Source organism: Macaca nemestrina, chromosome 12 (genome assembly GCF_043159975.1).
Source record: "Macaca nemestrina isolate mMacNem1 chromosome 12, mMacNem.hap1, whole genome shotgun sequence".
Taxonomy (NCBI): Eukaryota; Metazoa; Chordata; class Mammalia; order Primates; family Cercopithecidae; genus Macaca; species Macaca nemestrina.
Genome location: NC_092136.1, coordinates 106137610 through 106209698, shown reverse-complemented (window position 1 = coordinate 106209698; position 72089 = coordinate 106137610).

The following is a 72089-nucleotide window of genomic DNA, read 5'->3' as shown; positions in this document are numbered from 1 at the left end:
TGGATATCCTTGTTAACTTTCTGTCTCGTTGATCTGTCTAATGTTGACAGTGGAGTGTTGAAGTCTCCCATTATTATTGTATGGGAGTCTAAGTCTCTTTGTAAGTCTCTAAGGACTTGCTTTATGAATCTGGGTGCTCCTGTATTGGGTGCATATATATTTAGGATAGTTAGCTCTTCCTGTTGAATTGATCCCTTTACCATTATGTAATGGCCTTCTTTGTCTCTTTTGATCTTTGATGGTTTAAAGTCTGTTTTATCAGAGACTAGTATTGCAACCCCTGCTTTTTTTTGTTCTCCATTTGCTTGGTAAATCTTCCTCCATCCCTTTATTTTGAGCCTATGTATGTCTCTGCGTGTGAGATGGGTCTCCTGAATACAGCAGACTGATGGGTCTTGACTCTTTATCCAGTTTGCCAGTCTGTGTCTTTTAATTGGAGCATTTAGTCCATTTACATTTAAGGTTAAAATTGTTATGTGTGAACTTGATCCTGCCATTATGATATTAACTGGTTATTTTGCTCGTTGATGCAGTTTCTTCCTGGCCTCGATGGTCTTTACATTTTGGCATGTTTTGGCAATGGCTGGTACCAGTTGTTCCTTTCCATGTTTAGTGCTTCCTTCAGGGTCTCTTGTAAGGCAGGCCTAGTGGTGACAAAATCTCTGAGCATTTCCTTATCTGTAAAGGATTTTATTTCTCCTTCACTTATGAAACTTAGTTTGGCTGGATATGAAATTCTGGGTTTAAAATTCTTTTCTTTAAGAATGTTGAATATTGGCCCCCACTGTCTTTTGGCTTGGAGAGTTTCTGCCGAGAGATCTGCTGTTAGTCTGATGGGCTTCCCTTTGTGGGTAACCCGACCTTTCTCTCTGGCTGCCCTTAAGATTTTTTCCTTCATTTCAACTTTGGTGAATCTGGCAATTATGTGTCTTGGAGTTGCTCTTCTCGAGGAGTATCTTTGTGGCGTTCTCTGTATTTCCTGGATTTGAATGTTGGCCTGCCCTACTAGGTTGGGGAAGTTCTCCTGGATGATATCCTGAAGAGTGTTTTCCAACTTGGTTCCATTTTCCCCCTCACTTTCAGGCACCCCAATCAGACGTAGATTCGGTCTTTTTACATAATCCCATTCTTCTTGCAGGCTTTGTTCATTTCTTTTTCTTCTTTTTTCTTTTGGTTTCTCTTCTCGCTTCATTTCATTCATTTGATCCTCAATCGCAGATACTCTTTCTTCCAGTTGATCGAGTCGGTTACTGAAGCTTGTGCATTTGTCACGTATTTCTCGTGTCATGGCTTTCATCTCTTTCATTTCGTTTATGACCTTCTATGCATTAATTACTCTAGCCATCAATTCTTCCACTTTTTTTTCAAGATTTTTAGTTTCTTTGCACTGGGTACGTAATTCCTCCTTTACCTCTGAGAAGTTTGATGGACTAAAGCCTTCTTCTCTCATCTCGTCAAAGTCATTCTCCATCCAGCTTTGATCCGTTGCTGGCGATGAGCTGCGCTCCTTTGCCGGGGGAGATGCGCTCTTATTTTTGGAATTTCCAGCTTTTCTGCCCTGCTTTTTCCCCATCTTTGTGGTTTTATCTGCCTCTGGTCTTTGATGATGGTGATGTACTGATGGGGTTTTGGTGTAGGTGTCCTTCCTGTTTGATAGTTTTCCTTCTAACAGTCAGGACCCTCAGCTGTAGGTCTGTTGGAGATTGCTTGAGGTCCACTCCAGACCCTGTTTGCCTGGGTATCAGCAGCAGAGGCTGCAGAAGATAGAATATTTCTGAACAGCGAGTGTACCTGTCTGATTCTTGCTTTGGAAGCTTCCTCTCAGGGGTGTACTCCACCCTGTGAGGTGTGGGGTGTCAGACTGCCCCTAGTGGGGGATGTCTCCCAGTTAGGCTACTCAGGGGTCAGGGACCCACTTGAGCAGGGAGTCTGTCCCTTCTCAGATCTCAACCTCCCTGTTGGGAGATCCACTGCTCTCTTCAAAGCTGTCAGACAGAGTCGTTTGCGTCTGCAGAGGTTTCGGCTGCGTTTGTTATTGCCCTGTCCCCAGAGGTGGAGTCTACAGAGACAGGCAGGTTTCCTTGAGCTGCTGTGAGCTCCACCCAGTTCGGGCTTCCCAGCAGCTTTGTTTACCTACTGAAGCCTCAGCAATGGCGGGCGCCCCTCCCCCAGCCTCGCTGCTGCCTTGCTGGTAGATCACAGACTGCTGTGCTAGCAATGAGGGAGGCTCCGTGGGTGTGGGACCCTCCCGGCCAGGTGTGGGATATGATCTCCTGGTGTGCCTGTTTGCTTAAAGCGCAGTATTGGGGTGGGAGTTACCCGATTTTCCAGGTGTTGTGTGTCTCAGTTCCCCTGGCTAGGAAAAGGGATTCCCTTCCCCCTTACGCTTCCCAGGTGAGGCAATGCCTCGCCCTGCTTCAGCTCTCACTGGTTAGGCTGCAGCAGCTGACCAGCACTGATCGTCCGGCACTCCCCAGTGAGATGAACCCAGTACCTCAGTTGAAAATGCAGAAATCACCGGTCTTCTGTGTCGCTCGCGCTGGGAGTTGGAGACTGGAGCTGTTCCTATTCGGCCATCTTGCTCCGCCTCATGACTCTTTAAAAGTAAAAAACTATGGCAAGAGGTGGTCCCTAAGGTTATTATAAACGGACAAGGAAGGCAGGACAGTCAGTGTCAGAGTTTCTCATGATACAGAATGAGAGAGACTGTCATTTCTGGCTTTGAAGAGAATCAGGGGGCAAGAGCCAAAAACTGCTGGCTGCCTCTAGAAGTTAGAGAGGAAAGGGGATGAATTCTCCCCTAAAGGCCCCAGATGACAAATCCTGGAGCCCTGCCAGCACCTGGATTTTAGCCCAGTGAGACACACTTCAGACTTCTGAACTTTAAGAAAACAAACCTGTAGAGTTCTAAGCAACTATCTTTGCAGTCATTTGTTACAGCCGCAATTGAAAACTAATACACCTCACTGAAAAGTATGAGATATTTTATCTTCCTGAAGTGTTTATGTATCTGACTTCCATCTTATACAGTAAGGCGGTCATGTTTATTGGTGCAGACCCAAGACTGAGTCAGGTGTATCTAATAGATCCTTAATGAATGTTTGTGGAATCAATTAATTTATTAGTTTCATCTAACATTTCTAGAATTTCTTAAAGATTTGATATCAACTAAATTTCTACAAATACTGAACATTGATTTCTTATAAACACTTAAATTGTCATTGTTCTCACTTCACTCAGTTTACCGTATTTTCTATGTATTTTATCTTTTTGAGCTCGTACAATTGTCTCTTGGTAGCTGTGGGAGATTAAATTCAGGACCTCCTGCCTCTACCAAAACCAAGGATGCTTAAGTCTCTGACATAAAATACTCAGTATTTCTTCCATACTATTTTTATATAATCTACACCCATCTTCCTGTTTTCTTTAAATCATCTCTAGATTACTTACAATATCTCATACAATGTGAATGCTACGTAAATAGCTATACACTATTGTTTAGGACATAAAGATGAGAAAAAAATCTATGCATGGTCAATTCAGATGCAATTTTAAAAAAATATTTTCAATCATCATTTGGTTGAATCCACAAATGTAGAATCAATGGATATGAAGGGTCAACTGTATTTTATTTTTAAATATACATTTGTATATTTAAAAAATACAAATGAAATACCTTTGTATTTTCCTTCTTCCAGAAAGTCTTAATACCTGAGATGGAATTTTTCCCAATGTCATTCTCTCTTTATTCTAAGGCTCATAAGCCTCTTCACTTAATTCTACCTGTTCCATCATTGTCCTATATAGGCTTAGTCGATTAATTCTAACTCATTTTGTTTTATTTTGGATCATTTGGAGAATATGCATTGCTGAGTTTCCCCCTGCCTCTGACATTCTCTTTGGAAAGACTATCTCCTGCCCTGCATTTTGATCTTGGCTTTTATTAAGATAATTTAGCTAAGACATTAGGCATGACACACTCATTTTATCCCAGATCAATTCCCAGTAGTCCTTAGAGGTCTTTTGCTTGTCGGCATACTAAAATTTCCCTTCTTTTAAGTATGGATTTCCCTTGATGACACCCATTTATTGTTCCTATTATTGTCCCTTGGCCCCACTCCTGTACTCTCCCAGCCTCTTCATATTCTTTTATGTGTTTTCCTTTTTGGCTTTTAAAACCCGTCTCTTTTTTAGGAGTATTTTTTTCCCATTATATTTCAAAAGGAGTAGTCAGACTTTGAAAGGTTTCTGTTTATAATCTACTGATTATATTACAGATGAAAGACACAAATGAAAACTAAACAGAGGATAACATCCAGCTCCCTCCTTGGATACTGAAAAGTAATCTCCTTTCAAGTTTTCACTTTTTACTAGAGTGCCATGAAAAATGCTGCTATTGCTGAAATGATGTGTCTATTGGTGGGAGTCATGCATCACTTTTATGTAAGTAAATTGAAAAAAGAATCTGATTGATAATCCTTATCTATTTTCCTGTGATGAATATATTCCCGCATATACCCATTTAAGTTTTTTTCTGATTGTTTGGTGCCTTTTGAAGTAAGAACCAACACTCTCACTAGCTCATTCTCCACTTTTACGTTCAATTTTTTCCCATTTTTCTCTATTTTACATCACTTTGTACTTCGTTTCCTGTTCCAAGGATAATCTTTATATTTCCAATGTTAGCACTTCTTTTGTTATCACCAGAATGAAATCATCTAGAAGTTACAAGATTCAGATTAACTATTAACATCCATTTTGATCTTTATTCTTTGTATACTTTGATTTTTTGTTATAGAGTCTGCAAAGCCATATAGTCACTGACTGGCTGTGAGCAACACTTTCTTACTTCCTTTGTCTCTTTTCTTTCTCCTATTTTCTTGTGAAGATGTAATTACCTTGGTTTATATATCTTTAACATATGTTGGCAGTTTTTCTAGTACATACCATATTTGCCTTTTTGGCAGTACAATTGAATGAGATATCAATTTGGCTTCTGTTTTTACTGTTGAGTATAATTTCTTCCCCCAATAAAAGACAGTAGCCAAGCTTTGTGATGTGGAGTCTGAACTCCTCGCATCTTTGAAGAATGGATTCAGGGAGCGGTGAGGTGAGAGGATTGGAGACGACCATTTCTAACAAATTTTTTATTGCAGAATATGTCAGTTTGGATCCTCCATGAAGGAGACACCAATATAAATTGTAAAGTGTAAGTTTAAGCTGGGTATGGTAGTTCATGCTTATAGTACCAGCTACGTGGGAAGCTGATGCAGGAAGATCCCTTGAGCCTAGGAGTTGGAGGCTGCAGTGAGCAATGATTGTGCCACTGCCCTCTACCCTGGGTGATAGGGTGAGACCCTGTCTCTAAAAATAAAATGCAAAAAAAGGTACAAGTTTACCTTGTTAATCATAAGTGGGGAGAGCCTCAGTGGTGGTGTCTGACTTATGTGAGGGGGAAAATGAAATAAAGAAGAATTGGAAAAGAAGAGCCTCAAAATACAGTGCAGCTCGAAGAAAGTCCTTTCTATGCCACTAGTGAACCCAAGAATAGATATTATACTTTAGAAAAGTCCAGCATTGAGCAGGAATGACCAGCTCGAGGACCTCTGCCATGCTCAGTCATTGGCCAAGAGCAGACTGAAGACAGTGAGACATTGATGGACATGGGACTGGATTCTGATGGTGCAGCAGCTGGAGGCTGTCACTATCCAGTCCTTGCAGCATATTCTGTGTTGAAGTCTGAGTAGTGCACTTCCATGGCTACCATATGGAGCCCAAAGCAGAAGCTATTGGTCATGCAGTTGACAGTCACCAGCTAATGTTTTGATGTTGGAGAAAAGCCTAAGCTGAAAGTTGAACTAACATGACCTGAAGTTCAAAATTTCCTGAAGTCTATACTCTCACTACCAGATTCTAGGAAATGGTGGAGACACAGAACCCATGCTGGGTGAAGGAAGAATGTAAGATTCTACAGAGGTCAGACTCTTTGCCTGGAGATTTGCAGCAAGGGAATCTGGAGGTGAGTCAGCAGTCAATGGAGTATTCTTATGACAATATATCTGTGAGGATTCCCAGAGTAGGATGCTTCACTGGAACACAAGAACCAGAGATTGAGAGCAGCATCCAATGGCAAAAGGAGAAACAGAACGATGGGCAACTTCTACAGACACAAGCCTGGGTCTCTGTTAAGCCCCTACGAAAAGGAAAACTTAAAAAGCAACTGGAATTGAATTTACTACAGCCCAGTGCAGAAGGGGTCTCAGAGCAAGTTAGGCCGCATGTAGCGAAAAAAAAATCAGTATGACCTTTATTGCGTCATCTTAATGTTGTGGAGTGAAATCAGTTCTTTTGGTGTGTGAGTGATGAGGGTGATGTGTGCCATGGGGTGTGATCTCATGCCGACCACAACTGCCACCTGCTTCCCTGTAGCCTCTCTGCTCCTCATGCCATCCTTCTGCCCTATTGACTATATTGCTGTGCTGTCCACAGGTATCTTCTCAAACCACTGACAACCTCTTCTAGATGACTCATTTTCCATACGACTCTGCCATTGATATTGCTGCTCATCTCATACAAATCCCGAATGTCCAATAGTCTTCTTTTCTGGAAGAAGGGTCATTGCCACTTCATGTGAGCACCTTTTCCAAAACTGTGTCCTTCTGGAGAGCTTTCAGATATTTTGTGACACCATTTGTTGTTGTTGTCTTGTTATTGTTGCTGTTGTTTCCGTATGTGACAGTCCTCTCATTCTCAGATTGCACAAACAGTCCAGGATTGAGGATTTGCAGAAATAAGTAGATGGCTAAGCAGGCACAGCTTCAAACTAGACATGAACAGCTCCAGTCATTAAGTTATTCCCCCTCAGCTCAAAACCCCACCTTTCTTTGTTCTATTTTGTGACACTGGAGCTCAGACTGTGCAAATCATTTCCCCTTTGCCAGTTAGCTCAATGTTAGACTTTGCCAATAGGTTGCCGGAGGCAGAGTGCCTGCCTCCACAAGAAAGAAAGGTCTTTCCTTCTTCCTCATTTTATTTTCCCTGTGGCAGGGAGTGGATCGTCAGCAGTTTGTCCCAGCAGAATTCAAGAAAGCAGTACCAGCTCTCACAGTTCTGCACTGCGGGACTTCCAACAAGTTTCTTCCCTAGAGTGGCAGGCAGTGTACTTCTGCAACAGACATAACCCCTACTCATAGGACTTTTAAGTTTCTTCTTTATTCCCATTTGATTCAATCTTATTAGTGGTAACTGCTTTATGCAGTTGCTACCTTTATTATACCCTACAAACCTCTTCTTTTTTTAAGTTTACCATATTTTACCTAGTTAATAATTCTTCATAGTAAACTTCCTGTGTTTAAGTTACTGATATAGTTTCAGTGTCTTTTCTAGAGCCTGATTCATGGACTCACTAGTTTCATGAACATTCTGAACTCAGTAGGCCTACTCTTAACCTCAGACATATTTCTCCCATACTGTATGTTCTCGTGTCTCGCCCTTCAATCCAACTTGTTTACGAGACCCACAGGGAACAAAACCTGTCAGTATATCTCTGAATTCCAACTGTGGAAGAGTTCAATTACACTCCACCAAGACATTAAATATCATGAAAGTTAGTATAGCTGTGCAACATCTTAAGTGTCATTAAACATTTTTTATAGGTAAAGAGCTTCCTAAAAGTAAATAAGATACAAATAATCAGGGCTGGGCATGGTGGGTCATGTCTGTAATCTCACCACTTTGGCAGGCCAAGGCAGGTGGATCACCTGAGGCTGGGAATTCGAGACCAGCCTGACCAACATGGAGAAACACCATCTCTACTAAAAGTACAAAATTAGCCAGGCATGATGGCAAATGCCTGTAATCCCAGCTACTTGGGAGGCTGAGGCAGGAGAATCGCTTGAACCCGGGAGGCGGAGGTTGTGGTGAGCCAAGATCGTGCCTCTGTACTCCAACCTGGGCAACAAGAGTGAAACTCCATCTCAAAAAAAAAAAAAAAAAAAAAAAAAAAAAAAAAGATACAAATAATCAGTGTGGATAATGGAAAAGATAACTTTAACCCTCCAAAAACATCAAAAACATAAAAGGATATTAACTTTCTGCCAATAACTGTGAAAAGTTAGAAAAATTTCCAGAAAAAAAATATATACCTCATGAATATCAACTCAAGACCAAAAACTTGGATTATAACTGTTAAAGAAATTGAATCAATAATTCAACATCCAGCCAGGTGTGGTGGCTCCTGCCTATAATCCTAGCACTTTGGGAAGCCAAGGTAGACAGACCCCTTGAGCCCAGGAGTTCAAGACCAACCTGGGCAGTGTGGCAAAACCCCATCTCTACAAAGAATACAAAAACTAGCCGGGCGTGATGGCATGCACCTGTAGTCCCAGCTACTCAGGAGGTTGAGGTGAACAGAGGGTGGTCGAGGCTGCAGTGAGCCAAAATCATGCCAACATGGTGAAACCCTGTCTATACTAAAAATACAAAAATTAGCTGGGTGTGGCAGCATGCACCTGTAGTCCCAGCTACTCGGAAGGTTGAGGCAGGAGAATTGCTTGAACCCAGGAGGCGGAGGCTGCAGTGGGCTGAGGTCACACCACTGGACTCCAAAATGGGCAACAGAGTGAGACTCTGTCTCAAAAAAGAAAAAAAAAAAGGTATATAATTCTTCACAGCAAGTGGCATGGCTTTGCTTCAGAGCCCCAGAGGTTTGCTCTGTGATTATCCAATGGAAGCTTTCTACAACCAATACCCTGAATACCATGCTGTCTCTAGAATCCCAAAACATCCACCAGGTATTATACTTTCTGTGGCCTGATAGAGGTGGAGCAGGTGACTATGGGAGAGCAAGTGATCATGTGTCCGGAATTGACTATCATGAACTGGATCCTGCCAGAACAACAAAAGTCAAAATTTGAGCAAACCATCCACCTTAACATGAAAGATGTAAATCCCAAATCAAGCATGAGCAGAACTAGTATCCACCACTGTTTCTCCAGCTCATGGTTATGAATATATGGTGCATCCCATCTATCCATAAGCTGAAGAAGGAGTAAAACGTCTGAGATTGGTTTAGACTTATAGACTAGTGTGTAGGCTTGATACACACTAGTACATGCAAGACTAGAACTTCACTCAGGAGCGAGTACAAATGACAGTGGTGAGCCAGCAAACTTATGTCTTTAAAAATCACTAGCAATTTTCTTTAGGAGATCCGTCAGGACAGTGGGAGAAATTGTAGGAAAAGATACAAACCTTCCTGGAAGGCTGGGAGGTTTTGCAAAGCTTCGAAAGAGGGTTTGGTTGAAGGTAGCCAAACTCTATTATCCAGAGCCTGAGAGCAAACGTTAAATAACAAGGTGGGATGTAAAGGAATTGATCTAGAATAAGTTAGTTTACATTGGCCTCTGAACCTGGCCTTTAATAATCAGCATGCAGGGCTGCTCTCTCAGGGCCAAGGGGCGACCATGTTAATTATCCATAAGTTGTGTTGACTCAAAGCCTTTGTCATTAAATCTGTACTAAATAAATGCCTGCAGTGCTGGCTTCTCAGGTCAAGGCTGCTACAACTCTTTACATGAGCAGCCCGGTCCCCTAGCCAGTTCTTTCACTGGATCCCTATGTCTGAGTACATTTTTTCATCCATCACTTGGCCAGGGTCCATCACTCAGCCAGGGTCTGCTAGTCAGACCCGGCAGTTGGTGCCCTGCATGAGGAACACTGCAATGCATCCTGACAGAAAACAAAGGTGAAGAGACTGTGCAGTCAGTAAGTCATTGATGCCCACTCGGGATTTCCAAGTTCAAGGGAATTGTTCAGGCTAGGGTTTCATCATGGGACAATAGTTATCAGCTCAAAAGAAACAGTATATAAAAGTATTGAAACAGCTGCTTAAAGCTAATGGAGCCTCAGTTTCGCAGGCTCAATTAAGGGATCTAATGAAAACGGTTGTTTCCTATAACCCATGGCTCCCAGAAAAAGGTATGCTAGATGTAGAGCTCTGGGAACAAGTGGGGAGAAATCTTAAACATTATGCACAAGGAAAACGGGTCCCAGTAACAACTTTAACATTATGGGCCTTAGTTATGGTGGCTCTGGCCCCTTTATATGCAGAAAAGCCTAAGAAGGGAAGGGAAGAGGAACTATCACCTACTTTACCACCTCCTTCCCCTCCCTCAACCCTGCCATTACTGGGCAGAAATACCAAAGAGGAAACGGAGGTTTTGCCTGAGCCCCCTCCTCCATAGCTGTAGCTATGGGACCCTGTCTGAGGCAAGTGGCATTAGAAGGGAAGCTCTTGGCCTGCCTGGTAATGCAAAATTGACAAGGCAATCAGCCACATGAACCCATTTCTTTTAACGTTTATAAAGAGATGTGAAAAAGCATTAAAGAAAACAGACACACTAGCCCATTTATGAAAGGAATAATTGAAGCCATGGCAGACAACTGCTGTATGACCCCATAGGACTGGTCAGTGGTAGCTAAAACAACTTCAAAACCCAGCCAATACCTCCTCTGGAAGGCAGAATGTGGTGAGTTGTGCAAACAAGAAGCCAACCAGAATTAAATGGCTGAGCAAGACATAACAGTTGCTATGCTCTAGGGAAGGGGTCTCCATGCCGATGTACAACAACAACTAAATTCTGATCCCAAGGTGTATACACAAGTGTCTTTGTGTGCTCTCTGGGCCTGGGAGCAAATTCCCCAAAGCAGAGTTCAACAGGGATCTTTTATAAATGTTCAACAAAGGCCTCAGAAGCCTTTGGTGAATTTATCAATTGGTTAACCCAGGCAATTAAGAGATAAATTAGTCACGCCCAGGACGCTGATTATCTTATTGTTGCAGTTGGCTTATGAAAATGCTAACATCGACTGCCAGCAAGCAATACAGGCAATCAGAGGAAAGGCAGCCACAGTCGGGGAACTTATACAAGCATGTCAACTGGTGGGGACTGAAACACACAAAGACAAAATATTGGTTATAACATTAAAGCCTACTAAAGTGCTCATATGAGTCCACTATATTTATTCTGATCTTTCTCACATTTGGTCAAGAACTGATGAAACAATACCATGTTTAACCAGGGTTACATTACAGACCCAAAAAGCTAATGATGCATGTATGTGTGTATATATACAGGTCAATGCATGTCTTAATATGTGTGTGCATACCCATATGTATGTACACTTCTATATTCCTACTCTTCCTCCTCTGTCAAATTACCCCTCCACTGATGACTGCAGAGCTCTCCCACAAACTGGCTATTGCCTCCAGTGAAGAGCAGTATTGAGCTTCTGATTTTTCTGTGTTAAGACCTGTACTGAAATAAACTTATTCTCTTAACACGTTTTATAACGACCACTTTTCCTCTTCTGGTTATTGAATCTGAGAGGCTATATATCATACTGGCTTTGGAGTCAGTCAAACCTGGGTTATTAGCCTAGATTGGATATTTGTTCACCTACAGAATGGGGATCCTGCCTGGGCAACATAGTAAAACCACAGCTCTACAAAAAATAAAAAATTAGCCAAGTGTGGTGGCACACATCTGTGGACCCATTTACTCAGGTGCCTAAGATGGGAGGATTGCTTGAGCCCAGGAGGTCAAAGCTGCAATGAGCTATGCTGGTGTCACTACACTCCAGCCTGGGTGACAGAGTGAGTCCTGTCTCAAAGAAAATAAAATGGGGCTAATACCACCTACCTTTTGGAGTTTGCAGGGGTTTTGATTGGTATATATTGAACACAGTGGAATGAAATGTATGTAGAACCTCTTAGCACAGTGCTGAGTGTGCTGTTAGTGTCAATATGTAGTAGCTAATAATATTGATCCATCCTCTGGTGAGAAGTTGGGTCTCCTAATATGATCTGAAGATCAAAAGCTTCAGAAACGTTAGTGCTAAATTTCAAGATAATTCTGGTCACTTCTACACAACTTCACTGACTTCAATTAAATGATCCAGAAATGTCTTCAACATAGCAATAATTTCAAAATTGAAAGCATAGTATGATGAATGCCCATAAATCTTCTACCTATATTCGAGAATTATCATTCCTATATTCAAGAATTATCATTTGCCACATTTACTTTAGTGTTCTCTCTCCTTCTATATATTTTTCCCTGGTGAAACAATTGAAAGTTTGTAACTATAAACAATCCTGTGACAGCCTTCTCCTAAATGATATTTGAGGATGAAGTCAAGTCTGCAGTGAGGAACAAAACAGGACCTTTTCTCTCCCATCTCAGAAACACATATCTTCCTGAACCACATGTGCTTTGGGGTCAGACTGTGCCTCTCCTCAGAGAATGAATAGCTCTCCAGGACAATTTTATTGGCTTTACTCTAAAGGCTCTATTAATGCTTCACTCCAGATTAGTGTGAATGCAAAACTGGTTGCTGCAGCAAATGCCTGTTGTGATGATCTAGTATGAACCCACGAGACAAAAAGAATGGGGTGTTCTTCAGAGCACTGTTTTTCTCCCATAACCAAGCATATTATGGATTGAATGTATTTAGTGAGATTTACTGACTGCATGAGATTTCGGAGCAGCACTGAGACTCCTCTCCCTAAACAAAACAACACGGCCTCAGGCCGCTAACTTTACTTTCACTAACTAGCCAGAGCTACACAGACGTCTCCATTTTTAACCAGATATAAATAAAGTAAAAAAAAAAAAAAAAAATATTGTGCTGTTTGTCAAACACCCATTTTATGGTACGCTTATCCTAGGCTGGATGGAATTTGCTGTGTGATTTGTTTTGCTGTTATGCACATACTGTGAATAAATTTCAGGCCACAAACTCAGGTACAAATAAATCTTCATTTTTTTCCTACATAACTCAAGCTAATATCTGCTTTGAGACCTCATTCTCTAGAAGAGGTAAAAATATCTCCAGCAGTTCGCAGTTTTCTCATATTTCTTTCCTCTCCCCACTCCGGGGAAATAATTTTCCTGTCCAGGAGCATGAAAGAGAAGCTCAGCTTAATTCTCTCATTCTTGTGATATCATTTCCAAATATTTTGTCTGCTGAAGTTTTGTTGTTACTTTCCCCGAGGCCACCAGCCTTTGGAGGCCAGAAATTGTTCTTTTTCTCTTATCCTTTGCTTTTATCCTACTATATCATTCCCCAGAAAACATAGGAATAAAATGACATAGATGCTTGAATAGGGAATAAAACAAAGGGGAGAAAATGATTGCTATTTCAAAAATACCAATCTGCCACTCATATACTTCCCCCAGTTATGACTGTGTCAGTGAGGGTTGTTAGCTACAAGAACCCTGGATAATTTAAACAGAAAAATATAAATTATATGATGTAGGTGGTTCACAATATCTTAGGAAGGCTAGAAGAACCAGACTTGGAATGCAGAAATAAGAATGGCATCCAAAATTAAGTAACTAAATTGGTTTATCTCATGACACTACTACTACCTCTGGGCATAGACATGTACATGTATCCTTAATACTACCAGTGCTAGCCACTGGGCATTATAGCTCCTGGAAGCTGATATAGCTTCTCCTGCTGCCTTTTCCTCACCAGAATGGATTTTGGGATGTCCTCGCTTCCTGACCTCTTTAGTTTCTGAGTTGAAGTCTAGAGTGGGACTTTGATAAGTACAGCATGGTCTAGAAGGCAGCCTTGTGGTACCCTAACAAAAAGAAAGACTGGGAAAGGGGTTTCTGCTTCAATGGTGGGGTCAGTGCAGCTCTCCACTGTGACTCCAAAGAAGGGTAATTCCCCAAACACAGTGTATTTGACCCAGTTTGCACCATAAACTTCCTGTCCTCTAGGCCCAGGTTATGTGCTCCATTTCCCTTCCGGAGCAGCCCAATAATGGCTCACATGTTTCTCGTGACCATAAAGCCCACCACTGACACTGCTGCCTCACCTTCTACTGCTATTGTCTCTGCACATCCCAACCCGCTTCTGAAGCAGAGGCTAGGCTTTGATGTTGTCTCTAGAATGTCCATCAAGGAGAAAACTCAACCTTTCCAACATCTTGGCTTCTCTAGGGGCTACTTGGAGAAACCAAGTCACACATTCCAGAAGGACAGGGCAGTCTCACAGGGTTGTTTTTCACCAATAAGTAACAGGAGGTTAAAGTGCTTGCTATTCTTTTCCTGGACAAACTGTTCCGAGGTCCAGTGGTCCTATAAGGTCTCTCTGGAAGCCTTCTTCAGGGCCAAAAGCAACTAGCAGTATGTTTTTGAGTTTGGTAACACACCTCTTTGCATTCACTTTCCCTCCTTTCCTGCCTTACTCTCCTTTTATTATCACTCTTTCATCCCTGAGATTTCAATAAAGTGCTTGCAGGTGTCTTTAGTTAGGGATACTGAAATGCCATAGACTAGGTAGCTTATAAACAACCGAAATTTATTTCTCACAGGTCTGGATGCCAGGGAGTCCAAAATCAAGGCACCAGCAGATCTGGTATCTGGTGAGGCTACACTTTTTCTTTCAAAGATAGTACCTCTTCACTGTGTCCACACATGGTGGAAGGGGCGAACAAGCTCCCTTGGGCCTATTTTATAAAGGCACTAATGCCAATAAGGACACTAATTCCATCACCTCCTAAAAGGCCCTAGCTCCCAATACCGCCACCTTGGGGGTTAGGATTTCAACACAGGAATTTGGCGGGGACACAAACATTCAGACTCTGGCAGCAGGTAAGCTTTGTCTCAAATGCTGTGTTCCAGGGAAAAGGCTGAGTAAAACACATGTAGGAGGGAGAAGACCAAAACATTACAAAATGCACCACATTCACCATAAAAATCTGAAAATCAGGTCCATTTCACAGATGAGGAAAACTAAGGCTCAGAAGCATTGAATTATTTCTCAAAGCTGACACTACCAGTTAGTCACAAAACCAGAATTTGAAATCAAGTCAGAATGCCTCTGCAGGCCGGGCGCGGTGGCTCAAGCCTGTAATCCCAGCACTTTGGGAGGCCGAGACGGGCGGATCACAAGGTCAGGAGATCGAGACCATCCTGGCTAACACGGTGAAACCCCGTCTCTACTAAAAAATACAAAAAAAAAAAACTAGCCGGGCGAGGTGGCGGACGCCTGTAGTCCCAGCTACTCGGGAGGCTGAGGCAGGAGAATGGCGTGAACCCGGGAGGCGGAGCTTGCAGTGAGCTGAGACCCGGCCACTGCACTCCAGTCTGGGCGACACAGGGAGACTCTGTCTCAACAAAAAAAAAAAAAAAACAGAATGCCTCTGCAGCTCACATTCTTTTCACTGCACTGCACTCATTGCCTGAGTTCCACCCTGCACAGCCCTGGGGAGACAACGTGAAAATAGAATGAGTGCTTACATTTTTCTATAGTAAAGCATCTCAAATGGAAGTCTATGATACCAACGTGGTTTTTTTTTTCTCCCCACAACCTCCTCTATCAGAGCCCCAGATTAGTCTGTGTGCTTATCTGACCCACTTTCCCAAACCCACCCACATTTTCTTTTCTGCAGAGTCAGAGAGCTGGCAGAGCTGTTGGGTGGGTTTAGCTTGGAAAGAATAGCATTAACACAGAGTTAATAGGCCACGGCACTTACCAGCTTTTAGGGAAAGATTTAGGAACAGGAAATAGGATTTAAGTGCTGTGAAAGAGTCTCTTGACTTGTGAGGCAGCTTCATGTTGGGATTTTCCACTTAGAGTTTGGAGTCAGATAGACAGGGATCCAACTCTGGTTCTGCCACTTACCAAACAAAAGCAATCTCTAAATCTTTGTGACGCACTTTGTTCATCTGCGTAATGGGGATAATTGTAGTCTCATTAAGCCCATTGCTAAGTATTGAGTAAATGTACATTTTTAAAAAATGATGGTATCATTGTTATTAGATCTAAGAGGAAAAACATTCTGAAAGGACCCAGTATCTTTTGACTACCCTTCTACATATTGGTAATGCCCACTCTGAAAGCCCCACCTTCATAAGGTAGAATCCAGAGCGCTTCACTCCTTGGCACCCTTGCAAGATGAGAGCACAAGACCTAGCTTCTGCCTGTCAAAAATACCCACACAGGACTTCAATTTGGAAATGAGTAACCTAAAGAGAGAATCTCTGAGTAGGATATCATTTTGCTGACACAGGTGACAAGCATGGGGGAACACCTTGAGGGGAAAAGTAAAGTTGATATCCTGGTCTATCACTGTAGCAAAATCAGAGTCCTGGCATCCAGGGAACAGGTGATGGTGGCAATATCAGGGAAGTTTTGGTGTCTGTTCCGGGATGTGGTTGGGTATTGATTCTGAAAAGTTCAGCTTAGCTTCAGCCTGTTTCTCTAACGCTGCAATCAATGTATTCCATAACTCCCTTTTAAAAATTCCTTTTTCCTGCTTAACAGAACCAGAATGTATTCTTTGTTTGCAAGAAACGAACCTTCTGGAGTCAGGGGAGCTAATGTATATCATACCATGGTCAAGATACCATTACATCCATTATAAGTATTTTAATTTTATAGATGAGGAAACTAAAGCTTTGAAAGGTTAAGTAACAAAAATCCTGATTTAAATCACATGCCATTAGTCTTTAAACCTAAGATCATTTCTTGAATTCTATTTTCCAGAGAAGTCTCACACAGGTGTGAAACCTAATAAACCCAGAGCTTTATTGGGAATCTGCACTTCTCTGGGGCAACCATGGAATGAAGTAATTTTAGAGAGACAGACAGAACATCTGATCCCAAGAAGTTAGAGAATGCTTATTTGTGAGTATTAACATTAAGCATCAAAAAGATTATATTTCTTTCCTGTAGGAGTAAAAGAAGCATTTGTGTGCTAGAGGTTGAGCAGGGAATAGCACATTGCTACCTTATTAACTTCTAAAAAGCTTGGATGGTCCAGTAAATACAGGTGCATTTGAAATTACTTTTTTTGAATGGCCAATCTCTTTCTGAACTTTTTTTTTTTTTTTTTTTTTTTTTGAGACGGAGTCTCGCTCTGTCGCCCAGGCTGGAGTGCAGTGGCCGGATCTCAGCTCACTGCAAGCTCCGCCTCCCAGGTTCACGCCATTCTCCTGCCTCAGCCTCCCGAGTAGCTGGGACTACAGGCGCCCGGCACCTCGCCCGGCTAGTTTTTTGTATTTCTTAATAGAGACGAGGTTTCACCGTGTTAGCCAGGATGGTCTCGATCTCCTGACCTTGTGATCCGCCCGTCTCGGCCTCCCAAAGTGCTGGGATTACAGGCTTGAGCCACCGCGCCTGGCCCTGAACTTATTTTTTAAAACTCCAAATAGCAAACTTCTCCAGCAACAGGATAAAGTTAACACTTTGGATTTACTTTTGATATGCCATGAAATTCTACTTTTATTCTTCAAAATTTGATGCCAAACATAATTAGCTAGCTGTCTGTAGAATAGCCAGAAGCTGTTACAATATTTCTGAGCAGGATATTTGGAAAACTCAGAACCACATTACCTCTAGGCAATGAAATTTCAACTAAAAGAACTGAAATCTCCACAATGAACAGCATACTTCTTTTATTGTCTCTCCTTAAGTTGTCTTACAATAACCAGTAAGAACTACCAACTGATTACCCTATTTAGTTTAGATGTTTGCCCTCTTCATACCTCTCTTACATAAGGCTCCAAATGGGCAGAAAGCACAGTATTATAGAGGAATTATAGCATTTATTGCACCCTTAGTTTGCATCAAGTACTGTGTTAAGCATTTCACGTGTATTCATATATACTGAGACAGGGTCTTGCTGTCACCCACGCTAAAATGCAGTGGCGCAATCATGGTTCACTGCAGCCTCAAACTTCTGGCCCAACCAATAGTCCCACCTTAGTCTCCCAAGTAGTTGGAACCACAGGCATGCACCACCATGCCTGACAAATTTTTAAATATGCTGTAGAAATAGGGCCACCCTATGTTGCCCAGGCTGGCCTTGAATTCCTAACCTTAAGAAATCCTCTGGCCTTGGCCTCCCAAAACACTGCGATTACAGGCATGAGCCACCATGCCCAGTCATATATGCATAATGCATCCCTACAAACATCCTGTGAAGTAGGTACAGTTATATAAGTGAGTCAAAGTTGGCCTCTGTGGGTTATCTTTTCATTCCAAGCTGAGACCCATTAGCTCAAAAGCCCTTTGCTGCAAAACTAAAATTTGTACACATCTAATTATTCTAAATTGTAAAGTAGCACAGCTGGGACTACATCCTGGCTCTTTAAACTCTTAATCCAGGGCTCTCCCACCAATCCAAGCTCCTTCTACATTTTTGACCCTAAGTGTACAATCTTCTTAAAAACAGAATAGATTAACATATGACAAGAAAGGAATTGACTAAATTTGAACAATCACAACATGTTAATATAACAAACTTTTCGTTGTTTTCATTTCAATTTTCTCATTTGTATCTTCATTTTATCCTATAATTATTTGATCACAACTGGTTTCTGTTTCTTCCCTAGAGATCAATGCACCATATTGATTGAACTTTTGACTCTGCTTCAGCAGAAGGAAATGAGAAATTGACCATATTTTCACATTCTATCAAGGAAGTGTATGTATACTATCTAATATGTATGTATCTATGTATGTATCTCTGTGTGTATATATAGAGCAAGAGAAAATATGGATATTAATGCCTGAAAACTTTTAAGCCCCATGTCAAGAAAATAAGAAATCTATGCAGATTACAGAGATTTTTATTTTTCAATCTCCTTTTTGCCCTATTCCTGAGAACAAGACTTGCTTGACAGTGAGACTAGAAACCTCACCCTCTGAGATGGCAGGTGCAGCATAGCAGTCCAAGCTTTTGATTATCTCAAGCTCCTGCTCTTATTTCTAGTCTTCACTGGAATTTCTTTCATTGCAGCTCTTAGCCAGAAGTGAAGCATAGGTGCTAAAATTGATAGATATAGATAGATAAATAGGTAGATAGATGATAGATGGATAGATAGCATATGATAGATAAATAGCATATGATAGATGGATCTAGAAGACAAAAGACTCTATTTTGGAACTCTAATTTTAAACACTTCTTGCATTTTTATCTAAAAATGCAATGTCCTTTCTAAGGACTATTTCTGGAGAGCAACTTGGACTAGCCAGTAATCTCACAAAACCTGATTATTCTTTTGCTGGCAGTGTCTGAACCTTATTAGAGACAAAACTAGATCCAGGCAAATTACATAAGCACTAAGAAGTTTGGCAAGCTTGAGAGTAACAGGTGATGTCCAGGACAAGAAACAATAATTACTAGTGGATGCAAATGCCACAATGGTCCGTTGGTCAGAGTGGGAGCTTATGGGTATCAAGTGAGAGATTTTAGGTATCAATTTGCCTAACAGTGGGCACAGTGACTACATAGACATATTACACAATTGCTGCTCATTTCATAAGTATTTACCTGTATAGTAAATAGACTAAGCCACTGCAAAATTCCCACAGAAGCTCTCTAACACAGTGGAGTGAGACTTGTATCATAAAGAGCCAGGAGAAGCCCGTGGAGTTTTCCTTTCTTACCACAATGATAAGCTAAATGTAATATCTCACCCACTGAGTAATTTCAGAGATTAGTGCCGCCATTTAGTGCTTTGAATGATTCAGAGATTCTGAGTCCTTTCATATCTCAATTTTATCTGCCTACTTGGACTATGCAAAATAATGACAGTGGATTATTGTAAACTATCAGTTGTGGCTACTGTTCCAGATGTAGCCTCTTTGAACAAACAAACACATCCCTCAGCTCCTGGAATATGCTATTATTCTGATATCTGCTTTTTCTCTATCCCCAAAATCAAAACAATACCAAAAGCATTTCGTTTTTTATTTGTCAGGGTCAGTGAGTGCAACTCCCATGAATGCACAAGGCACCATGCTGGTCCACTATATTGATGACATGCTGCAGAATCTGGTGAACATAAAATGTCAGATTCCCTAGAAGCCCTAGCTACAGTATACCCATTCCAGAGGACAGGAGAAAACTGCCATAAAAATTCATAGTACCCAGGATCTAGACATGTCAGGATATCCATTTTAAAATACTCACTGCCACCAAGAAAGAGATACAATCTTGGTTTCTGGGCGTTCAATGTCTAGAACATGACATGACATGCTATCCTCTCTAAAGAAGGCACTACTATTAATAAAGGGATATATCCCCTTTAAGCCTCTATGAATTTTGAAGCCGCCATTCAACAAACTGGAGTTACTGCTCAAATATTACCAAGCAATCCAGATTGATGCTAGCTTGGAGTGAGGCTCAGAGCAAGAGATGGTGTAGAGTGCAGGATAAGCTGCTCTGTTACTTGGCCCTTATGAACCAGTAGACCCAAAGACTAGGTATCTTCAGCGGATCAAGTTGCACTATGGAGACTGTGGTGGGACCCACTGTTAGAATCACAGTAGATGCTCCCAGAGTTTTGAAACAAACAAGGCTTTGACTTAATATCGGACTCAGAGACAAAATATCTGACCATAAGACATCAAGGAAGAATACACCCTGAGTTGCTTCACGAAATGATTTTATCCAGCCATAAAGTAGGCTGTTCTGTATCAGTCAAGTTTTAATACAAGAATACAAGTACCAGAAACTCCTTGTGTTAGTCTGTTTGCATTGTTATAAAGGAATATGAAGCTGGGTAATATATAAAGGAAAGAGGTTTATTTTTGCTCACAGTTCTGCAGGTTATACAGGAAGTGTGGTGCTGGCATCGCCTTCTGGTGCAGGCCTCAAGGAGCTTACAGTCACAACAGAAGGCAAAAGGGGAGCTGGCATATCATACGGTGAGCCAGGAAGCAAGAGAGGGGGAGGAAGTGCCAGGCTCTTTAAAGCCACCAGAGGTTGTATAAACTCATGTGTGAGAACACACTCATTATCACAAGAACAGCACCAAGTCATTCACATGGGGGATCTGCCTCCACGATCCAAACACCTTCCACTGGGCCCACTTCTAACACTAGAGGTCACATTTTAACAGGAGATTTGGAGGGCACAAAACATCCAAACCGTATCACCCCTCTAGGTATTTTACGCAGGATGGAATTTCACAAAGGAAATTCGTCATTCTAAAGTCACTGGAAAATTTGGAAGGAAGGGTTCTAGGTTATGCCTCCAAAAATAACTATTTGAACACTATATACTTGATCACTAAGGTAGCAACTTCCTCTGAAATTGCTACTTACACAATTAAAATCAAGAACACTCAGAAGAGGGAAGGCTAAGCATGTGTGGGACAGGGAATACATGGAAAAGCTCTGAACCTTCCTCTCAATTTTGCCATGAACCCAGAACTTCTCTCAAAAAATAGGCTTTATAAAAGCAAAAAAACACTCAGTAGTAACTGCAATCCCAGCATGACAGAGCCAAATTTAGAAAGTCCCCACTGCAGCAACCACCACCACAAATCTCTCTCAACACCCAGATACTAAAGATTAAACACTAAATTACTTCTAAAGGAAGAACTTCTGTCTCCACCAAATAGTTTCCTAGCAGAAAACAGCAAAAAGAAACAAAAGATGGCCTTTGTCTCACTTCTTTCCAAACCTGTGTGATTGCATCCATCTAAAACTAGTTGTAAAGGAGTCTGGAATATGTTGATTTTTACCTTTATAGTTTCTGCAGGTCAGGAAGTCTCTCTTAAAGGAGGGTAGAATGCAGGTTGAATGAACAAATCAACCTCATGCAATATTATGGGGAATTGCTACATATAAAATTTGAGCCAGTCCTAAAGGTAAAATTAAATTGCATGAGCAGATGGCTTATACTGCCAGTGACCTATTCTTGCAGAATTGCTGAATAGGTCACTGTAACCCACACCCAGAGCTTCATAAGGAGTTCCCTCACAGGTAGACCCCAAGCACCAGAAACTCCTTGTGTTGGTCTGTTTGCACTATTATAAAGGAATATGAAGCTACAGAGCTTAGTATGTATCTGAAAGGATTAAAGTGGCAGCCGTGCGTAAATTCACTACATTCCAGGGGAAAGTTGGGCTACACTTGAGATGCTATGCCTTTACTGAGATAAACAAGCTGTTGTCTTTTCTTTCATTGACAGATCAATATGAATCTTTTGTTTCATTGATAACCAATATAGGCTTTCAAATTTTGGTATATAGGTTCACTTTTAATGGTCTCATCCTCAGCCTAATTTAATCTTATATGTCAGAGTTATCTTTTATTATACACACTGGTTCTGTTTCTCTGAATGATTGCCGATACGCTTTCACATCCTCTAAAAGTTATTCTTATAATTGTGGTATGACCCCTTTTCCCTCTGTGCTCCTCAGCACTCTGATCACACTCTAATTAAAGCTAATATCACATTGTTTCACAATTATCTGCATACATGCTTGCCTATCGGATTAGATTCTGAAATGCTTCCAGGCAAGATTAGGATTTTACTCATTTTTCAACTTTCTAGTAAGGCATTTATTATGGAAAGTTTCAAACATTTGTACAAGTAAAAAGAATGGTGTAATGAACCCCTACCCACCTATCACATAGCTTAAACAATTCTTAATTTGTGAGTCATCTTGTTTCATCCCTGTTTCCACCTACTTTTCTGCTCCTCCAGGTCACTTTGAAACAATTCCTAGACATCAATCTCTCTTCCATACATATTTCAACAAGTATCTTCGTAAAACATAATCATAATTTGATCAGCCTTGCTAAATACTTATAGAATTCATTAATATCATTAAATACCCGGTGAGTGCTCACATCTCTTTAATTGCTTCAAAATATATTTTACTGGCTGGACACAGTGGCTCGTACCTGTAATTGTAATTCTAGCACTTTGGGAAGCCAAGGTGGGAGGATCGCTTGTAGCCAGAAGTTTGAGACCAGCCTGGACACGGTGAGACCCCGTCTCCACAAACAAATTTTAAAACTAAGCTGGATGCAGTTGCACACACCTGTAGTCCCAGCTACTTGGGAGGCTGGATGAAAGAAAAAGACCGTCTCTAAATAAATATTTTTTTAATTAAAAAAATACATATTTTACTGTCTCTTTAATTGAATCAGGATTGTAATAAGACACACAAACTTCAATTGGTATATATGTTTTTGTTTTTTAGATAGGGTCTTGCTATAGTATGTTGCACAGGTTGTTCTCGAACTTCTGGGCCCAAGTGATCCTCCTACTTCAGCTTTCTGAGTAGCTGGTACTACCGGAGCCCATCCCATGCCCTGCTGGTATGTTTCTTTTTTAATCCATAGAGTTCCTCTTCTCTCATGCTTTTTATTTTTACAGTTTCTGTGTTGAAAAAAACTGGCTTATCTGTCTTGTAGTTTCCCGCAGCTAAGCTTTTACTGATTACATCACTGTGTTAGGACATTTTCTGATCCTTCGTATTTCCTGTAAATTGATAGGTCTAAAGAGCTAATAGATTCAGGTTAGAATTTTTGATACTACTAATTCAAAGCAGTAATACTGACCTCTATTATGAGACATGCATTTTCTGGTTATTCTCTTTCTGTTGTATTAGTCATTGATGATCACTGCTTAGAGCTATTATTTATTCGTATTTCATTAGCTTAAATACTTCCATAAAGAGAATTTCCCGGCAGGCACAGTGGCTCATGCCTGTAATCCCAGCACTTTGGGAGGCCAAGGAGGGTGGATCACCTCAGGTAAGGAGTTCGTGACCAGCTTTGCCAACATGGTGAAACACCGTCTCTACTAAAAATACAAAAACTAGGGCCAGTCGCAGTGGTTTACACCTCTAACCTCAGCACTTTGGGAGGCCAAGACAGGCAGATCACCTGAGATTGGGAGTTTGAGACCAGCCTGAACAACACGGAGAAACCCCGTTTCTACTAAAAATACAAGATTACTGGGCATGGTGGCACATGCCTATAATCCCAGCTACTCGGGAGGCTGAAGCAGGGGAATCGCTTGAATCCAGGAGGCGGAGGTTGCAGTGAGCCCAAGACCACGCCATTGTACTCCAGCCTGGGCGACAACAGCAAAACTCCATCTCAAAAAAAAAAAAAAAAAAAAAAAATATTAGCCGGGCATGGTGGCGAGCACCTGTAATCCCAGCTACTCAGGACGCTGGGGCAGAAGAATTGCTTGAACCCTGGAGGCAGAGGTTGCAGTGAGCAGAGATCGCACCACTGCATTCCAGCCCAGGTAACAAGAGCGAATCTCTTAAAAAAAAAAAAAAAAAAAAAAAAACACACACACACACACTTTCCCTCAACAATTTAGACATCCCAAAAAATAATTCATATAGTAAAAGGAGAAATTATTTCTCTATATTATTGTTTTTCAAAATGATGGGTGTAGGTATTAAACTCTTTGTTTTATAGTTCTTTCAAGATTCTTTAAGATAATATATATCTGTCACTTAGCAAAAACTTAGTAAATATTTTTTTAATTGAATTGCTTTCATAATGCCTTAATACACAGTATCAATTTTTTAATGTCTTTTATAGAATAACATTTTCTCTAACTTTTCTAACAAGTGTCAAGTTCAGAGATTATTCTGGTTCGTGTTCTATGGATAAGATTTACCCTTAAACCTTTTAGAGAAAAGTTACTACATGATGACACATAATGAAGAACTCTGAGTCCTCAAATCCCTTATTATTCAGGACTTGAACAATAGATCTTTAGCTACTATTTTAGTAAGAAATCTCCCAATTCAAAACTGGGAGCCCTACAGCCCATCTGCCTATGTTGATCAGCACTTTATGTGGCCTGGAATACAATTCAACTTTCAGACCTTCACGATGTAATATGTTTGCCAACTGCACATTGTAGAAACTGCAGCCAGAATGGCTATACGTCATGCTGGGTCTTTAGCCTAGAGGAGCTAGTAAGAACAACAACAAAGCCAGGATCATGTTTATACAGCTGTAGCTTCAATCCAGGGAAATCACCTCAGTAAAAAGGTTGTCTGCAGTGACCAACCAGGAAGTCCAAGGTCTAGTTGGAAGTAAGGGTACCACTAGCTCCTGTATCTGAGAACAAATTAACCCAAATCTTCCTTTTCTGTTTCCAAAATTTAAATATAAGCATATGCACACACATTCTCAAGCATATGCATCTTTTACGTAGTTTGACTGATGCTACAAACAGATTTCTGACATTTGTCAGAACTGGCACAGCCAGGAATCAAAAACCTTGACCTCTCTGATTTGAGATAAACTTGTTATTGCTACACTAGACTGTTCTATTTGTTTTTTAGTTTCTGCAAGCTACCTCAAATCCTCCTCAAAATGGGTAAGACATTAAAAATAAAATAAATTGAATTAATTATATATACCTTTTTCAGATGTCTATCCAATTTTCTATTTTCTTATCCAATCTCCTCATATCTATAAGCAATTTGAGAGCAGAACAGTCTTCATCACCACTTTAGCCATTGATTAGCACACTGTAGGTTACAATAGATTTTGTTTTTTTTTTTAAGACAGAGTTTCGCTCTTATCGCCCAGGCTGGAGTACAATGGTGCAATCTCAGCTGACTGCAACCTCCACCTCCCCGGTGCAAGTTATTCTCCTGCCTCAGCCTCCCAAATAGATGAGGTCACAGGCACCAGCCACCATGCCCAGCTAATTTTTGTAGTTTTAGTAGAGACAGGGTTTTGCCATGTTGGCTAGGCTGGTCTTAAACTCCTGCCCTCATGTGACCCACCCGCCTTGGCCTCCAAAAGTCCTCAGCTGGGACTACAGGCATGAACCACTGAGCACGACGTGCAATAAATGCTAAGTAAATGAGTCAGTTTAAACAAATGGGCCTGAATGAATGAAAGAACAAAGGAGTTTGAAAATAGCAGAATAAAATTGTGTTAGCCTTCCTGCTTTCAGAATTACTCAAGGTCTATTTCAACAATTCTATTCATTCAATAAATATTTTGATATGTAGTGAATGAATAATTCCATCACATGGCTAAAATGTAGTTAATATATCACTTACATATAAGATTATTCAAACAACTCCTATAAGGCAAACTGAACCAAGAAGCTACAAGCAGAGCAGGTATTTAAGAAAGCATGATGTTCTACTGAAAAATAATACCAAGTAATCTTGATGCCAGATCAAATGATTAGTTCTTGTGTTGATTTTTTTTTTTTCTATTATGGAAGGAAACACAAAAATCGGTTCAAAAATTTTCTAATAATCACTGAGAAGTAAGTAGCAAGTTCTGAGTATCCACATAGGATTCAGTTGGTTTGGTTTGAGGAATATGTCTAGTGTTGTTTTTTGTTTTTTATTTTTCACTTGGCTTCTTCCAAAATAACTCTGTAAATATATATTATTGTGATCATTTTAAGATAAAGAAAAAATGAGATTTGGACATTAAGTACTTTGCTTAAGGTTGGAAAGCAGCTTAAGCGGTGGAGCTAAGGTTTGAATCCCAGCCTGTTGCCTTCAAAGCCCTTGGTCTTTTTAAACATCGATCTGTACTTCTTCATGGGCACAGCCAGTTTTTATCTTCCATCTGTGGCACACATCAATGTGCTCATGTTAGCAGTTGGTATCTCATACATGTCCCCATAGACTTCAAATAGTCCTGTGCAGAGATCAATAAAATGGAGATGGCAGCTCTGCTCTTTCTGAGCTTCCTTCCTTCTACACATAAACACAACACAACAAATGAATATAAAAATGGGAATATAAATAACATGATATAATGTGAAAGTTAGGGGTGAGGTAATATAAAATAATGAGAGTTCAGAAACAAAGCCATATTCAAAGATCATTGTCTTTTTAAGATGCACAGATTTATACATAGGTATTAAGACTTTCCAATCATCTGAAATGCGTAAGCATTCTGGTTCTAAGCCAATCAACATGTGAATAGTAACGCTTTAACAAAAATCAGTGTGGCAACCATTTACTCACAGAGCAAAACTATATTAGTACCAATGAGATTCCTGTGGAAACAAAGCCATTTTAACTGAATGGGTTTCCTACAGTTTCTGTTTCCAAAAATATCTCACCATGGAATACAATTATTCTCAGAACTATTCTTCCCAAATGATGTCACTGTATAATCATAGGGCACAGCCTCACAAACTGAGGTGGCTCAAAAAGCATTTGGCTGATGGTAAGGTTTTACTCTATATTAATTTTCTGTCAGTGCATTCAAATGCAAATGTTTCTATTTTGAAAACACTTATCCCTGCTAAATCAAAGGAAATTTTAATTTTTCATCTACCTCTAAAGCTCCTAGAGAATGTTTGCACGTTCATGCAACAAGTTATGTTGGGTGGGTGGTTCGTTTATGTGTTTATGTCACTTCTAGCTCTCACTACACCTGATGGAGCGGGTATGATAGTTTCCATTTGCTCAATCATTTACTCCTTAAATGGCACAGGCAAAATTTGAACTAAATCTGTCATACTACATACACCCCACCACAACAATGTATCTAGTACCAAAAGAGAGTGTACAAAAATTCTTAAAACTAGAAACAGGAAATGAAAATACCACATCAATAAGTGAGGAGGCTAAACATTATGTAAATGAGAGCCCAAGGAAACTGTATATTTTTCTTTTATAAGGTCTGTTCTCCAATAGCTTTCAATTCTGTTTTTATGGAAATGTCCAGATTATAAATACAGTGAATATAATTTTGGGCAGGTTTTAAGATCCTGACAGCCTGAAAACCAAGAATAAGCAGTGAGAATGTGCTGGAAAAAAATACTATTCTTCTTTAAGCAAATTAGGAAGCAGCTTTCTAGATACATGCAAAAATATTTTTTCTTCAATGATGATTACATCTTTACACCATTTTCATCACACCACCAATATTCGAGAGAAGTCATGCCCTTCAACCTGTCCTATTTACTAGACATAAACCTGGCATTGGCTGTCAGTTTTAACAGATTAGCAGATACCAGATGTATCTGTTGAAAGGTGCCTTATATATACGAGAAAAACTTCAGCCAAATTTAAAGGGGTTTAAATGAGCAAAGAACGATTTGTGAATCAGGCAGCCCTCACAGCAGATTCACAGAGACTCCAGGGGTGCCTCATGGTCAGAAGAGATTCATAGACACAAAAGTTAAAGTACGTACAGAAACAGCGAGACTGGTAACAGCTCCGCGTTTGCCTTATTTAAATGCAGTTTGAACACTCAGCAATCTATGAGTGGCTGAAGTACAGCCACTGGGAATGGCCTACACTCAGCTATTGTTACGAGTGCATACTATCAACTTAGATTTTCAGTTTTGTCTAGTAAGCTCGGTTGCAGTTCATCCACAAACACTCAAATATAGAAGTACAGAGTCCTCCATATTTAGTTTGCTTCAACAATTTCCCCCTTTTGGTCATTTTCTCAATTTTGAGAGATTGATTAAAACATTAAGTCATTTATATTACTATCACTGTCATAAATGTACTTATATGGTTTCGAAACCCACTGGGAAACAGAACAGTGGGTTTTGCAAGAAGAGAATAAGGACTGAGTAGAAGGTACCTCCTTATGCTAGAACATCCTGTTTATAGGAGAAAAACAAAACCTGGTCTGTTCTAGGATCTATACGTTTTCTTGAAGCCTTAGTTTGATTATGTCACATTTAGCACAAGTGACTCCATTTTAGTTTGGTGTGGTTTGTTAGAGCCTAGTGCATGAACTCAGTCCAAAATAATGGCCTCCTATAATTTTGTTTTAAAAAATCTCACTTTTGGCCAGGTTCTCACTTAGGTGAGAGTGTAACCAAAACTTGGGGCCTTAGCCCTACTCCTAGTTACCATCGTTTTGGGTTTCCGGTCTCAGCACGTCATTCATAGGTTATTTTGTTCTCATGGTCACACATTTCTTTCAGCTTTTGTCATTCCAGTTGAAGAGAGGCCATTTGACTTCTAGACATGGCTGCATGCAAACAATTAAAACCTTTGAGAGAATATAGTGCACCAGGAAGACTATTATGACTACTGGGAGGTTCACACCAAGATTTTGGAATATGCTCCTTATCCAGGGCCCCCATAAATCAAACCACCTAACATTAAATAGATTAAAGAATGCGCTAAATTAAGAGTCTACTCACTTGACTAAGCGGTCTTTTCATTAATCCCCTACAACTGAATTCTCGTAATCTACATTTGATGTATTTCTCCATAGGCCACAAGCATCAGCAGCTGCACAGGCACTTTTCTGTTTAGCCAATTCTATCATTTAGAATAATTTTCACAAGAGAATTTAAAGTCTGTTGTGTAACGATAGCCTTTAAAGTAGAATTTGCTGCAGAGCCTATTATGAGGGAGACATTTCTAATTATTGCCTCTTTTATTCTAAACCATGGAAAAAGGACCTAACAAATGATGTCCTTATGGAAGAGTGAAGGCCTCCTGGCAATGTTCTCTTTAATCCATGATGTGTGTTAAGAGGAGTTTTGACTGATTATGAGGCAACATATGTACCACTGAAGTTTCTCACCTACAATGGGCCTTCATCTTTTATCTATTAAAGTATAAGGTTATTCATGTATAAGGCTGACTGCAAGATCTTTCACAAACAGGAGCATACCCTATAAAAGTGCACATAATAGATCCCCTTTTCACTTCTATTGTTCATAGAGACATAAAGGAGGAGAAAATATTCAAAGATAAGAGTCTCATAATAGAAGTTTAATTCCATGAACTGGGGAAATGCTGTTCACATCAAGAATGCCATCTTCTGAGGAGAAACCTTCCTAGTTAATTTTAACTTAAATGTTCAAACGAGTGTACAGTTCCAAGAGTATGGAAGGACCCTTCTCAAATGTGAGATTATAAACCCAAGGTTGAACACTCCAAAGTTTTGCTGCAGTGTGGATGGCAAGGACGGTCTTTCTCTGATGTTCTCAGAAGATCCAATCTTCAGGTTCCAGATTGTGAAGGGATTGTCCTCAGTGAACCATAAAAAGCTTTCTTTACCTGATGAAGTTACACTGTAGCATAATAATCTACTGTTATAACATCAACCCTCTTGCATGGGAAAGATTTTATACAACCAGAAAACGGCACTGAAAATGACAATTGAATGAAATCTTTTTATAAATACTTAAACGGCCCATCAGGTAGCCAAATGTACCTGAAGCTTTGATTGTCTTCCCAGGAATATGGAACCAAACATTGATTTTAAACTATTTTCACAATTTATAAGCTACCACATCAATATATTCAATTTGGATTATTTTATTTTTTCTATGAAGAGTCAGGGAATGCAGAAGGTTCTTAAGAGAAAATCAAGTTGTATGTTTCCATTAGTGTATTTTTAGTGTTAAAGCTAGTTTTTAATAACATTTTATAAAACAATTCAGTTTTAATTAGTTTGATCATAATGTAAGACTTTTATAAACCTTTTATAATAATTTACATTTTTTTTTTTTCCTCAGAGTAGAACAAAGTTAAGAAAACTGTTGTGCTTCTATTCCAATGTCCAATTTATGGGGGAAAAAAAAAACTGAACAATGCCATTTTAACTTTAACCAATATGTTTTAGACATAGAATCTTATAATTTTGATAAACCTTTCACAACTTGTTCAAACCTTTAGCTTTAATTCTAAACAACGCTTTAACCCTCTAATCTAGGTAAAAATTTATGTTCTCACATTTCCTTATAATCTCTTACAAAAACACATTTTATTCTCCTTAACACACCTTGTATGAAAACTTATTTTTTCAGTAGTCTTAATTACATGTTCCAGTGTTAACTCTTAGAGACTTTTACTTTTGGTGAAAACCTTGGCAAGTAAGGGATTTTAATTACGTACTAGGTTTGGAGCCTAGGACCCAGACAGAAATGCAGATAAGGTCTGAGTATTTCTAGCATCTAACTCCCTGTGTCCCAGGCCTTATCTAGCTGTAAAGCAGGCAAGCTGTACAATTAAGAGTCATATGGCATTTTAGGATGCATTTAGGAGGCCCAATCACGTTTAAATTGTACAAAATTTCTGGCATAAATTTCTTTTCATAAATTCTTTCACAACTTACACAGACCACATATGACATGTTTAGACTTTGACTTGCCCTAAACATCACTCTTTTTAAACAACAAGCCATTTTACTTCAGGACAAGAATTTTCCATACAACATTCTTTCTTCCATAAAATCTTTTTCTTTTTTTCTTTTTTTTTTGAGATGGAGTCTCACTCCATTACCTAGACTGGAGTACAGTGGCGTGATCACAGTTCACTGCAACCTCCACCTATTGGGTTCAAGAAATTCTCCTGTCTCGGCCCCTGAGTAGCTGGGACTACAGGTGCCTGTCCCACACCTGGCTAATTTTTGTATTTTTAGTAGAGACGGGGTTTCACCTTGTTAGTGAAGCTGGGCTCGAACTCCCAACCTCAGGTGATCCACCTGCCTCGGCCTCCCAAAGTGCTGGCATTACAGGCATGAGCCACCAAGCCTGACCAAAATCTCTTCTCTTTATAAACTTTTTTGCATAGCTAGGGGGCATGACTAATTCCATATATTCCCAGGCTTACTTAAAATTTAATGTTTTCAAAATAAATTGAACAATTTTCAAAAGGCAAAGCAGTTTGACCTTAAAGCATTTAGCAAACCTAATATCTGACCTGCATAATTTAGACAAAATGTATTTATTAATAATCTTTAGAGCTGTTTTTCTTTCCCAAAGATTACTAAAGTTACATGAACTGAAAGGCATTACAGTTTTTATTTTGCTTTCAAATATTTAAGTGCTTATCTTTAGACAAATTAATTAGAGCTCTTTTAGATAAACATTACATATAACACAGATATAATTACACAGACAGACAGAAGATTACTACAGTAGTTAAGATTTTTCATTTGCCAGTTTTTAAATTTCTTAACTGATTATTGGCTTTAAGGTGGAGCCCTTGGAAGAATGGGGCCAGGAAAGGGATTTCTGGTGCCTGGTTTTCACCAAGGAGTGCTGTTAGAGTCTGAATATCTGCTTTTAATTAAGCTGACTTAACCATGGCACTCTTTAATAGAGTCTTTTTAAAATTTCTTATTACCCGATTTTAAGCAGGCCAAATGGAAGATATTTCTGGCTTTTGAACTTTACCAAAGGTAACACCCCAGGTGCTCAGAGAAATTAAAATTTAGGATAGTCCATGGAGGAGAAGAGACCACTCAACGTTATACAGATATTAAACCAGAAGGGGCTTAGTTCCTAACCAACAAACTGAACCCAGACAACCACTATGAAAGGTCAAGATCTAATCTACTGAGCTACTGCGCAGAGCAGTCTCCACTGCCCTTCCCAGAAAGACCCCAGAGTAATTTTGAGCTTGCAGAGGCTTTTAACTACTCAAGATAATTTTTAGAGCTAACCATGACATAAATCTTAAAATTCCTGTTCCCCAAAAGGCAGAGGCCAAGAGAAAGTACCGTTAAGTGGTTACGAGGTCAAGCTCCAAGAATATAAAATGGAGACCCCATCAAGTTTTGCTTCAGGGACATACAGAAAAGTTGGTTATTGGCCAGCTTGCTGGGCTGTCTTGAGCAGTGACCTTATGGGGTCCTAAGACCGTATTTTATCCTAAAGGTACTCCTAGACGCCGAAGAACAAATTCATAGCACAAATATATCAATTTAAGACTAGCATCAGAACCTTTTTTGCATTAATCAAAACTTTACAGAACAGACAAAGAGTGATTTTTACCATTCATTCAACTGTTTGCACAGAAAGAGAGAAACCAGAAATCTGACTGGTAAATTCTTACCCTTTTGCCAGTATGCCAGGCTTCTGGATTTCCTTTTCCTAAGTGGCTCCAGTGACCCAGCTTGCTGCACCACCAACTGGGGTTCAAGTCACATCATAAAGAAAACTTTTTCATTCTGGCCAGAGTAAAACATGTGTGATAAAACAGACATTAGCCACTCTGCTTAGCCGCCAATATCAAGCTGGCATGGCTTAAATTTGTCCTCAGATGGACCCCGTCATCATTAATCCAACCTCCAACTAAGAATTTCAACACGTGGTCTCTGGGCAAGATGGCTGCCATGAGTAACAGAAAAGATAGAAAGGGGAAAGGAGAGAGAAAAGCTTAGTCTGTGGTAGGGTGGGGAAGGCAAAATGCTCACGGAGGTCGGTGAAAGTCCCACCCATTGCAGGGACACTGAAAAGTTCAGGCGGCGGCTGCTGCTGTTGTTGTAAAGGGATTTTTTTTTTCTCCAACAGTCCCATCAGCTCTCAAGTTTTCCCTTTTGGAAGAAGAAAAATTTCCCCATGTCCCACAATCCTGTATACGCCAATCCTGTCACCCATAGTTGTTAGCAAAGAGTGCAAGGCACATCATTCCAAAGAGAATAGTAGTTGACATCCTGTAGTGCCAAACCTGTTCTTTGCCAACAGGGATCTTACCGAGAGTCCTCATTTTTAAATGTACTTCAATGCATTGTTGTTCATTCGGAGTGCTTCACTGTAAGTTATCTTTAGTAAGATTTTGCCATTTCTGTCAAGATGTTGCTGCCTCCCAGGCCTACAGTATAAGCCAGAAGGAACTCAGTTTTCCAGAAATTAAGAATCCTATTTTTACCTAAAATATTGACTTTATGCTCAGGTTCTTCTGATTAACGTAACCAATGATTTTTTTTTCCCTATGTAAGCATGCAAGAAAAATGAAACGAAGGGGTAGAACACAAAAAATCCCTGTGAATTTTCAAAAGGCAAATTTTATAACCCCTGCAATATTACTGCTTACTACCAGTTCCTTTCTGACCCAGTCAGATGTAAGAGGCCTCTAACTGGATCCAAGCCAGTTCATTCCTGGATCAAATTCATTCCTGGACCCAGTCCAGTTTCTGTTGCGACTCCAAACCCAGTTTGGATCAGAAATTTGCTCAAATAAACTCGGAGGACTCAAAACACAAATCCGTGGAGCTCTGAAATCTGACAGGGAACTTACCGACGATCCCTGGCTGCTCTGAGAAATCAGTGGACACAAGTGGGTCCTGCAGGTACCTTGCGTGTTCACTCAGTGCTTCTAGGGGTCGCTAGAAGCTCCACTTCAGATCCCACTTCTGGTACCATCTGATAAAATAAAAACTTCAGAATTTAAAGGATTTTGATTGAGCAATGATTGATTCACGAACTGGGCAGCCCCTGGAATCACAGCAGATTCACAGAGACTTCAGCAGTGCCTCCTCATCAGAACAAATTCATAGACAAAAAAGTTAAAGTGATATACAGGAAATGGAAGTGAGGTACAGAAATAGCAAAATTGGTTGCAACTCCACCTATGTCTTATTTGAATGCAGTTTGAACACTCAGCAGTTTATGAGTGGCTGAAATATGACTGCTGGGATTGGCCAACACTCAGCTCTTGTTATGGGTACACACTATTAAGTTAGGTTTTCAATTTTGTCTATTAAGCTAGGTTACAGTTTATCCACAAGGACTCAAACATAGAAGAGTCCTTCACATTTAGTTTGCTTTAATCTACATCATCCTATGGATAGGGAACTGATTTCACCTCCAAAGCCAATTGATAGTGGCTGCCCAGAATGTTGTACTGAGGAGCAGCCTGATCTTTGTTGGAGCTCAGTAAATAGTTAGCAAGGTCTGCATGGGCTGGTATGAGAGTGACTGCAGCCTGGCTGAATGGTGTCTCCCAGGAAAATATATCCACATCCTAATACCTGTGCTGTCAGAAATGTTATAGAGATTTGCAGGAGAAAAAAACAAAACCTGATGTGTTCTAGAATCTATGTGTTCCCATAAAGTCTTCACATGAGCGACTCCATTTTGGTTTGGTTTCGTTTGTTGGGGACTAGTGCATAAGACTGGTCTAAAACAATGTCCTCTCATAATTTTTTTTTTTAAATCCCTTTTCGGTCAGACTGTCACTTAGGTGAAAGTGTAACCAAAATTTAGGGCCTTAGTGTCACTCTCAGTTACCATTATTTTGGGTTTCAGCACATCACTTATAGGTTATGGTGCCCTCATGGTTGCACATTTCTTTCAGCTCCTGTTATTCCAGTTGAAAAGAACATATGATGTTCTAGAGATGGCTGCATGCAAGCATTTAAAACCTTTGAGAGAATACAGTGCACCAGGGAGACTATTATGTTTAATGGGAGGATAATACCGAGTTTGGAATATGCCCCTTACCCAAGGTCCCCCCCAAGCCAAACCTCCTAAAATCAAGTAGATCAAAGAATGGGCTAAAGAGTTTATTCACTTAACTAAGCAATCTCTTTGTTAATCCTTTATCCCTGAATTTCTATAATCTACATTTGATGGATTTCTTCATAGGCTACAAGTGCTAGCAGCTGCACAGGTACTTCTGTTTATCCAATCCTATCATAATTTTCATAAGAGCATTTGGAGTCTATTGTGTAACTGTAGTGTTTACAGAATGTGCTCTAGAGTTTATGATGAGGGATAAGTTTCTAATCATTGCTTCTTTTACTTTAAACCATGGAAAAAGGACCAAACGATGCCCTTTTAGAAGACAGAAGTCCGCCGGGCGCGGTGGCTCAAGCCTGTAATCCCAGCACTTTGGGAGGCCGAGACGGGCGGATCACGAGGTCAGGAGATCGAGACCATCCTGGCTAACACGGTGAAACCCCGTCTCTACTAAAAAATACAAAAAACTAGCCGGGCGCAGTGGCGGGCGCCTGTAGTCCCAACTACTCGGGAGGCTGAGGCAGGAGAATGGTGTGAACCCGGGAGGCGGAGCTTGCAGTGAGCTGAGATCCGGCCACTGCACTCCAGCCTGGGCGGCAGAGCGAGACTCCGTCTCAAAAAAAAAAAAAAAAAAAAAAAAAGAAGACAGAAGTCCTTCTGGCAATGTTCTCTTTAACCTATGATGTGAGTTAAGAGGAGTGAACCAATGTTTTGTTTTGACTGATTATGAGGCAACACATGTACCCTTAAAGTTTCTTACCTATGTTAGGTCTTCATCTTTTGTCTATCAAAGTGTAAGGTTATCCACGTGTAAGGTTGGCTGCAAACTCCTTCACAAATAAAAGTACATCCCATTAGTGTACCTAACAGACCCCTTTTCCACTTCTATTGTTCATAGAGGCATAGTGAGAAGAAAACATTCAAAGATAAGAGTTTCATGACAATAGAAGTCTTAATCTGTGAACTTGGGAAAAGCTGTTTACATCAAGGATACCACCTTCCTCTTGACAGAAATTTTCCTGGTTACTTTACCTCAAGGGTTGCAAGGAGTACACAGTAACCAAAGTGTGGAGGGACCCTACTCATTTGCGAGGCCATAAACCCACAGCCCAAAGTTCCGAAGTTTTGTTGCAGTGTGGATGGCAAGGACAGTCTTTTGCTCATGTTTCCAGAAGATTCAAACCTTAGAAATCTTTCTTTACCTGGTGAAAATAAATTGTAGCATAATAATCTACTGTTACAACATCAGCCCTCTTACAAGGAAAGCTTTCATACAACTAGAAATCACGCATTGAAAATAACAATTGAACAGAATCTCTTTATAAGATGTTTAAATGGCCCACCAGGTACCCGAAGCTTTAATTATTTTTCTAGGAATATAGGATCAAGCACTGGTTACAAACTATTTTAAACAATTTCAGTACTAGCTGGTTTAACATGAAAGTAATTTCTTCTTCCAATTATATGGTCAACTTTAGAATAAGAGCAATGTGGTGCTGAGAAGAATGTAGATTCTGTTGATTTGGGGTGGAGAGTTCTGTAGATGTCTATTAGGTCTGCTTGGTCCAGAGCTGAGTTCAAGTCCTGAATATCCTTGTTAATTTTAAGTCTCGTTGATCTAATGTTGATAGTGGGGTATGAAAGTCTCCCACTATTATTTTGTGGGAGTCTACGTCTCTTTGTAGGTCTCTAAGAACTTGCTTTATGAATCTGAGTGCTCCTGTATTGTGTTCATATATGTTTAGGTTAGTTCTTGTTGCATTGATGACTTTACCATTATGCAGTGCCCTTCTTTGTCTCTTGATCTTTGTTGGTTTCAAGTCTGTTTTAACAGAGATGAGGACTGAAACCCTTGCTTTTTTTTTTTCCTTTCCACTTGCTTGCTAAATATTCCTCCATCCCTTTATTTTGAGCCTATGTGTGTCTTTGCATGTGAGATGGGTCTCCTAAATACAGCACACCAATGGGTCTTGACTCTTTATCCAACTTGCCAGTCTCTGTCTTTTAATTAGGGAATTTAGCCCATTTACATTTAAGGTTAATATTGTTATGTGTGCATTTGATCCTGTCATGATGCTAGCTGGTTATTTTACCCTTTAGTTGATGCAGTTTCTTCATATTGTGAATGATCTTTACAATTTGGTATGTTTTTGCAGTTGCTAATACCAGTTGTTCCTTTCCACATTTAGTGCTTCCTTCAGGAGCTCTTGTATGGCAGGCCTGGTGCTGGAAAAATCTCTCAGCCTTTGCTTGTCTGTAAAAGATTTTATTTCTCCTTTGCTTATGAAGCTTAGTTTGGCTGGATATGAAATTCTGGGTTGAAAATTCTTCTCTTTAAAAATGTTGATTATTGGTCCCCACTCTCTTCTGGCTTGTAGAGCTTCTGCTGAGAGATCCACTGTTAGTCTGATGGCCATCCCTTTGTGGGTAACCTGGCCTTTCTCTCTGGCTGCCCTTAACATTTTTTTCTTCACTTCAACCTTGGTAAATCTGACAATCATGTCTTGGGGTTCTTCTTCTTGAGGAGTATCTTTGCAGTATTCTCTGTATTTCCTGAATCTGAATGTTGGCCTGTCTTGCTAGATTGGGGAACAGAGGCCTCAGAAATAACACCACACGTCTGCGACCATCTGATCTTTGACAAAGCTGACAAAAACAAGCAATGGGGAAAGCATTCCCTATTTAATAAATGTTGTTGGGAAAACTGTCTAGCCATATGCAGAAAACTGAAACTGGATCCCTTCCTTACATCTTATACAAAAATTAACCAAAGATGGATTAAAGACTCTCACATAAGACCTAAAAGCATAAACACTCTAGAAGAAAACCTAGGCAATACCATTCAGGACATAGGCATAGGCAAAGACTTCATGACTAAAACTCTGAAAGCAATGGCAACAAAAGTCAAAATAGACAAATGGGATCTGATTAAACTAAAGAGCTTCTGCACAGTAAAAGAAACGATCATCAGAGTGAACAGGCAACCTACAGAATGGGAGAAAATTTTTGCAATCTATCCATCTGACAAAGGGCTAATATCCAGAATCTACAAAGAACTTCAACAAATTTACAAGGAAAAAAAAACCGTCAAAAAGTGGACAAAGGATATGAACAGACACTTCTCAAAAGACATTTATGCAGCCAACAAAAATGAAAAAAAAAAAAAGCTCATCACTGATCATTAGAGAAATGCAAATCAAAACCACAATGAGATACCAATTCAAACCAGTTAGAATGGTGGTCATTAAAAAGTCAGGAAACAATAGATACTGGAGAGGATGTACAGAAATAGGAACGCTTTTACACTGTTGGTGGGAGGGTAAATTAGTTCAACCATTCTGGAAGATGGTGTGGCAAGTCCTCAAAGATCTAGAACCAGAAATACCATTTGACCCAGCATTCCCATTACTGGGTATATACCCAAAGGATTAAAAATCATTCTACTATAAAGACACATGGACACGTATGTTTATTGTGGCACTGTTCACAATAGCAAAGACTTGGAACCAACCCAAATGCCCATCAGTGATAGACTGGATAAAGAAAATGTGGCAAATATACACCATGGAATACTATGCAGCCATAAAAAAAGATGAGTTCATGTCCTTTGCAGGGACATGGATGAAGCTGGAAACCACCATTCTCAGCAAACTATCACAAGAACAGAAAACTAAATACCGCATGTTCTCACTCATAAGTGAGAGTTGAACAATGAGAACACATGGACACAGGGAGGGGAATATCACATACCAGGGCCTGTTGGGGGGTGTGGGGGGGCTAGGGGATTGATAGCATTAGGAGAAATACCTAAAGTAGATGACGGTTCGACGGGTGCAGCAAGCCACCACAGCACATGTATACCTATGTAACAAACCCGCACATCCTGCACATGTGTCCTAGCACTTAAAGCATACTAATTTAAAACAAGTATTTTCTTGATATTTAGTTCCTTTTGTTTTGCTTGGGTATCTTTATACAAGGAAATTTGGTTATTTCTGTGGTTTACTGTAGCATAATAACTATAATTATGATTGTCAGCATATACTTAGACATTGGAATTTTTAAAATCCCATACAATTTTGGAATATATATTAGTATTATTCATGAAAATATTATCTAAAGAGGATTGAACATCATTTTGGCAATCCCATGTACCTAAACATTTCAAATAATCCTGTTTACCTCTCATCTGGATGTTTTCAGGGGCCCTCTGATCCATCAAAAAACACAGGTATTAGAAAAGACAATTTTGAAAGTGAAGTTTGATTTTGGAATTTCAGATTACCATAAATTATTTTGCCAAAATGATGACTCAAATTTTAAAGCAAAAACCTTTTATAACCTTTAAAAAAATTAAAAAACACATTCTACTGTTTTTACACACCTTGCATGTAAAACTGTTTCTAACAGTCTTAATTACATGTTACAATCTTAGCAATTTTAACTTTAAGATAAAACCTGGTAAATTATGTTTCCATAAGGTTTGACTGTTTCCAGCACAGGTAGGGTCTGGCCAACTCCACATGGCCCCAGGTCTTACCTACCTGGAAGGCAGGCAAGTTAAAACAATTTTCAAAAGCAAAAGAAGCAGTTTATGACCTTAAGGTATTTAGCAAACCTAATATTTGAACATAATTTAGAACACATATTTACATTTGGAAGACAATTGTATTTTACCAATAATCTTTAAAACTGTCTTTATTTCCCAAAGACTGCTAAAGTCACATGAACTAAAACACATTACACATTCTACTTTTCTGACAAAATGTTTGATTAACCAGTTTACACAGAGAGAGGCCAGAGACTGGTAAGAAATTCTTACCATTTTGCTGGCATGCCAGGTTTCTGAATTCTCTCTCCCTGAGCAGCCCTGGCAACCATGCTTGACTATATGCAAACAAACGTATTACCAAGAATTAAGAATATTCAAGGATATATTACAAATTTTGTAGAAATTAAGCAGAAAATATATCTTAAGTTCTATTTGTAAGAATATACTCAACACCCTTAAAACATCAGGAAGCCTCAAGTCCAACACGTTGGTTAAAGGATAAAAAGCTGGTATGCTCCATTAATTCCTGAAGCCCGACAAAGGTAGCTTAGGAGTTCCAGATAAATGGAATGAATGACTTGCTAGAAATGCATAGGAAACAAAATAACTATTCACAGAACCAAATAAAAGCCTTCCACTAGAAACTAAAAAGCATCATGGTTTTTTATATATGGATACACAAGCAAAGCTGGAGGGGAATAAATGGCAAACTAATGAAAACTAAAAACAAAAACAGATAAACAGGAAACCAACCCTAAATGTTTCTGCTCAATTTACCCTGGAGGCTACAGTGTTATCTAGGGCCCTCAAAGCCCCACATATTGAATATTTTATTCCTGATACACAATTCAATATCCTTAAGTTCACCAATGTCATTACACATTCTGTGCGATCAAGAAATTCACCTTAGGCACATGACTAACAAATACTTTAGCACTATCCACTCAACAGTAAACACAGTGTGAAGCAATGCAAGCCATGTATGTGAAATTTGGCTCCACACTAAATCCAGCTTTATGCTTAACTATATTAAAAAGAGAATGCCAAACAGCTGATGCATTTTTACAGTAGTTGTTACTTTAATCAATACTAAGAGCTTTAACTATGAAAATGTTAATTAGCCAATTATTTCCAATTCTTATCAGATTTCAAAGAATATTTTATTAAACTTTTTCCACATCTTTCTTCCCTGCTTAATGATTCCTTACCACACTGTTTCATAATAACCTTTTCAAATCTGTAATTTGAACTTTTAGATAACTTTTGAATTATACAAAGTCATTTTTTTCCCACTAATAACAACATAACCCTTTGTGGCACATTTTGTATGCAGAATTACATGTTAACCATAATTTTAGCCATAGTAACCTAAAACTTTAGTAAGACCCTAAAAAGCAAGAAATCCTGAACTATCAGATATGGTTACTTATAGATAAGAACGATTCCACAATTTTTGAAACATATTTCCCCTATCGCAACACTTTCTTAATTGGAAATTACTCAGACATTAAATGAATATCAAAAATAACTAAGATTTTTTTACACAAAAGTTTACCTAAAACGTTTATCCCATTCACTTAACTTTTACTTTTAACAAGGGAGACGTAAGACATCAATCAACATATGTAAAACGATCATTGGTTTAGTCTGGAAAGGAACGACAACTCGAGGTGAGGAGGGGGGTTGGGGGCTTTCAGGTCACACTTGGGAGACAAATGGTTGCATTCTTTTGAGTTTCTGATTAGCCTTTCCAAAGGAAGGAATCAGATACGCATTTATCTCAGTGAGACTTTGAATAAAATGGAAGTAGGCTCGCTCTAAGCAGCTCGCAGCTTTAACCCTGACACTTAAACATACCTAGCAAAGATAGACAAAAAATACAAACTGAAGCTGAAAGGTTCCCTTGTCCCCCTCACAGGGCGTGCAACGGAGCTGTGGCTCAGTTTCTCAGTGCCCCACTCCTTAAACCTCTAGGGAAGCACACAGACCCTTATGACAGTGTCTAGGGGTAAATGTTTACAGCTGAAGCCCCAGTGGGCGTGTGTTGCAGGGTGCTCTGTTGAGTTTGCCATCTACAGGTGGCTTGCGTTAACCAGCTCAATTAGACCCCCTTCCTTATCACAAGGACAGAGGGATTTCTGTATCGCAGGGCTTCTTACCTTGGTGTACTAGGAGAACTAGAGCACACACGGGCTTGGAGAATGAGTACAAGGTCTTAGTGAGTAGAAGTAGCTCTTAGCAGATGAAGGAGCCAGAAGGGAGATGGTTTCCCCTGGAAAACTTCGCGTCATTCCACCAGTGGATGGCCTGGCCTGTCAACCTGCTAGTGGCTGTTAGAGTGCTCTTCTGCCAGTGCGCTCTCAATGACCAGTGGCTTGTATCTTCCTCTGCCGACGTGTTCCTCACAAACATCCAGCCGCTTTCTGTGTCTACCTGCTAGGGGGGTGGGGGAGCCTCCGGTTTCTATAGGCCCAAGATGGAGGTGTGGCAGGCCAGGATGGTCTTGGGAAATGCAACATTTGGGCAGGAAATACCTGTCCTCACCTAGGTCCGTGGGGGTGGAGCCCTAGCCAGGAACCCACGTTTTTCTACCCAGCACTTCCCTTCCCCTCCTCCATATCATTTAAAGGGACCATGCACTTCCCTTCCCAGCGCTTTCCTACGGAGACAAAATGTAGGCTGACAATCCTGAAGGCCTTTTATTTTTATTCTACCAATACTTTTAAAGCTAGCTTGTTTGCTACAGTTATACTTAGGCCATGTGAACTTGAAAATTGCTTAGACTTATTTACTTAATTTATGAATACTCTTTTACTTATAAGCCAGTTTGGTAGACAAAACATATAACAATAAGTGTATATACAAATAAATGCATCTAGACATGTATACACACACATAAACGAAGATCCAATTGCTTGGAACCTCAGCCATGAGAAAGCAATACAAGCCTGACGGTTTTACTTTGTCCCAATAGATAACCCAAGGAAGGCTGTGAACCAAAATTTGAGGTAAAGCAGTCTCCACGGCAGTTTTATTTTTAAAGGCTAAACCTCTCCAGGCTCCAAGGAGCACTGGGGCCAAACAGTACCAAAGCAGGGTGTGACACATTAACTAGGTGCCCTGCTTACAACAGCAGCACAAAAGCCTGAATATACGCAATGCCATCCCACTTTCCCATTAGACAGTAAACTTCAGATTCTAAACAATTTTGGAGCCAAGCAGCATTGCAACTGTGATAGAAAATTCTAAGGAGGGCTTAATGCTAGACCTCAGAACCTCTGCCAAGGGCATCCCCTTTGGGCAGGTTGAGGTCCACAGGACCCACAGAGCATCCTCCTGTAGGGTCCAGTCTTAGAGTTCCAGATGTCTCTGGGCTTACTTAAGTGGGCACCACTTTGCATGCGTCGCTTCCAAAGCCTGCTATGAGCATTCCTTTGGTACCTGAGTGTAATCCCCAACTTTTAGCATCCTTATAATTTGATAAGACCATGCTTTCCCATGCTTCCCGTTTTGTGAACTTTAATGATAAGAACTGGAGGCTGGGTGGATTTCCTTTGTTCTTAGCCAGCTGAATAGGGGAAGGAAAGAATTTAGCATAAGAAAAGAAGGTTTAAGTCGCCTGAAACATGTGCCAGTTTGCTCCAACCTGCCATGCAGGTAGGGATCAGGCACGACATGCAGAAGAGATTTAAAAAAAAAAAAAAAAAAGTCGTTCCCCCTTCAGGGCAGGGCAATTACTCCTATTCATTTCTAAGGCCTTCAGGCAGTATTAGGGAGTGACTCCAGCCAACTGCCCTCAATTTCCAAGGAGCTACTAGGAAACAACTGTTGAAAGACCGAAAAAGAAAGAAAAGAAAACAAAAAGGAAAAAGATCCAGGTTTCTTAAGAAATCTGGGTGGTGATGGTCAGGCTTCTCCACAAGAAAATCCTTCAGTTTCACTGGCCCTGGAGAGAAACCTGCAGTTACGTCCATGTTTAGGTACTACCCACCAAAGGTCCCTGGTTGGAAAGGAAAAGACATTCCGTATGGAACAGAAAGGAAAAGGAGGAAGGAGAAGAATAAATCCCAAATTTTGGTCTTACCTCTTCCTCCGGGCTGGATTACTAAAATATGTTAATAGTAGAAGAGTGTCCAGGTCCTTGACGGCTTGAACAAAGAATTGGACAAAACACATAAACAAAGCAAGAAAGGAATGAAATGATTTATTGAAAATGAAAGTCAAGCGGGCACCTGTAATCCCAGCTACTTGGGAGGCTGAGGCAGGAGAATGGCGTGAACCCAGTATGCGGAGCTTGCAGTGAGCCGAGATTGCACCACTGTACTCCAGCCTGGGAAAGAGCCAGACTCCGTCTCAAAAAAAGAAAAATAAAAGAATGTACACTCCGCAGTGTGGGAGTGGGCCTGAGCATAGGGGCTCAACAGCTCCATTACAAAATTTTGGAGAGTTTAAATATCCCCTGAGAGGATCTCATTGGTTACTTGAGGTACACCCTATGTAAAAGGAGAGGATGAAATAAAGTTACAAAGTCATTTATTTGGCCTATGCCCTATGGAGAGGATATTTCCTGTCATAGCTGACGTGTGAACTGGCCTTATGTTCCCTACCTCCAGACCCTATTTTCCTGCCTCATCTAAACATATGTAGATACACAAATATATACCACTGTGTTACAGTTGCCTGCGGTACTTAGCACAGTCATATGCTACACCAGTTTATAGCCTAGGAGCAATAGGCTATACCATATAGCCTAGGTGTGTCATGGGCTATATACCATCTAGGTTTGTGTAAGTATACGCTGTGCTGTTAGCACAATGACAAAACTGCTTAACAACACATTTCTCAGGATGTATCCCCACTGTTAAGCAACAAATGATTGTATTTCATAGGGCTATTGTCAGAATTAACTGAAATAATTTACATAAAGCATTCAGAAGAATATCTGGCACTTGCTTTTCATTCTGTAAGGTTTTGTAGTTGTTATCATTAGTATTATTCCCAAGAAGTCTTACAGAGGGTGAAACAGAAAATCAGACAGGAGCTCAAATAATAAACATAAACCATTGATAGAAATCTATTGTATGTGCTTCCAGCTGTATTTTATTCCCATTTATTTCTGACACCAGGGCCTTAAGGGGTCAAACAGTTCCTGAAAACTTTGGCAAGTCATTTTGAAAGAATCTGCATGGGCTTTTCAAAAGACATCTTTTGGTTGTCTTCTGTCAACTTGGAAGTTGACTGTTTCTGTCTGAAAGTGCACAGCTCTGTGTAAAAAGTAAAGTAGAGGTTCTTCTTCAAAGACTTTCCTCACCATCTAATTAGGAATAAATAGTAACTTCTCTTAAAAGCAAAATTTATTCAAAGACCTGTGCTAACATTCTTAAATATTGACTAGCCATAATAAAGAAATCAATGTACCTTACGTTGCTAGCTCCCACTAAGGGAGGAGACCACCCCTCATATCGTCTTATGCCCAATTTCTGCCTCCAAAGAAAGAAGTAAAAACTAAAAGGCAGAAATGAAATCCACAGGCAGACAGCCCAGCGCCACACCCTGGGCCTGGTAGTTAAAGATTGACCCCTGACCTAATCAGTTATGTTATCTATAGATTACAGACATTATATAGAAATGCACTGTGAAAAGCCCTATCCTGTTTTGTTCCGATCAAATTACCGGTGCATGCAGCCCCCAGTCACGTACCCCATGCTTGCTCAATCAATCATGACCCTCTCACATGCACCCCCTTAGAGTTGTGAGCCCTTAAAAGGGACAGGAATTGCTCACTCGGTGGGGTTTGGCTCTTGAGACAGGAGACTTGCCGACATCCCCGGTCGAATAAACCCCTTCCTTCTTTAACTCGGTGTCTGAGTTTTGTCTGTGGCTCATCCTGCTACACCACAATTTAGTCCCCTACAAATACAGAATGCGAGGTCCCATTCCAGCCAATGGAAACCAGAAACAGTAGTAGGGTGGACGCGTCAAGTTATAAATTACCCTGTCTTCTTTGTTCGGTGTACTCTCATGGCAAAACTGCTGGCGAGTGTGCCATTTCTGCAGAAAGTATAAAAATGGTCTTGCTGAGGAAATTAAATTTATGTTCAAGTGCTATTTCTTTATGGCATTGGGGAAGAAGCATTTTGAACATCTGCACACAGAGGAATGGGATGGGAGACAAGTGTATGGATTCTCTGCCTCATGCTCCTCTGAACCAAAAAAGTTTGAGACAGGTCTCAGTTAACTTAGGAAGTTTATTTTGCCAAGGTTGAGGATGTGCCTGTGAGATAGCCTCAGGAGGTCCTGACAATGTGTCCAAGGTAGTGAAGGCACAGCTTGGTTTTACACATTTTAGGGAGACATGAGATATCAATCAATATACATAAGAAGTACATCGGTTGGGTCTGGGAAGGAGGGACAACTTACATCAAAGGAAGGAAGGCTCAAAACTGGGAGGGAGCTTCCAGGTAACAGATAGGTGAGACACAAATGGTTGCATTCTTTTGATTTCTGATTAGCCTTTCCAAAGGAGGCAATTAGATATGTATCTGTCTCAGCAGAGGGATAACTTTGATTAGAATGCGAGGCAGGTTTGCCTTAAGCAGTTTCCAGCTTGAGTTTTCCTTAGTAATTTTGGGGGCCCAAGATATTTTCCTTTCACACTCCCCAACAGCCCTCTAGTTGCAAACTTTTTGTAGAGCTCAGAAGTGTCTGTTACCTCAAAGATCATAAAGTGTTTAAGGTTAAAAATTATCAATTCCATCCTCTTGAATACAGAGATAGCACGCCCAAACTCAGGCAAGAATATAACTTGCCCAAATTCCATACTTATTGATAACTACAAACAGATTCCCTAATGTTAAACAAAAATTATACGAGTCCATGGTTTTGGACTAAACTCCTGCACTAGACCCCAACAGATGAGACTAAAATAAAAATTGGGTCATTCAAGCTAAAGTTTCAGTCACAAACTAAAACTAAGTTGTTATCTGACCCTCCAAGACATCATGAGAGAGAGATAACAGCCAATTTCCAAACAGGTCATTTTCAATCCTCAATCAGCAAGATAATGGAGTTCTCTCTGTTTTAATCCTTACAACAAAAAGTAGCCTCAGGTAATCTGACACTAACCAATAAGTAATCCTTCTATTTTTCTGTCCCCCCCATCCTCACATGATCAAGCCCGTTTTACTGCTCAACTCATTGGAACAATTATTTTTATTTTACAGGATGAAGTTGTCAACCTAAAAGGAAGAGACTAAGACCAAAATGCAATTTCAAGAGTTTGTTTGAGCCAAAGTGAAGACACCTGTTCAAATAGCCCTGGGGAGTGTTATGGCAGCCTTTATTACAAACAGGTTTTTATTTTTTATTTTATTTTATTTTATTTTATTTATTTATTTATTTATTTATTTTTTTGAGACGGAGTCTCGCTCTGTCGCCCAGGCTGGAGTGCAGTGGCGCGATCTCGGCTCACTGCAAGCTCCGCCTCCCGGGTTCACGCCATTCTCCTGCCTCAGCCTCCCGAGTAGCTGGGACTACAGGCGCCCACAACCGCGCCCGGCTAATTTTTTGTATTTTTAGTAGAGACGGGGTTTCACCGTGGTCTCGATCTCCTGACCTTGTGATCCGCCCGCCTCGGCCTCCCAAAGTGCTGGGATTACAGGCGTGAGCCACCGCGCCCGGCCACAAACAGGTTTTTAAAGCAAAGGGAACAAGGAGTGGGCTGATACAAAGTTGTTTGACAGGAATTACCATTGGCTTACAGAAATAACATTAGCCAGCGATTGGCTATACAATGTTGAAATAGAAGGGTATGAGTTATGGTGTCAACGTATGGAATTTTATGGCTTCTTGGTATCAGTTAGTCTAAAGCCCACATACCCTCAAGAGATTATTATTTAGCTCAAGGAGGAGTGACAGAATTGCTGTTTCATTCCAGTGCCTCTCTGGGCCTAATAATTTAAAGGTGATCACCTTTTTCAGGTAAAAAGTTTCTTTTCTTCTTTTTAAAATAAAAAAATGTTGCCTAAATCTAGAATTGCATATAAAACCAATTAAGATGCGTAGTAGTTAGGGTTCTCTAGGGGGACAGAACTAATAGGATATATATATATATATATATATATATATATATATATATAAAGGGGAGTTTATTAGGGAGTATTGACTCACACGATCACAAGGTGAGGTCCCACAATATAGGTCATCTGCAAGCTGAAGAGCAAGGATGTCAGTCCGAGTCCCAAAACTTCAAAAGTAGGGAAGCCAATGGTGGAGCCTTCAGTCTGTAGTTGAAGGTCCAAGAATCCCAATGCTGGAAGAACTTGGAGTCCAATACTGGAGGGCAGGAAGCATCCAGCACAGGAGAAAGATGTAGACTGGAAGACTCAGCCAGACTAGTCCTTCCATGTTCCTCTGCCAGCTTTTATGCTAGCCACACTGGCAGCTAATTAGATGGTACCCACCCAGAGTGAGGGTAGGCCTGCCTCTCATAGTCCACTGACTCAAATGTTAATTTCCTTTGGCAACACCCTCACAGACACACCCAGGAACAATACTTTATATCCTTCAATCCAATCAAGTTGACACTGAATATTAACCATCACAAGATCTTTAAATTAAATTGTTGTAATCTTGTCATTTGACCCTAATATCCAAATATTTGCAAAGCTTTTTAGAAAGAGGCAGAAGAATATTCTTCTCTGTAAGAGTCTATCAGCTTCCCTTCCCACATTCAACAAGGATAGGCGACAGTGGCCTCACCTTTATGCTCTGGTGTCCGTTCACTATCAGCAAAGCTGCAGAATAAATTAATCAGAGTGAAAAGTGTTTCTAGGGCTAACACTCAAGCAAAATGTTTTCAGTAAGCTCCCTTTAGTGTAATGTTTACCCAATACCCAGGCACTAATGATACCATTTCTGGAACATTTCTGAATCAGTGAGTATCGATAGAAAAAAAGAATTATTTGGTTACATTTGTGTTGAAAATTTCTCAGGAAGCATACCCTTGTTGGAGGTTTTGAGTAACTTGGTTGAATTCATCTTCACAAATACTTTGTGAAGTGCTTTGCTAGTATTGCAGGAAAGGGGTCCCAATCCAGACCCCAAGAGAGGGTTCTTGGATCTTGAGCAAGAAATAATTCAGGGCAAGTCCACAGACTGAAGTGAAAGCAAGTTTATTAGGAAAGTGAAGGGATAAAAGAATGGCTACTCCATGGACAGAGCAGCCCTGAGGGCGGCTGGTTACCCTTTTTATGGTTATTTGTTGAGGATATGCTAAACAAGGGGTGGATTATTCATGCCTCTCCTTTTCAGACCATATAGGATAACTTCCTGACGTTGCCATGGCATTTGTCATGGTGCTGGTGGGAGTGTAGCAGCGAGGACCTGACCAGAGGTCACTCTCATTGCCATCTTGGTTTTGGCAGGTTTTAGCTGGCTTCTTTACTGCAACCTGTTTTATCAGTAAGGTCTTTATGACCTGTATCTTGTCTTGTCCTCCTATCTTATCCTGTGACTTAGAATATCTTAACAATCTGGAAATGCAGTCCAGTAGGTCTCAGCCTCATTTTACCCAGCTCCTAGTTAAGAAGGAGTTGCTCTGGTTCCAATGCCTCTGACACTAGGATCTTCACTTTACGTAGAAGGAATGGAAAGGGCCCAGCAATTCTCTTAAAGTTGCACTGCAGTACTTAGCAGAAAAAGTATTAAAATCAAAGACTTCCTCCCTTTGTAACCATAATAGGTTCATTGCTTGATGCACACAGCAAGTCAATACAGCAAGACACTGGGTTGCAACAGAAAAAGAGGTTCAATTGTGGGGTCATCAAATGAAGAGATGGGAGGAAACCTCAAATCCATCTCCCTGAGAAATGTGTAATTAGAGTTTATAACGGGTTTGGAGTTGGCCGAAGTGTGAAGATGATTGATTAGTTGAAGAGTGCAGGGTGAAGTACAGGACAAGGACAGGAAAAAGCTGTATTTTCATGCTGATCATATTCATCTGTGGGGATCTTCAAACTGGTTACTGAAATTTAGGGTCTGAAAAACATCTTAAATGATCCTTAAACAAAAGTCTTCTGATTCTAAGGTCAGACAGAGGTCCTGTCTGTAGGAACAATGGGGATGCAAATCAATCCTTAAACAGTCTTACACCCCCATTATCAGAAATCCTAACTATAGGAACAATGAGGTTGCAGATGGGCAGTATCTAGTGGTATGTGACATTCAGCAACGAGGAAGTGAGCCAAAGTGTACCCTGATTAATGCTTAATTATAGCTATTAATATCTTTTCTGGCCAGGACCTGGCATGCAATTCTTGTCAACCCTGTGGGAATGGTTTCATCTTTAGTGACTAAACCATGTCACTTTTCATGTTATTGTACAGTCATATCTCTTACTTTCATATGTGGAGCTTATCACATGGAGTTCAATAATTTTCAAGTCCAAAGACCTCTCTGTTTCACATAGAGAGATATCACTAAAAATGGTAACTAAAATGACTACATGAAGCACTAGCCAGAGTTAAAATAATAACATCCCCAAGCTAGCCAGAATTTGTAACACACACTATGTTGAAAAATGCAAATGCCTAAAATATCAGGGTCATACATATTCTAAGCCAAAGGGGAGCAGAAGAAACTGGAGTCCCATTCTACGGACATTTATTTTACATGCATTATGTGTCAGATACATTGCTAGAAGGATAATGTAGAATGGATGAAACATGATTCCTGTTCCCAGGAGGTTTGCTTGTGTTGTAAGAAGATAGGCACATAAGAAATGATTTTATGACATATAAGAAGTCAGGCTAGGTACGGTGGCTCATGCCTGTAATCCCAGCACTTTGGTAGGCCGAGGTGGGTGGATCACCTGCGGTCAGGAGTTCGAGACCAGCCTGGCCAACATGGTAAAACCCCATCTCTACTAAAAATACACAATTAGCTGGGCGTGGTGGTGGGTGCCTGCCTGTAATCCTAGCTACTTGGGAGGTTGAGGCACAAGACTTGCTTGAACCCAGGAGACAGAGGTTGCAGTGAGTTAAGATCATCACTCCACTGTACTCCAGCCTGGGCTATAGAGCGAGACTCCGTCTCAAAAAAAAAAAAAAAAAAGAAGTCAGACAGAAGTACGAAAAGGTTACCATGAAAACACAGAGGCAGAGCCCCTACCCAGAATAAGGGAATCATAAAAGGCTTTAGGAAAGAGGAAACAAGTGAACTAAGGTTTGAAACAAGATTTGGAGTTAGTTAACTGAGGAAACACTAAAGTGGATGTGAGAAAACATGAGCAATTTTATGTTATTGAAAGATAAGGTGCTTAACAGGGGATGGCTGGAAGCAGGACCTAAGACATAGGCAGAAGTCACTGTCATAGACAGCCATTAAAGATACAGATTTTAAGCCAGGCATGGTGGCTCATGCCTATAATCCCAGCCCTTTGGGAGGTCGAGGTGAGTGGATCACTAGAGGTCAGGTGTTCAAGACCAGCCTGGCCAACATGGAGAAACCCCATCTCTACTAAAAATACAAAAATTAGCCTGGCATGGTGGGTCTTGCCTGTAATTCCAGCTACTAAGGGGGCTGAGACACCAGAATCGCTTGAACCTGGGAGGCAGAGGTTGCAGTGTGCTGATATCATGCCACTGCACTCCAGCCTGGGCAACAGAGTGAGACCCTGTCTCAAAAAAGAAAAAAAAAAAATACAGATTTTAGCCAATGGGTAGTAAGCAATAAAATTCAGGAAAATGCAAAAAGTCAAGGCAGATGAAAATCAAAATTAAAAACAACATATAACATTCTGTAGAATCATACAAGTGAAAATGGAAATATTGAGAAACTAGTGAAATAATTATTAAATAATTAAGAATACCATTAAAACAAAATATCCTAGGAAGGAAACTCCCACTCTTATTAGACAATTGAGATGAAATTAGAGTATTTATCTTCATAGGAGAAAAATGTGTGCTTAAGTGCTAACATGATTTGTCTCACCAAGAGCCATTTGAAGATTCTTCATATTTTTAGTATTTACAGAACATTTTACTATTCAAGGAAATCAGAATATTTCACCCCAAAATACACTTCTTTGACATAGTTTGAGATGGCTTCTCAGACAGCCAGCTAACAGAAGTGGCCCTGCAAAGCTGTGTTTTATGAGGGAGATTTGCATTTTTAGAGAATCTTCATTGATGCAACGAGGCTTTCTCTGAGGCCCTGCCTTGTCCCAATGTAGGAAAGATTAACTGACACTTTGACACCCTAAAGGTCTAAAAGAAACATTTACCATTCATTCTCTCTGAGGGCTCCTACCTAAGGATTTCATCTACATATAAGGCCACTTTCATAGGTAGGCCTCATCTTCTCCCCGTTTTATAACCTATCTTGCCACTGAAACCTGATTTACCACCCGGTTTTGGCCATGCTCCAAGCCCCTGTTCTTTCTGTAGCCTCAAGATGATATGGAAGCTTCTACACTCCATTGAGGAGTTGAGTAATCACTCTGCAACTCTTCCTCATATACACGTTAATAAATTTGTGTGCCACTTCTCCTATTAACCTTTTATCTGCTGATTTTTCAGCAATCCTTCAGAGAGTGAAGGGCAAATTTTCCTTTGGTCCCTACACTATTAAGCACGCAAACTGCCAAGACCCTTTCTATCCACCCCGTGTGATAGGTCAAATATACTTCTTTATTAATTCCCAATAATTTAATAATTTAATTCTCGTTAGTAAAGTAAAATGGCATAGAAGTGAAAATTTAGATTTCAGGGTTTTTTTTTTTTTTTTTAATGTATGTTTGGTTTTTGCTCTTGCAACAAGTGGATGTCATTTTACGAATAGTGTTATGGCCCAGTGGGTCCTTCCTGCCCACTGCACAGAAAAGCCAACACACTGAGGCAATGGTGTTGCAATGGAGAAAGCATTTAATTATCACAAGGCAGCTTAGCAGCAGGACAGAAGACATTTCTAATATCTGCCTCTCTAAGAGCTTGGAGGCTAGGAATTTTAAGGATAATTTGGCAGGCAAGGGACTAGAGAATTGGTGCTGTCAATTGGTTGGGGATGAAATCACAGGACTGTTGAAACTGTCTTCATGTACTAAGTCAGTTCTTGGAAAGTGGGGAGTCACAAGAATCAGAGTGGCTGCCTGTAAACCCTGAAGCCACATTGCTACCAGGCTGCTTGCAGCCAAGGCTGAGTGTAAGAGGATAACTAGTCTGTCCTGTTTCTGCCCAATGTAGGACTCTTTTCATTAGCAACTTTGACTCAGGAACTCTTTATCAACATGACCAAAACTTTCTCACAAAGGTACCACAAACTGAGACTTTTCCTACCCCGTTTTTTTCTCTCTCCCTCTTTTCACAGATTAAGACCTGGATCATGGCCTGAAGGCTATCTCTGTCTACTTTTCCTCCTTCCCACTTTATCTTTCAAAGGAGTCTCTACAGTAAATCCGCTGCATATCTAATCCCTACCTAGGTATCTGTTTATCTGAAGGATGTGAATAAGAATTGATTTTGTTAGCATAATAAACCACTAATATTATACCCTGATTAGGGCAAGCAGGAGAAAGACTTGTTTGCCTTGCAGATATTTTATTTTGAAAAGCATAGAGGGCCATAGCATCACACAGTGCTTAAAAATGTGAGATGGCCTCTTCAAGGGGCTGGAAAGCTAGAAGAGATCAGAGGGATAAAAGTAAGGAGGGAAGGATGTTGATATGGTTAGGTTTTGTGTCCCCACCCAAATCTTATCTTGAATTGCAAACCCCATGTGTTGAGGGAGAGAACTAGTGGGATGTGATTGGATCATGGGAGTGATTTCCCCCATGCTGTTCTCATGATAATATGTGAGTTCTCACAAGATCTGATGGTTTTATAAGTATTTGGAAGTTCCCCCTTTGCTCACTCTTCTCTTTCACCTGCTACCATGTAAGATGTACTAACTTCTGCCACCACTGTAAGTTTCCTGAGGCCTCCCCAGCCATGCTGAACTGTGAGTCAATTAAGCCACTTTCCTTTATAAATGACTAGTCTCAGTTGTTTATTTATAGCAGTGTGAGAACTAACTAATACAGGAAATTTGTACCATAGAGAGTGGGGTACTGCTAGAAAGATACCAAAAAATGTGGAAGTGACTTTGGAACTGGGTAACAGGCAGAAGTTGGAACAGTTTGGAGGGCTCAGAAGAAGACAGGATGATGTGGGAAAGTTTTGAACTTCCTAGAGACTTGTTGAATGGTTTTGACTAAAGTGCTGATAATTATGTGGGCAATGAAGTCCAGGCATGCTGGTCTCAAATGGAGATGAGGAACTTCTTGGGAGTGGGAGAAGAGGTCACTCTTGCTATGCTTTAGCAAAGAGGCTGAAGGCATTTTGTCCTGCCCTAGAGATCTCTGGAACTTTGAACTTGAGAGAGATAATCTGAAATTGAAACTTAAGTTTAAAAGGGAAGCAGAGCATAAAAGATTGAAAAATTTGCAGCCTGATGATGTGATAGAAAAGAAAAAAGCCATTTCCTGGGGAGAAATTCAAGCCAGTTGTAGAAATTTGCATAACTAATGAGGAGCCAAATGTTAATCACCAAGATATTAGGGAAAATAACTCCAGGGCATGTCAGAAACCTTTGTGGCAGCCCCTCCCATCACAGGCCCAGAGGTTTAGGAGGAAATAAATGGATTAGTGGACCAGGTTCAAGGCCATCCTGCTGTGTGCAGACTCAGGACTTGGTGCCCTGTGTCCCAGCTGCTCCATCCATGGCTAAAAGGGGCCAAAGTACAACTCAGGCCACTGTTTCAGAGGGTGCTAGCCCTAAGCCTTGGCAGCTTCCATGTGGTGTCCAGCAGGTGCACAGAAGACAAAAATTGAGATTTGGGACCCTTGACCTAGATTTCAGAGGATGCATGAAAACGCCTGAATGTCCAGGCAGAATTGTGTTGCAGGGGTGGGGCCCTAATGAAGAACCTCTTCTATGGCAGTGCAGAAGGGAAATGTGAGGTTGGAGTCCCCACACAGAGTTCCCACTGGGGCACTCCCTAGTGGAGCTGTGAGAAGAAGATCACTGTCCTCCATACTCCAGAATGGTAGATCCACTGACAGTTTGCACCATGCGCCTGAAAAATATGCACACCAGCCGTGAAAGTAGGTGGGCGTAGGGGCTATATCCTGCAAAGCCGGGGGGGTGGAGCTGCCTAAGACCATGAGAGCCCACCTCTTGCATCAGTATGACCTAAATGTGAGACATGGAGTCAAAGAAAATTACTTTGGAACTTTAAGGTTTAATGACTGCCCCACTGGATTTTGGAATTGCATGGGGCCCGTAGCTTCTTTGTTTTAGCCAATTTCTTCCATATGGAATGAGAACATTTACCCAATGCCTGTACCCCCATCATATCCTGGAAGTAATTAACTTGCTTTTGATTTTACAGGCCCATAGGCGGAAGGGACTTGCCTTGTCTCAGACTTTGGACTGTGGACTTTTGGGTTAATGCTGAAATGAGTTAAGAGTTTGGGGGACTCTTGGGAAAGCATGATTGGCTTTGAAATGTGAGGACATGCGACTTGAGAGGGGCCAGGGGCAGAATGATATGATTAGGCTTTGTGTCCCCACTCAAATCTCATCTTGACTTGTAATCTTCAGGTGTTGAGAGAGAGACCTGGTGGGATGTGATTGGATCATGGAGGTGGTTTCCCCCATGCTGTTTTCATGATAGTGAGTTCTCATGAGATCTGATGGTTTTATAAGTATTTGGAAGTTCCTCCTTTGCTGACTCTTCTCTCTCACCTGCCACCATGTAAGATTTGCCTGCTTCCCCTTCTGCCATGATTGTAAGTTTCTTGAGGCCTCCCCAGCCATGTGGAATTGTGAGTCAATTAAACCTCTTTCCTTTATAAATTACCCAGTCATGAGTATTTCTTTACAGCAGTGTGAGAATGAACTAATACATGTGTGGTCCATGGAAAGGAAAAAGGGAGATTAGAAACAGGATGAGTTACGGAAAGGGAGATTAGACAGGCATTTACAATGCCATGTTGCTATAAGGAATGTAGGTCCTAAATGGAGAATGTGTAAGTGGAAACTTAGTCTTAGAAAACAAAACGTGTGGGAGGCTGAGGCAGGAGAATTGCTTGTACCCAGGAGGCAGAGACTGCAGTGAGCCGAGATCACGCCATTGCACTCCAGCCTGGACAACAGAGTGAGACTCCATCTAAAAAAATAAAAATGAAAAAGAAAAGAAAAGAAAACGAAGTCATCTTTCCATTGACATGAGCACAAGTTAGGCCCTTACTAAGTTATGCTTTCTACCACAAAGTTGTTTTAAAAGACTGGGACAAAAGAGACTGACAAAAACACAAAGGAGGAAGAAAGGTTTTTATTTAAAAGAGAAACTGAAGGCAGTTTCTCCGTGATTCTCAAAGCATGTAGCATGATGTAGACATTAATAAAAAGAGACTAAGGGTCCAGGCTAGGGAAGCAGCAGACCTGGGTGTGACATCTGTTTCTGCCACTCACCTTGGGTGAGCTGTTTAACATATTTGATCCTCACTGTCTTTTCATAATAGAGATGATAATAGGCTATTGTGGGGAGTCAATAGATAACAAGCACAGAGAACAAAGAAAATAGAGCTAACATTTATTGAACACCAATTGTTTGCTTGGGTTTATGCTAAAGGCTTTATATAGAATATCTAAATTAATTAAAAGTGATTATTACCCAAAGATATGAGGTGTCTCAAAAAGGTTACTGATAGAAATTATGGAATTAAATCTAGGGATTTTCAAAGCTAATAAAAATCTATGTGTAATAAAACAATATCACTGTTTAGATATAATTTGATTTTACTGTTTAAAATGATTCCTTCAATAAGCTTTCCAAGATCATATTTTTTACAGATTATAAATAACTTGTAATGTGTATTGCAATAGCCAACTTGAAAGAACCTGAAACATAGAAGACACTCAATAAATAATGAAATCACAATTTTGAAGATTGTATCTTACAATCTGTATTTTCCTCTTTTCTTTCCTGGAAGTCATTTAGAATCAAAAAGGAGAACAAGAAACAAAATCATTCACCCAGTTTTTGTGACAATAGGAAAAAGCTAAAACCCCAAACCACAAAATAGGTGTAGCAAGCTGTTAAAAACCATAAGATAAAGCCAATATGTTAGTGGGAGGAAGTAGAGAATAAAATTTATAGAGACAGAGAAAGGATAAGCAAAATAAGCATCCCAAAGGACAGACAAGGAAAGGAAAGGAGCACAGCCAGAGGTGTAAACCCTAACCTCTTGCTTGTGATGAGAGAAGCAAAATGCAAAATGAAGAACAGAAGCTTCCCTGTACCCATTTAGTTCCAAGAAGCACAGAAGGTGAGACTATAGGAAGAACCATATATAAATAAGTCATATTTGTACGAACCCATATGTTTTACAGACAGAGGTGAAGATAAGACTTTTTATTATGAAAAAAAAATCTCATAAACCCTATATCTGTTGACTGGGAAGAAGTAAAGGATAAACAGACTTACACATAAAATCATTTGGAAGATTACTTCAACTAACCTGGAACATAGCCCTGATATGAGCTTCAGGTAAACACATAAAAGTTCACTTTTTTTCCAAAAATGAGTAATCAAATAGCAACCAGCACAGAATCTCTATGAACCCACCCTAAAAGAGGAAAGAAATAGGAACAAACACAAGAGGACACAAAGCATGAAAAACCAGTCATCATAAGGAAGTTAAAAATTTAAACATATATTGTAAAATATATGTTCAAATTTATAAGGTATTATCCTAGATAAATAAGTAAAAAGCTAAGATTTAAGAGCTAAGAGAAATAGGAGAAAAAGCACAGGAAAAGCAAAGAGAAAGGAAGCAATAAAAGATAAAACACAGACTGTCAAAGCTCAGGAAACAAATGGAGGAAAAAAAGAATAAAACCATCACAGAAATAAAGACAAAACTGAGGGAGACACAATGAAGTATACCAATAGTTAAAGCCAAGTAGAAGGCATACAATATAGAAAGCTAAAAGCAAGCAAAATTAAATTTGAATGAAAAATGTCAAAAAGAATTAGAAGATCTATGTCCACTTAACAGTAAATGGTTTATGGGGGGCCAAGGAAGAGTTTTCTCCTTAGTCCCCTGAAGGCTCACTGAAAAATTAACTCACAAAAGGCAGATTAATAGGAGAAAAGGCATACCAAGTTATTTAATAAGTATCCATGGGACCCTTCAGAATGAAGATACAAAGATACAAGGGAAATTGTCCGTTTTTACGCTGAGGTTCATTCAAGTATGGATGGCCATGTAGCAATATGATTGGACACAAAGGGTGTGATCTAATGATAACAGAGTGGGTGGGAAAACCCAGCAAGGCCTCTCTGTCTAGCTGTTTCTTGGTCTCTTTGAGCACGTACTCCTTCCTTCTGTGTATGGGCAGGACCTTCTCTGAAATGAGGTTCTTGACCTACAGTCAAGACCTTGTATGACATACAGTCAAATAAGTTAGATCAGATAATTTCTTTATGGACAGTTTTTGAAAGAGTATTTTAGATTTTCTGGCCTACTTTCAGGAAAAGGAGTTTTGGTTTCTATGACATACCTTGGGGAAGAGAGATTCTAGTTTTTATGGCTAGCCTCTGGGAAGAATGGGACTGAGAGGAAGACAGGAAAAGGTCAGAGAAAATCTTTTGCTTCTGAGACTGCTGCTGAGGCCTTCATTCGGGGGTACTGTTTTCTGAGCCCCAACAGTTGCAAAAAGCCATCATCCTGTGAAAACAATGAGAAAACACCAAGGAAATAGGGGAACTATTTTTTTCTTTAAAGTTATTGAGGATCTGTGAAAACAAAGAAGTTAAATAAATTAGCAAAAGGAACAAGACTTTTTTAGGTGAACAAATCTCCATGGTCACTTTTATCTCCAAGGGCATATTTGAGGAGTCCAGAAGCATGGATAAGTGGAAGAGCAACCTTGTCTCAGCAGCAGACTTTTGCTGAGACAAGTTGAAACCAACTGAACTTTTACTGTCTGCATGTTGTTTGAAACAGTTGGCTGGAATGTAAAGAAGCTCCAAACACAGGGTTAGCTTTTCTGGTACATCAGTTTTTCTCCATAAGACTTTTGCTGAGTAAGTAGTGGCATAGAGGATGTTCTGGAAGAGATGGAAAGATCTTGTAGATTTGCAATTGCTTAGACTGCAGACAAATAGGAAGAAATAATTTTGGAGAATTCCCCAAAATGGATGAAAGACATTAATCATGCATTCAAGTTTGGCAATGTAAGCATATCAAATGAAGAAATCCACTCCTAGGTACATCATAGTGAAAATTAAATGTTTAAAAAATCATATAAGCAACCAGAGAAAAAAGAAAATAAGGGACAAGCTAAATAAATTATAGTACATTAAGAAAAAGAAGGGAGGCCGGGCGCGGTGGCTCAAGCCTGTAATCCCAGCACTTTGGGAGGCCGAGGCGGGCGGATCACAAGGTCAGGAGATCGAGACCACAGTGAAACCCCGTCTCTACTAAAAATACAAAAAATTAGCCGGGCACGGTGGCGGGTGCCTGTAGTCCCAGCTACTCAGGAGGCTGAGGCAGGAGAATGGCGGGAACCCGGGAGGCGGAGCTTGCAGTGAGCCGAGATAGCGCCACTGCACTCCAGCCTGGGCAACAGCGTGAGACTCCGTCTCAAAAAAAAAAAGAAAAGAAAAGAAAAAGAAGGGAAAAAAGATTTTTGCTTGAATTGAAACCACTTGGCATTGAAAGAAATCTAGCATTACTGACTCCATTTTGCTTCTAGCCTCACAGGCCGGCTGTCCTCATTCTTTCCTGGGCATAGGCCAAGCTACCATAGAAGGATCTTAGTTTATAGTTTAACTTTGAAGCAAGAATGCTAATAGTCGCTACATAAAATTGACCCTCTTCCTGTTTGGGAACTGAAACCACCTCTGTAAGACTAATGAAAGGTCGCAAGATTAGGATTAAGGGAGGGGTCTGAATTCAGCTAAGGTGTGGGCATAGTTTGCCTTTCTATAATTGTTTACTGTGCCAGAGGTCACAAGATTTGTAACTTTCTCAGTTGCTCCTATAGAAAACATCATTAAGACTGATCACTAAGATTGATAAAAGAACCTAAGATTGGTCTTTTGAGATGTTTTTCAGACTTCTTTATTCTGATGACTGATTTACTTCACCTGGATCCATGACTCAAGACTCAATTGGTCCTGTGGCCCCCACCCAGAGGCTGACTCATCTCACAAGGACTGTTTTTCACAACCCCATAATTTCATCCCCAACCACTCAGCAGCACCCATTCCCTAGTCTCCTGCCAACCAAATTACCCATTCAAAACTTGAGCCTCTGAGTTCTCAAAGAGGCTGATTTGAGGAATAAACTCCATGTTTCATTTTGCTAGCCATGCATTAATTAAACTCCTTCTTTGCTATAAAAACTTACTGTTCTCAGTGCACTGAATTTTCTGGGTTGTGGAAAAGATGAATCCATCAGGCAATTATAGAATATGCATAAATATCTGGAAGGATAAACACCAGACTAGTGACATTAATAATCTTTATGAGGGTGTGTAAATGTTGATGAAAAAGGCAAACTCTACAAAATATTTTAAAGATATTTATTCTGAGCCAATATGAGTGACCATGACCTGGGGACCATTCTCAGGAGGTTCTAAGAAAGTGTGCCCACAATTAAATAAGTCAGTAGAAAGAAATGCTTGAGTTAAGATAAGAAGGGTTGGGAAACCAAGGTTCTTGTTATGTGGAAGAACCCTCCAGGTACCAAATTTCAGAGAAAATAAATGGTAAATATCTCTTTTCAGGCCTTAAAGGATTCATACTCTCATTTAATCTCTCTTATATCAGGGAAAGGGCTAAAAGGGAAGGACATTCTTGTAGATACAAATTTCCCCAACAAAACACTGCTTTACAGAACTATTTCAAGAGATGTCAAAGAAATATATTTGGGGCAAAATATTTTTCTTTCCTTCAGGGTCTGTTGTCATGTGATGCTATACCAGAGTCAGGTTAGAATCTGGCATCTTATTGCTCAAGTGAGTATGTTTTGTCAGGCTTATAATCTCTGTTTCAATGTTAGCACTGGTCAGTTGTGTCTAAACTCCAAAAGGGAAGGTGTTTAATGAGGCATGTCTGACCTCCTTTCCCATCATGGTTGGGAATTCAGCTTTTCAGGTTTCCCTTGGCCAAGAGGAAGTCCATTCCGTTTTTTGGGGGGGGCTTAGGATTATATTTTTGTTTACAGAAAGCAGAGACTGCATAGATGGGAAACACAATTATGACGGATATTTTTACACATTTTGATTTTAAAACAATAACAATAAAATGTAAATCTAAAAATTAAACACAATATCCTTTGATCATGTATAATGTAGTTACAAGGTTAGAGAAAGAAAGAGTTGTTACAAAGAAAGAGAGAACCTTTCCATTTCCTTTTCCTTTATCTTTTGCAGAAAATGAAACCAAACATCAGCAAGCCCTGCTTTGTCTCTCTCCCTAAGAGGTTCTCACCTCCACTTCCTCCCGTGTCCTGCTACAGTCTCCTCTCTGAAGGCCAACGGCCTCTAAACAGCTCCTTGGTCTGTTCTGCCATGATTTTGGCTCACTTGTAACTGTTAATCTGCATGACCCTTACTCTGGTTTCAATTCTACACAACCTTTCAGCTCCAGATTCTGCCTCTGTCTTACGAACTCTACCTTTTCACCTTAACTCCATATACTTTTTTTTTTTTTTTTTTTTTTTTTTGAGACGGAGTCTCGCTCTGTCGCCCAGGCTGGAGTGCAGTGGCCGGATCTCAGCTCACTGCAAGCTCCGCCTCCCGGGTTTATGCCATTCTCCTGCCTCAGCCTCCCGAGTAGCTGGGACCACAGGTGCCCGCCACCTCGCCCGGCTAGTTTTTTGTATTTTTTAGTAGAGACGGGGTTTCACCGTGTTAGCCAGGATGGTCTCGATCTCCTGACCTCGTGATCCGCCCATCTCGGCCTCCCAAAGTGCTGGGATTACAGGCTTGAGCCACCGCGCCCGGCCAACTCCGTATACTTAGAAGAAAAAGTCTAACTGGCCTGGAAAACATCACCCTTGGCCAAGTAAGTCATGGTTGGGTGGCAACATAGAACTCTTCAGTGCTACAGTGCTACAGGTAGGGCTACTTATCCAAAAACAAGAAAAACTAATGAGAATCTCTAAATAAGGACATCAAAGGTTACATTGGCAGTGGGAGAATTTCATACAGACTCTAGAGTTATTTTTCCCTTTACAGTGGGTAAAGGTTTATAAGATTCAATTAGGTGATACCAGGTATCAACCTGTAAGTTTTATGCTTCAATGTATCGTTCTCTATTGCTATGGAACAATATTACTACAAACTCTCATTTGAAAACAATACACATTTATTGTCTCATAGTTTCTATGAGTCAGTAGTCCAGGCATTGCTTAATTGTGTCCTTTACAATGAAAGTGTTGGCCAGGACTGTGTTCTCATCTGAAGCTTTAATGGGGAAGAATCCACTTCTAAGCTTATGTGTTTCTTGGCAATACTATCAGTTCCTTGCAAGCTGCCAAACTGAGGGGTTCAGTTTCTTGTTGGCAGGAGTCTGCTCTCAGTTCCTTGCTACATGGCCCTCTCCATAGGGATGTAAACAACATGGAAGCTTGCTTCTTCAAAGTCAGCATGGAAGAAAGGGTCTCTTTACAAATTGGAAGTTGTGATCTTATTTTTTATTTTTGAGACAAGAGTCTTGCTCTGTTGCCCAGGCTGGAGTGCAAGGGTGCAATCACGGCTCACTGCAACCTCCGCCTCCAGGGTTCAAGTGATTCTCCTGCCTCAGCCTCCTGAGTAGCTGGGATTACAGGCACCCGCCATCATGCCCGACTAATTTTTGTTTTTTGTTTTGTTTTGTTTTTTCTGAGATGGAGTCTCGCTCTGTTGCCAAGGCTTGAGTGCAGTGGCACAATCTCGGCTCACTGCAACCTCTGCCTCCCAGGTTCAAGCTATTCTCCTGCCTCAGCCTCTTGAGTAGCTGGAATTACAGGTGCGTGCCACCACACCTGGCTAATTTTTTTTGTATTTTTGGTAGAGACGGGGTTTCACTGTTTAAGCCAGGATGGTCTCAATCTCCTGACCTCGTGATCCACCAGCCTCGGCCTCCCAAAGTGCTGGGATTACAGGCGTGAGCCACCGTGCTCAGCCTTAATTTTTGTATTTTTGTAGAGCTGGGTTTCACCATGTTGGCCAGGCTGGTCTTGAACTCCTGACCTCAGGTGATCTGCCTGCCTCGCCTCTCAAAGTGCATGAGCCACCAGGGGCACCCAGCCTGGAAGTTGTGATCTTATTTAATGTAACCATATATGCATAATCCCATACATCTCATTTCTTTTGTCATATTCTAATGGCTAGAAGCAAGTCACAGTTTCTTCTACACTTGGAGGAAGAGGAGGAGAGGATGACTACATAAAGGTATGGAAGGCCTTTATGGCCTGGAGTGGTGTGGAGGTGCCTCCTAGGTGTGGAGGCAGGATCATAAAGGCCTCTTTAGAATCTATCTACCACACTCAGCACCAGAAAGATGAAAATTTAATATTCTCTAATCCCAAATCTTAATATTGGTCTTCAAGGAGTTGAATAGCCTTCTCTACTTAAAAATTCGTCTTCTGCTAGCTTGCTCTCCACAGGTAGATTATAAGTGCTCTCTGGGCAGGGATGATTTGGTTGACTGTTGGTTTGCTGGCTTAGTTTTTTGTCTGCCCACATCCCCGTCCTATTCCACCTCCTACTAGTTCAATAGATTATCTGAAAACTCTTAGCTGAATGAATTTATTTCTTCGTGATCCCTATCTTTTTTTGAGAGCTGTGTTGAATATTAAGGAAGTGCCTTAAAAAGAAATTTCTGGAAGGCAAACAAGTAGGCAAGAGTTGGCCTTGCCCTTCAAATCAAGGAGACTATTATTTAAAGGGGCCAATGGTGCTGCTTATGTCACCCTGCTAATTCCAACACCTCATTAATCTTATCTCTAGAGTTATTTCCAGGTGTAGAAACTGAAAACGCATTTGAATTTACTGTTTCAGTTGGCCAACATAGAAACCTCTTTTAAGAACTATTTTAACATTATGTTAGTTCTTAGACCTTTTATACATTCTAAACTCAATTCCATCCAGAATATCTCTGGGAGCATTAGTCCTCCCTCTAAGAAAATTATCATGGCAAGTTTTCTTGTGCAGCAACACTATATCTCAAATACATTCCAGCAGTGTTGTTTGTTTTTATATAGCAAAACTCACAGTATGCTTTTCCATTTAACTGTGAGCAAAAGAATAGCAATAACATAAATAAATCCCATTTCAAAAGTGACATCTGTACGGATTGGTAGGTTCTAGCAAGAGGCCTTATACAGCAAAAGAAACCGCTGGCTTTTAGTTTCCTGTGTGTTCTTTCTACTTGTTCACTAAGCCCATTTATATGAAAGATTTCTTTAACCATAAAACAGCTACATCTAAAGATTTATGAGAATCAAACATTTATTCCTGAGGCACTTCACCCTGTAAATAAAAAACTGTCTGAGTATTTAATACAGAAGCAGAGAGATAAAGAGATAGAAACAATTGTCCAACTCATTCTGTTTATTAATTACCATTTCTCCCACTCATTTCCTTTCACTTCTTTATTTCCCCAGCCCTTGGAAAGTATTACTTTATATTCTCTCTGTCACTATTTCTAAATTAGCTTTCAAAATTGCTTTTACCATGAGGTAGGGCTGAACATACTAATGCAGAAACATGCTCACAATAGAGTAAGTGGCTGGAGCAGGAATCAGAAGAGTTATAGTAGGAGTCCAATTTTTGTTTAAATACATATACAAATTATATATAATAAATGAACTGTAATACATAAATATATGCATTTATAATCCATATACATAGTGTGTGTGTATTTGGAGAGAAAGAGAGCAAATACATATATTTAAGAGAGAAAGTATGCTAAAATGAGAGAAAAATACATGACAAACTTTTAGCAGAGGGATTGAGGGGAAAGATGGGAAATGAGACATTCACTTGATAGATACAAATTTTCTTGCTTTTAAAAAATAGACGTATACTGCTTTTGCAAAGGAAAAGTAATACTACTTTCAAATTGCTTCTATTTGCATGATATCCAATTCTCCCCAAGGCTGTCCAGTCTTTATTACACCTATTACTGATACACTGCAGGATTTGGACAGGGATGGAGTTCACTGGTGATTACTTCCCCATCTACTATTATAAAATGTCATTACCTCAAAAAATTCTGCCTAAAATTCAAACCTAAGTGTATGTACCTTCCACTGAGAACTTGTCAGATTCTTGCCGTCTGTATTTCCATAGTACTTATCTGAATCTCCTCCCAGAGTTTCCAGCTGTTCCCAGAAGTGCAAACCTACTTCTGCTACTGCTGCTGCTGTGCATTGCACCTGCCTGCAGCTGTCAGGTTTATGAAGTGAGCTAGTAAATACTTCCCCAGGAAAAGCCGACATTCTGTAAAAAAATCAATTATAAATCACTGCACAAATAGGATCCAAAGGATAATTTCGCAAACAATAATAACCAAAATCATTAAACCCCATACTTGGAGAGTACTTTATACTTTCTGTTGCGCTTTTTTGGGGTCCATTTTCTCTTTTGGTTCTTACAATAATTTCATGAAGTAAGAAAGGCAAGAACATTGAGTCCCTGATTATTGTTACTTTGCATTTCACGGATCTGCTTATACAACACTGCTAAAAATCCTTACACTTCATTTTTTTCCTGATTAATTTGCTTAATCATCAATTCACCTGCAATCTCCAAAAATGCACGGTGCTTTGCTATCTAGGGAACATAGCTGAAATAAGCATTTTTCTTCTTCTGAGAGGAAACACAGTATAGGAAGAGCACGGGGTTTGGAATCAGATTTGTGATCTAATCTTGGCTCTGTCACTTACTAACTCATGCAGCCTTGGTCAAATGACTTAACCTTCTAAGCCTCAACTTTCCCATTGTGAAATAGGTTTTAATTTTTACTTAATAGGTCTGTTGTGAGGATTGTGTAAGAACCTGGGATAAAGCAGCCGCTTCAAAGAAACGTCAACATTTGGAACCTTGGCAAAATCTTTTCCCTGGCCCCATCTGCTGGCGATAAAGAGTAAAGTCGTGTTTATAATTAAGCAAAATATAGAGCTTTCAGTATGTAACTGTTCTGTGATCCAACATCATTTAAAGAAATTCGTAGTATTGAAAAGCAAGAATTAACTGTCCATATTCCTGTGTTATGGCAAGAGTCACACAGGTAACTGGTAGAAAAACTTCTGACTTAGAATCCATAAAAACAAAATGGAAGATTGGTGGAAGAATGGATATGTATGAGTGGAAGTAACAGAGACCAAGAGACCCATCAGAGGCAATGGCTGTCACCTCAGTGCGATTTGCTAGAGGTGGTGGCAGTGGAAAGAGACAGATTCTCAGAGTCTATTAAAAGAATGTAACCCATGGCCGGGCATGCTGTCTCATGCCCGTAATCCCAGGACTTTGGGACGCCGAGGTAGGCAGATCACCTGAGGTCAGGAGTTCGAGACCAGCCTGGCCAACATGGTGAAACCCCCTCTCTACTAAAATACAAAAACTAGCCAGGCATGGTGGTGGGTGCCTGTAATCCCAGTTACTGGAGGGGCTGAGGCAAGAGAATCACTTGAACCTGGGAGGCAGAGGTTGCAGTGAGCCGAGATTATGCCACTGCACTCCAGCCTGGGCGACAGAGTGAGACTGTCTCAAAAAAGAAGAAAAGAATGTAACCCAAATGGCAGCTAAAGTCACCTTGTCCTTTGAGGTTTAGATGAAATTGGTTTAGGCTACTTCAATATATAGGAATTTCAATATCTTTCCTAAAGTTTCGGTACATTTCTAGGGGCCCACATTGTCGCTTTTGGCTCCCTTTCTGTTTTGGATGAAATCTCTTTGTCATCTTCAAACCCCTGTGGCTTCTTTTTGTCTCTGCTTTGTAGAAATTCGGATATAGGGCCGGGCATGGTGACTCACGCCTGTAATCCCAGCACTTTAAGAGGCAGAGGCGGATGGATCACCAGGTCAGGAGATTGAGACCATCCTGGCTAACACGGTGAAATGCTGTCTGTACTAAAAATACAAAAAATAAGCCGGGCGTGGTGGTGGGTGCCTGTAGTCCCAGCTACTCGGGAGACTGAGGCAGGAGAATGGTGTGAACCTGGGCGGTTCTTTCAGTGAGCCGAGATTGTGCCACTGCACTCCATCCTGGGTGACAGAGCGAGACTCTGTCTCAAAAAAACAAAAAAAAAAAAAAAAAAAAAAAAAGAAAGAAAAGAAATTCAGATATATTGAGATACAGACCCAGCTTAACACTGAATATTTTTGTATTAAAAAAACTTTGCTGAAGGTTTGAAATAATGATGTTATACAGTGCTGCTAAGTAAGCCATTTAATCTGACTATTAGACATCCATGCTCTGACAAGTTCTAAGTAGCCTGCCACCCACAATTCTTCATTAGGAGACTTTCTCTGGAGACTCCAGCTTCTCACTTTGTTGCCTAAATCCCTTTCTTGAGTCTCTATTACTTCTTAATTCCTATCCTTTATTTTATAGAAAATGTCCATTTTCCACCCACTCCTCAGCTCCGGACTTGCATTTGCATAACCAAACATTCATTAATAAGATTATGTTAAAACCTGTTAAAAATCAAGGTTCAGGCTGGGTGCGTGAGCCTGTAATCCCAGCACTTTGGGACGCTGAGGTGGGTGGATCACTTGAGGTCAGGAGTTCGAGATCAGGCTGGCCAACATGGTGAAACCCAGTCTCTACTAAAACTACAAAAATTAGCCTGGTATGGTGGCAAGTACCTGTAATCCCGGCTACTCAGGAAGCTGAAGCAGGAGCATTGCTTGAACCTCGGAGGCAGAGATTGCAGTGAGCCGAGACCACGACTGCACTCCAGCCTGGGCAACAAGTGCAAAACTCTGTCTTAAAAAAAAAAGATTCATCAATTCTGAGTGTTACCATTATTCTGTAAATAAATAAACTACCAGAGACTAAAGTTTCAGCTGTGCCTTGCTTTTCATACCCAAAAGCCTCTGTAAATAAAAGGAAACCGTATAGATATTTACATTCCCCCTGAAATATATAGTGCCAATTCTCTCCACAGTTCCCTCCCAAACTCACACATAAACCCAGAAGGCAGAAGTAGTTGCAGTTCATTTTGACTTCAAATTGCATTTTTTTCATTCCACTACCCAAAGAAACCATACAAATTGAGACTGATTACCTGTAAAGATTAAAAAAGAAAGAAAAGTAAAAAACAAAGAATACTAGCGCAAAACTCAGGAAACTGGAAGGAGAGGCCATTAAGAAGCATGATGAAGTGTTTAATTTTGTGTACGTTGGACCTGAAGTCCCTTGTGTTGACTACACGAACATTTTAAGTAGTGAGCTGGACATCCAGGCTCAAAGCAGGAGGACAAGAGCAGTACTGAAGCTTGGATGACATAGAGATCAACATAAAAGTGACGACTAAAACTATGAGAAAAGCCGTGCTTTTCAAAGAGAAAGGAATGAAAGGAAATAAGGAAAGAACAAAGATTGAGCCTTAGGCAATGCCTACAATGCCAGTTGGTAGGAGAAAGAGAAAAACAATGACACAGAAGGAGCCTAAGCATTGTAGTGATTGGAAGAAAATCAAAAGAGCTTCAAAACCACGTGTCGTCCCAAAGGCACAGGAAGAGAGAACTTCAAGTAAGAGTAGTTGGTAATATCAGAGGCTCAAGGTACGACAAGAATAATCACCTCACAAGGTCTGCAAAAAGGCATAATTTTCTTAACACTTTAGTTTTGCAGTGTGTTGGGAATTAATTCCAGTTGCAAGGTGGTAGTGGCAGCTGTAGTAGCATTGTTTAACATTAATTGGGCATTTAATGTATGTCCAGGGTTACCAGGTAAAAAAGCTGAGTCCTCGTGTAAATTTAAATTTTTGACAAATAATGAATAATTGTTAGTATATATTCCATCTCAGATAAATAATGACTAATTTTTAGTATAACTATGTCCAATTTTAGATAACCCGAAATTTAAATTTAACTGGGCATCCTGTATTTTTATTTGTTAAATCTGGCAACCCTGCATACACCAAGCACTATGCTGAACATTTTGCATACCTAACTCATTTAATCCTTTTAACAGTTTTGTCTGTTCTTTGCATTACTACAAAGGAGTACCTGATTTCCATTCTTGAATGAGTTTTAGATAACATTTAGCTCACAATTTCCTAGTTGGTTTATTTTCCAATTTCATGGAATTTTATCCTATGCATGCATATTTAGCAAAGACTCGTTAAAAACCCCTTTGCAGATTTATGGAGCTCTTTTCTGGTGTAATTTTCTCCTTGTCAGAGCTCTCCTCTGAAACTTCCAGCTACTTCAAACTGCCTGAACTGTGATCTTCATCTCATCACAGGAGACCAGCATGATCTGCTTAGAATGTTCCTCCTTGCTACACATTCAAGAATGTGCCTCTAGCCAAAATGCCAGTGTAGTCATCAGGCTAACCTCATTTGTTTTTTTCTCTCAGGGATCATAGTCTTATGCGTCCTGTTGTTAAATGTCTAAAAACAGTTGTTTTATATACTTTTTCAAGTTTTCTAGTAGTTTAAGACAGAAAATTAAATCCAGTCCCTTTACTTCCTCATGGACAGAAACAGAATCTTCATATCATGTTTTAATCTGGAATAATTAATTCTTCACTCTTGTTGTTTTTCATAACACTAATTTTTGAAGAGTACAGACCTGTTGCTCAATTTGGTTTGTCTAATCCATTTCCCTGTAACTATATTCACCAACTCTCAGTACATATATCAGAGGCATATGATGAATTGATCATTTTTGCAATATATATTTGGGTTCTCTTCACACCTTTGATGCAGGATTTTTTGTTCCTTAGTTCAGCTTAATCTGGGTTCTTGTCTCACAACCAGGAAAAATTAGGCACACAGACACGTTAAAAGGTGAGGAGGGCAGAATTTATTTAGCGAAGGGAAAGCTCTCAACACAAACAGGAGTCCTGCATGCAGGTTTCCACCTCACAAATTGAGTATCAGGCCACCACAGACAAGTTGAAGAGGCCAGGCTCCTCCCCAGCATAAGGCAGAAATTCCTGGTGGCTCCACCCTATTCCCCCAGTGCCCATGCGGACCCTTACTCTGAGCCACTCCACACTGATTTATTTCCCTTACTGCTCATGTGTTAAGGGATGGAATTTTTCACTGTAAGCATGTTTAGGCAAGCTCCCAAGCACAGTAATGTGGGCGGGTTGGGACCCTTCCCTATTTGCCTAGGCATTTGGCTGTTTCCTGCCTCTATCACCTTGAAATCGTGACGGACTGAAACTGCATAGCTCTCCCCAGTGGTTAAAATGTATGATCAGACTAAGTACTGGAAAAAGCAGTTTGATTAACTGATTAAGTCTATTTGGGGAAAAATTAAAATCCAGGACCGAAATATTGACACAATGGCGAGAAAACAGATCAGCTAATGAAAAGCCATGATGTTAATTATCTAGTACAATATAAAGTAATTGTCTGAGAAAGATAGTTGTAGTATTCCTTCCTCGGGCTCAGATCTGATCTTTTTTCCTAATAAAATCTCACATTTTTCCAAAATGTTTAGCCTTTTCTTGGTATTTATTTATCTCTAGTTGTTCAACAGATGAAATATATATGTATTTAATATATACTATTATTATAAATATATTATTGCACTAAATATAATAAATATATGTGAAATATATATATCTTGATGAAATAAGTGAAATGTATCTGTTGATGAAAAATATATATATTTTCTAGATGAATACTAATACATATTGAATAGAAGAAAGAGACATCTGTATACTTCCATAGAGCACATTATCCTAAAAATATCACTTGGTATTGTATGATAAACAGCATTTTATTAATATTTATACTAACAGAAAATGATGTTAGCTTTTTATATTTTTTCTTTATAAAATCAAAATATATGACTTTATATTTTTATTTGCCCAAAGTTTGATTTCTTTCTCCCTCTGTGATTCAGAGCTCTAGATAGATAAGAGGTTCTCAATGGTTGGTGTATGTACTGCCCCATTTACAATGGCAGTTTTCATTAAAAGTTATGAATAAGGATATAAAATGTCTTAAAAGCATCATGTGAATAATAGAATCAAATACATTGCTAAGATATCAGCTGTTACAGTTTTTATGCTAAAAAACAGAGTATCATTTAACATAGTTTTTAGCACAGCATTCACCTTAACTAGACAGTGTTCCCTTCATCACTGTCTCTTCTCCTCTCTGGTCAAGGGACTATCACAATGCCCCCCATAGCAAAACAAAAAATGTTTGATTCTGACACCTGTGTTCCTCAATTCTAACCCTGATCTTGTATGTGGCTAAGATTTAATACAAAACTAGCCCAATTCTGTTCTTTTTGCCAATCCTAATATTAATTTTCAAAAGCACATTTTAATCTACAGTGGCATGCTGGAGCCACTTCATGATACAGTGCGCACTGACTGCGTATTGAAGCTAACTATTTCAACTATGCAAATGAAGCTGTAATGTCTGTAATTAGAAGGGATCTCACTGTAAATCATTTGACGTGAATAAGCATCTTCATTGCACTTCAGAAAAGCCTTTTTAATTAACAAGATCTAATAATTTTAAAGGTTTAATGAACAATTACACTAAAACCAATGATAGCACCAAGATGATTCATCATAATTTACTGTTTTTTTCCTCAGATGTGATTTCTAATTATAGGATAGGCAGGATCATGATTGAGGTTCTACCCTTATCAATATACCATTTTCATTATAAAATGAATCCTCCCACTGCCTGATGATATGCATTCTAACTAATGGGAAGGAGAAAGATGAAAAAAACTTACATTTATTAAATATCAGTAATATGAAAATTTTCTTATGCGTTAACTCATCATACACACACACACACATACACATACACGAAATATGAGGAAACACATATATGTTCAGAAACTTCTCCAAAGGTTACAGAGATAATGAGTGAAAAAATTTGGGTTGAACACAGACTTAATAGACTTTAGGTCCAACACCCTTTCCACTATATTACATTGTCTCTTTTTTACAACATTGTAGTTATGTATTGTTATTAATTCAGCTTCCAAAAGTAGTACTTTAACTTCCATTTCTATTTCTGCATTTTGATAGATAATTGACTCTCATTTTTAATTTTTTATTTAAGGTGATTTTACTGGTTTCCATTGAAAGACACTGTCTTTAATATGTCATATGAATTTTAGATGTTCAACTAATTTATATATAAACAACATTTGTTGATAGCCGCCTATTTCTGTTAAAAATATTACTGTCTTCATTACACCCATGACTTCTGCTCATTGTCTGAACAAAAAGGTCAATATGGCTTTCCTGTGTCCCCTAAT